General features: G+C 35.4%; 2 protein-coding genes, 1 long non-coding RNA gene and 1 pseudogene across 9 annotated transcripts; 3 read left to right on the top strand and 1 right to left on the bottom strand.

Annotated features, from left to right (window-relative positions):
• Nucleotides 1-7,606: 7,606 nt before the first annotated feature.
• LOC112805737 (uncharacterized) lies at nt 7,607-10,340 on the bottom strand. The gene is made up of 11 exons (XM_025848071.1): nt 10,188-10,340; nt 10,013-10,084; nt 9,817-9,970; nt 9,600-9,696; nt 9,332-9,459; nt 9,164-9,248; nt 8,998-9,049; nt 8,557-8,630; nt 8,118-8,241; nt 7,844-8,026; nt 7,607-7,732 (listed from the first exon to the last, which is right to left on the bottom strand). Exons 1-11 carry the CDS (start codon nt 10,338-10,340, stop codon nt 7,607-7,609), a joined length of 1,248 nt encoding a protein of 415 aa, XP_025703856.1.
• Nucleotides 10,341-29,801: 19,461 nt separating this feature from the next.
• LOC112696937 (uncharacterized) lies at nt 29,802-32,147 on the top strand (annotated as a pseudogene).
• A 2,164-nt stretch (nt 32,148-34,311) lies between these two features.
• LOC112698229 (uncharacterized) lies at nt 34,312-37,254 on the top strand. Its single transcript, XR_003151449.2, has 3 exons — nt 34,312-34,798; nt 35,396-35,540; nt 36,481-37,254. It is a non-coding gene; the product is annotated as an uncharacterized lncRNA (long non-coding RNA).
• Nucleotides 37,255-40,011: 2,757 nt separating this feature from the next.
• Nucleotides 40,012-51,479, top strand: LOC112696938 (uncharacterized). 7 transcript variants are annotated; one of them, XM_072197306.1, is made up of 14 exons: nt 40,015-40,450; nt 41,082-41,223; nt 41,349-41,452; nt 42,045-42,141; nt 46,511-46,667; nt 47,297-47,528; nt 48,260-48,358; nt 48,589-48,758; nt 48,912-49,045; nt 49,141-49,318; nt 49,522-50,080; nt 50,156-50,268; nt 50,517-50,769; nt 50,900-51,479. In XM_072197306.1, the coding sequence occupies exons 5-14, from the start codon at nt 46,606-46,608 to the stop codon at nt 51,134-51,136; spliced, it is 2,037 nt and encodes a 678-aa protein (XP_072053407.1). In that variant the 5' UTR covers nt 40,015-40,450; nt 41,082-41,223; nt 41,349-41,452; nt 42,045-42,141; nt 46,511-46,605; the 3' UTR covers nt 51,137-51,479. The 7 variants fall into 7 exon arrangements, with proteins under 7 accessions (XP_025605685.1, XP_072053409.1, XP_072053407.1 ...); XM_072197305.1 differs by having other exon boundaries at nt 40,020-40,316; XM_025749900.3 differs by lacking the exon at nt 46,511-46,667 and having other exon boundaries at nt 40,012-40,316.
• Nucleotides 51,480-72,089: the final 20,610 nt, after the last annotated feature.

A 72,089-nucleotide genomic window follows, 5' to 3' on the forward strand; every position in this document is an offset into this window, starting at 1 on the left:
GTCCAGCCATGATTCCGCTGGAGAAGGGAGTAGCATTGCCGCTGGTTCCTGTGAATGTGGTACGGGAGTATGGCATTGCATCAACGTCTGAAAAAGAGGGGGTGCAAGGAGGTCCGGAGAGTGCTGTGCCGGCGCTGATCTCCATGATTGTGGCTCGGGATAAATGTGTATCATCAATGAAGAAGAAGGTAGTGGTACATGGAGGCCCAAGGTCTTCCGTTCCAGGGGACAAGTCTTCTACTGAGGTTGGTGGTACAAGTTAATTTTATCTTTTATTCTTATATCCTATTGTTAATTTTATTTAATGAATAAAATTTAAATATCTTAGTTTTAAATAATAGGGGTGCTTCTAATAAGTTAGCCCAAGTAAATTGTAAGGAGCTTGTTAGGAAATTTAGACTTGTTTTTTTATTGTGGTTGAGACTCATTCTCCCTTTCAACATTTAAATCTATTCTAGAAAAGACTCGGTTACTATCATGTTGGTATAGAGAAGAGGAAGTTGGACATAAGGGTAGTATCTGGTTCCTTTCTTCAGTACAAGATACTTGCTGCAAATTGGTTGATGCTTGCGATTAATGTGTCACGATCGAAGTTCAGCTTGAAAATGTAGTTTGGAGGTATAGTAGTATTTATGGTAGTCTTCAGCATAATACAAGAGGTCTTCTTTGAGATTACCTAGTAGATCAGTTTTCATCTTTTCAAGGGCCTTGAATTGTCCTCGGTGATTTCAATGAAGTTCTTTTCTTTCATGAAGTTAAAGGTTGTTATTTTTCGAGATACGTGCTGATCAGTTTGCCAAATCTTTAGGCAACAGTGTTCTGTTTGACTTGAAGACTATTAGGAGATATTTTACTTGGTACAGGAGGGTGAACAGTAATATTGAGATGGCAAAAAGACATGACTAGGTTCGTATTAGTAGTGGATGGTTATCACTTTTTCTTGAGCCCTATGCAGAAATACTGAATAGACTGTAGTTTGATCACTGTCCTATCTTAGTGCGATGTAAAGGGCACCTGCAGCTGAAAAGGAATAGACCTTTCTGTTTTATGCCAGTTTGGGCTACTCATCCTGGTTACAGAGATGTCGTGAAACAGTGTTGGTGGTCTGGCTTTAGAGGGGTGCAAGGCAAGCTTTTGGAAGTACAAAAGAATTATCTTGTGTTTAATTCTACAGTTTTGGTAACATCTTTGTTAGGAAATATGAACTGGAGTGTCAAATTAATTATCTTCAGAAGCATTTGGAAGAGAGGGAAGACTCTTTCATGCGTCAAAAAGCACAAAGGTTGATTGAGAATTATAATAACACTCTTGTACAAGAATAACTTCTTTGGTTTCAAAAATCCAGAGAACCGTGGGTGAAGTTTGGGAACAGAAACACCAGCTTCTTCCATGTTCAGACACTTGTGTGGTGGAAGAAAAATAAGATTCATGGTCTCTTTCTCAAGGATAGTGATGGAGAATTATTGTTGATTCAGAATTTCTCAAAATAGAATTCCGTCATTGCAAGTATAGTCTAAATCAACAATTGATTCCCAATCAAATTTTAATCTAAAGATGTCACAATCAATACAAAATAAGCCGGGAGTTTTAATTCCCGGGTCATTTTCCATAGGAGTTGCAATAAAATGCTCTTTTATTGGCTATGGAAAATTTGAGGGTTTTGATTATAAGAGGCAAGAAATTAAAATGGCAAGTAATTAAATGGAAAGCAAGTAAAAGCAAAGAAAATGAAAATTAAATGGAAAAATAGGCTCTTGGCAAGAATTGGGGAATTAATAATTTCTATCCTAGTTATGGACCACAAACATGGTAATTGGGTAGAATTAATCCCAATTAGTCAATCCTAACATCAAGAATTAGTCAAAAGGGCATAATTGATGTTAATCCACAAGTCCTAACCAATTCTATTAATGGAAGGCTTAGAGTTAGTAGAAACCAAATCAACTAACAATCTTAACACAATGTAGAATGGACATCCACAACTCAAGTTCACCTAATTACCCAATTTTTCAACCAAGAGTGTGAAAAACTAGGCAAAAATCCCCAAGCATTTTATCAAACACTTGGAAGGTATAAAAGAGAAGCATGGTAACATAACAAGAGATAATAAAATATACAACTACCAATTACAATAAAACAATAATAACAACTAAATTAAATAATAAGAAACATAAAATATAAATTACATTAATTAAAATTAAAAGTAACAAAGTGTCATAAACATAAAAGAATAAAAGAAGGAAAATAACAAGTAGAAGTAAAGAACAAAGATGCAATAACAATAAATGACAAAGAAAACTAAATGAAAACAGTAATTGAACCTAAATCTAAGAGAGATCTAATCTAATCTATCTTAATTCTAGAGAGAAATGAGAGCTTCTCTCTCTAGAATATGACCTAAAGCATGTTTCTAATTTACCCTAATTGCTCTCCACTTGACATGGAGTGATGCCTCTTTGATATAGCACTCAATCAGCTTCAGAAAGTCCAAAACTGGGCTCTGGAGGTCCAGAAATCGCCCCGAGCATTTTCCTTTAAGTGGGTCACATGCGCTGATTCGTGTGGACGCACAGATATGTGCGTACGCACACATGCTCAATTTTTCTCTTGTGCGTACGCATAGGCACATGGCGTTGTGCTTCTTGTGCGTATGCATAGTAGGTTGTGCGTACGCACACAACAATGTGTGCTTCTCCTTTGATTTCTTCATGTTTTCTCTCTATTGCATGCTTCTCATCCACTCTCATCAAGCCATTCCAACCTATTATACCTGAAATCACTCATAAAAAATATCATGGCATCGAATGGAATGAAAGTGGAATAAAATTGGTTAAATTAAGTACAAAATAGCATATTTTCACAATTAAGCTCAATTTAGGGAGAGAACACAAAAGTATGCTATTTGAATGAATAAATGTGGGTTTATATGATGAAATCCACTCAAATCAATCCAAAATTTATCGTCAAATATGAATTCATCAATTCTCCCACACTTAAACAATAGCATGTTCTCATGCTAATCACATTCAAAGGAGAATGGTAAAATGGCAAGCAATTTATTCAATGCAACTTCATATATGCATGCAACTATACTAAATGCTCTCTATCTATATCTATATTATGGTTTCCTATTGAGTTCGTCAAAAATAAACAAGAGAATCCCAATCAATCCAAAACAAGCCTTAGGGCCAAGGCAAAGAAAATATAGCAATATGATCAATGTCCAAAGATTTGATTGAAAATTTTTAAAAACTAACAAACAACTTGCAAGATGATATAGGATAAGAGATGAAAACATAGAATTGAGCAAATGTTTACACTCTAATCACTCAGTGTGTAGGACTTAATCACTCAATTCTCCTTTAGTCATGTTTTCTAGGATTTGCTAGTCATCTAACAATCAACACATACTGGATGCATGAATGTAAATATCATGAGGTCTTTGGAGGGTTGTAATGGGGCTAGGGTTAAGGTATGATTAATATGGTTAAGTGAGCTAATAGATTGGATGTTTGATTAGCTCAAGTATCCCACCTAATCCTATATCAACCTATGTACACAAAAAAGAACAACCTAACTTCCCATTCACCTCTTTTCTCACATTCACTCATGCATTCTTCTTTCTAATTCAACCACATATGCATTCTTTTATTTAACATTATTATTATCATTCATTTTTTATTTTTTTCCCTTTTTTCTTTTCTTTTTCTCTTCTTTTTTTTCTTTTTTTTTCTTTTCTCTTTTTTTTTTTTCAAAAAGTATATACACCATAATTTCTCTTTTCTTTTATCAACGAAAAGAGATGCATATGTTTCTAAGTAATGAATGCATGAGTGATTACCCATTATTCCAAATTTTCTCAATGAACACCCAAAGAAAACTAACTACCAATGTTTCCCCACAAATTTTCCCACACTTGAATAACACATACACTCAGCCTAAGCTAATCAAATATACAATTCATGGATATTACTGGTTTTTCGCCTAAGCTAATCAACCACATAACCAAAAGAAATAGTATGTGTTCCTCAATTAAGTAGCCTAGGTCGCAAATAAATATAAGAAAGAGTGAGGGCACAAACAAACCTAGGTAACCACAACTAAAGTGAATTGAGTATATAAGATATTGGTTATTGAATTGCGTAAGTGAAGGCGCAAGATGAATGAAAAATGGCACAATCAACAATAACCAATTCAATGATGAAAGAAAAACTACTTATTCATCTTGAAACATGATTAAATAGCCACATGGTAAAGGTACTTGTTGCAAAAAGTTATAAGTTTGATAAGAATCAAGTTAAGTCACTCAAACAAATGCAAGACATTTAAAACGAACAAGTGCCTTATAATGTGCTTGCATTGATTTTAAAACCATGATGGACAAGTAAATCATTTCAATTCACTAAAGTAAAAGTGCACAATTCATGATTAAGTTGCCAACCAAGGATATAGTCTAATGCATATGGTAGTTACAACATATAAATCAAACTCAAAATTCTTTTAGGCAATCAAACAAAGACTTAATGCTCAGTGCACATATTCATTAAGAATTAAACCAAAATTCAAGCAAGAAGCAACCCACTTAACATCAAGCAAACACTTGCAACTTATTTAATTAACAACAATTAAACTAAATCTAATATAATTACGAAAATGAAAATAAGGTGCAATGAAAACTAAGTAAAACAAGTAGAAAAATAGGGGAAAAAACAAGAGAAGGGAGGGATGGAGGGGGTGGAAGTGTGATAGGGCTTAATTTAAAGTGCAATAAAAATTTTGCCCAAAACAGCACTTGTGCGTACGCACACAAGGTGAAAAATGGAAGGTGTGCGTCCGCACCAGCATGTGCGAATGCTTCGAACAGAGAGGTGATTAAGAAGTGTGCATGCGCACAAGGGTGTGCGTACGCACAAAAGACTGTCTTTTTTTAAAAAAGAGGATAATGTGTGCGTGCGCACACAGGTCCATGCGCACGCACAAAAGCAAAAAGTGGAAAGGGTTAATACGCACAGGGTTTGCCAGCGTTCCCAACAGAGGAAGTGCAGGTGAGTGTGTGTACGCACAGGGTGGTGCGTACGCATATAATGCGCAAAAAGAAGGTTGCGTGCGTACGCACAAGTGCGTGCGCATGCACAAAGCGCAAAACAAAGGGAGATGCACGCGCACAAGGCATGCGAGCGCTCCCAACAGGTGGGTGCACATGCACAAAACGCGAATTTTAGTGATTGTGTGCATGCGCACATCCTGTTTTTTCAAAAAAAACATTTCTTTAAATTCCAAGGCACTAAGCCTTAGCTCAACAAAAGCTCAATCCCAAAACATCCAAAAACTCATAAATTCATGATTCATACAGAAATTAACCTAACAAATCTCAAAATTAAACTAATTCTAAGCTAACTAAAATAAGCAAATGCAATAAAGTCAAATTATAAACAAAAAGAGAAGGTAAGAACAATGTTATCATGGTGGGGTGTCTCCCACCTAGCACTTTACTTTATTGTCCTTAAGTTGGACTTATGGAGAGCTCTAATCAAGGAGATTTGTGCTTCTATTCATCTTGTAGCTTCCAACAATGTTTGAATCTTCAAAATTCTCAATTGATTGCACCAAGCTTAGATGGAGTTCCCAACAAGCTATGAGCTCCAAAATTAACCTTCTATACAAACAAAATCAAGAGAATAAACAAAAAGCAAGATATTCACATATTAACATATTTACAATAGCCAATAGCATAACACCATTGCAATTTTCCCGACAATAGCGTCAAAAACTTGATAATGAGAATTTGTGCCGATTCGGAATTTAGACAAAATAGAATTTCTTCCGTTGCAAGTATAGTCCGAACCGGTAATGGATCCTCTCAATCAAATTTTAATCTCAAAGATATCACAATTCAAAACAATTATAAACCGGGAGTTTTAAGTCCCAAGTCATCTTCCCTAGGAGTTGCAATGAAATGCTCTTTTATTGGCTATGGGGAATTTGGGGGTTTTGATTATAAGAGGCAAGAAATTAAAATGGCAAGTAATTAAATGGAAAGCAAGTAAAAGCAATGAAAATGAAAATTAAATGGCAAAATGGGCTCTTGGCAAGAATTGGAGAATTAAGGATTCCTATCCTAGTTATGGACCATAAACATGGTAATTGTGTAGAATTAATCCCAATTAGTCAATCCTAACATCGAGAATTAGTCAAAAGGGTATAATTGATCTCAATCCACAAGTCCTAGCCAACTTTATTAATGGAAGGCTTAGAGTTAGTGAAAACCAAATCAACTAACAATCCTAACACAATGTAGAATGGACATCCACAACTCAAGTTTATCTAATTACCCAATTTCCCAACCAAGAGTGTGAAAAACTAGGCAAAAATCAAACCAAGCATTTTATCAAACACTTGTAAGATATAAAAGAGAAGCATGGTAAAAGTACTTGGCATACCCAACTCTATCATGTGTTATGCTGATTCGTTATTGATTGCGTATGAATAATGTTAATGATGTTTTGAAGGATGGAAGAAGAAATCCATGCATCCAACCAATTCGTATTAGTTCCCGGGAACGCATTGCAAGAAACCGGCTGGTGATAAATACATCATTATGCACAGAACATATACATCAAGCTGGGAAAGTGTGGGGCACAACTGAAATGGCGTGTCATTCATGTTGTGTTCACGAAACTCCAACAAACCAAACAATATCAACAGTTATTAGAAAATGATTAACAAAGAGGGTATGGGAATGAGCACATTGATTCATACATAAGTCCCATGCCTAAAACAGAGCTCCACTAACCAGGTAAGTGAACGCAGTTACCGCATAACTATTTTCGAAACAAAAGAGCTTCACCTCCAATAGCACCCCAGTTGAAAGACCCCCCCCATGGCATAAGAAAGCAATGTGAATAAGCATATCCAGCCCGTGAAATTCCATGTTTAACGACATACAATCATCAGGTAAATTTGATTGGAGTACACAGAAACAAGAGAGAAAAAAATAAGGAACTCTAAAATGTTAACCACACCAGTAAAATTTTGATAACCAAGTGAAGAAGTGACATAAGATGTTAAGGGCATTACAAAACCTCATGAAAGCATAAACACAACAGCCTATAAACCAACGGTAGCATCAACACGTGGCATCTCAATCCAGACTAGGCAAGAAATCCAACCGAGATTGGCCATTAGATCTAACACTATGATCGAGCAAACTAAATAACAATGATGACAATGAGACGATGGAGCAGCATGTCAACGTGTGAGAGACATTACTAATGTGAACGTGTAAAAATAAATGCCAACTGTGAATGTAACATTAGGAATATTAAGTAAGTCTATATCAAGTTGATAAAACAAAAGAGTCAGAGCGGTTTATTTAACGCCAAGCAGTTAGGATGGCTTTATTTTTATTTGAAGCTTTGAGATGGAGGGATGACGGGCTCACATATCCCCTACATCAGGATCGGTGGCATTCCCTAGGATGCACCTCTTAAACGCAGGCAGAAGACTCTTGGAGGCAGAGAGTGGGGCACGGGAGGAGAGGTCATCGTCGGATCTAATGCACACTTACTTTACAGGAGTTTGTGTAACCACGTGGTCTGCTTCAAGGTCAAAAGCAGCTACGACTTTGGTGCTCGGAGGGGGTGGTGGAACCAGCAACCCTGACTATGCTCCCAGTCCCAATCAATTCACCGCTACGAACACCCGTTGCAGTGGGCAACTTCTGCAATGCATCCTAGAACAGATGATGGTCAGATTGTAAAGTGTTAAGGAACACAAAAAGCAGCAACAGTTGAATACGAAATGACAAATAAACGGCCTTTGTGGAGTAATCAAAGACCTATACCAATTTAATGTTCTTTTCTAAAGCAAGTGAAGCTATAATTTCCGGATCAGAACATATCCTAGAAACGGTGATCACGCATGCCTGAAATTTATTCAGGCTATCATGCCTAACAGTAAGCTTGAATAGGAGTGTCTTCCCAATCAGTGCATTCAGCTCCTCTGGGAAATGGTCTCTTCCATAACCCTGTATGTTGAAGACGAGAAGTCAGTAACTCGATAGCCAAAGAGTTCACAAAAACTCATACCAAAACAAAAAAAAAAACCGAATAATGAACCCTAGCAAGCAGGCTGGTGCGGATGTCAGCGGCAGATAGGCCTAAGAACTTTGATGCAGAATTCTCAAAGAGAACAAAGGTTTCTGTATCCGAGTCATCAACAACACGAACCTGAATGCAAAACCTTCATGCACAAATAAAAAACGCATAAAAAAATTAGGGGGGCATGTAAATAATGCAACAAATGCTCAGACCAGGTTCAACAACAAACATAGAAGTGCAACATGGCTTTTCGATGTTACCGATCCCAAATCTAGGGAAAGCATCAAACCAAAAAAATAAAAATAAAACTAAAGTTCTTGACTATAATGAGACTACACAGGAACAAATCAACCACACACGAATGGAAACCAACCTCGGAAAAAAAATCGTAGAGTAAACATCACATTTTACACAATAAAATTGGTTAGTAAGTGCCTCCAGTCCCTGTGTGCATTGCCTGAAAGCCTTGTACCACCATGCATGATTTCTGTCAATGTCGATAACCGTACCACAGGTCACGTAGGCTGATTTCTGTATGCAAAATTAACCACAATGAAATGAACAAAATGCACGCAGGAGAACAATTTTAACAAATTCCTGCACAAAACAGTGTATCGTATAGGGAAAAAATAACCACAATGAAATAAACAAAAATGCATGATGGAGAGTTATTTTAAAGAATTCATGCAAAGAGAAGTGTATCGCATGAAAACATGAAACTCATGTATTCAATTATTTCATGATGGTTTACAGAAAGAATATATTTAAATGTGCGTTGGGAAACAACCATAAAATTCAAAGCACCCAATGAACACACTTCAAGAGTTTGCTTTATCTGATGTATGGGTGCATAGGGTGTAAGGCGGAGAAAATATTCAGAAGGAGAATGCCTCACTACCTGGCCTATAACATCAACGCTGGTGTTATGCTTGCTACCAAGTCTAATCAGGCTGTCATCAAATGAATTAACAACATCACCATATCACAACCAATATAGGAATGCGTTAAGTTGCTTGTTAAAGATTGGTGAACAAAAAATTAAAGCCTTTGTCAAAGAACCAGACTTTTGGCAGAATTTTTTAACCACATCAAGGTCACCATTAACCATGAGCCTTGTGGTGTAGTTTGTGTAGGTGATAGTCATCACCCCTGAAACAAAATTAAATTTGATTAGACAAATACTTGGTTACATATAAGCAAGTTCCTTGATAATTGGGCAATGTTAAATATACCATCGTAGAACTTCATCTTGGCAAATTGGAGCATGATTATAAATTCGGTGGCCTTGTTGGCATCAAGAAGAGTGACCAATTCAGATGCATAATTTTCCCACAAGGTGCAAGAAAGCTTCTCACTGCCACTTTTGGGTCCACACGTATTTTTTATCGTGGTTTACATAGAACAGTTATAATCATTAAACAACACAATCAGAGGTAAGTATGGATTGCGGCATGAATAAGGTATCCAGATGTTTATGCACAATAAGATGGAAAGACTAACCTCAGATCATCAAGCTCGATTTTCATGTAATGTGACTTCCGTTTTTTTTTTTCGAAAGGAATCAAGTCACTCTTTGCAGACAGAAGACCAAAAAAATCTATGCCAGATAACCACAGTATAAGAGGGCATTAACAAACAGTTGGCAGAGGCAAATAAATGATATTCTAGGGAAATGACCTATATGTGGGTGGCACAATGAGGATATCAAAGAGCATACCAATAAGAAATAAGTCATCCCTAATGGAAGATAAGATTTCCTTGATTGCCACGAAATCAAATGACTCGATTAGAATATCCATGTCATCAGCACTCGAGACCAATGTCTCCCTCTTAAATATGATCCGCATACTATGCTTGGTGGGTCTGTATTTCTATGTGTTTGAGTCCATTATGAAGTTGGCCACAACAAATACCTTCCCCTCATCAAGGATCGGTTTAAAAAGACGGTAATGGACGGACTGGGTGAAACAATGGATTCGAGATCCCTGACAACAATGAAACACAAAATAAAGAGATGGCTGATATCACGGAGGTGACAAACATCCGAAAGGAATAACATACATGATGTGACAAAAGACGGAAACATACCTCTTTGTCAAGTACAACCAACTCCATTGAAGGTTGGAAGTAACTCTTTTCATATGACGGAACCTTCCACATCCTCAAAATCCTTATTTTAATGCACCAGTTCTTTTTGGAAATAAGAGAAAGGTCCTTAACAGAATCAAATGTCTGATCCATCTGGGGGAATAGATTTGGGTCTCAGATAAGCTTTAGAAGAAAATATGAGCTGGGTACCCGATTAAATGCAGATAATTCTAGAAATCAATTAAAGAAAATCTACATGAGGAGACACAAATACACACGAAAAAAGCACAATCCACATCCATGGAGGAACAAAAAGCAAAAATAAATATAACACCAATTATGCATATCATAAGAATGAAGCCATGCATGAACTTCCTTTTTGGTAACAACAACTATGAAGTAATGGTTAATTACGTGCCTCACAACAATTTTATCTATTACAATATTGAGAGAAAAACGAACACAAAACAATGATCATGGTAATTAGAGGCATACGTATAAGCATAGGTGCATAACTATATTAGTATGTAAGTATATGACCATATAACTATATAAGTATATTAAGTATATTAAGTATTACGTGTATAATATTCAAGTATATTAAGTATATAATATACACTATAAAGTTTTTAATACTAATCAGTGAAGGGTTTACTCAAGACACCGATGAAAATATATTAAACACGTGTAGTGCGATAGTGAAAGAAATACAGAAATCAGAACATCATGTCAAGAAAGCAACAATAACAACAGTGTGCCACTTGCTTATATCTATCACATGCAAAAAATGAAATGGACGATGAACAATTTGGGAGTAATAACACGTAACCGCTCAAGACATGTTACCGAGTGTGCAATATTCTTCGTGATCCACTTAAAACCACATACGAAAGCTCAATTTGCAGCCAATGTGCCACGAGGAAAGACAAAAGAATACTAAGCAATCTAATGAAAATGGTGGCATAAGAGCATGGGAGACAAAAAATAGGCCAAAGTCAGAAGAACTAATGGTAAAATTATGTCATGCATGGTTACGATTACATATAAGGAAGTCAAGACAAATGTTTAACACATGGGCCTATAGCAGTAGCAATAGCAATCACAGTAAACATCAGTAACATGAAAAAATGATGTCTTAAAACGCACCAGTATAAAAGATGCAGAGCAAGTCAGTGTGCAAGCATGTTGAAAGGAAGAGAAGACTTTATAGGACACCAGGTCCCAGCATTAACCAAGGACAATTTACCATACTAAAAATTGAACTGCGGTTTGGATCGTCTGACGCTGCTGAGACAACATTTAAATTTAAAGTTAAATTTAAATTTAATTAAACCCATGAATGTAAAAGCTGAAACCCTTACTTGAGATACAATTTAAAGGATAGTCATTTAATTTGACCGAACAATTATATTGTATTTTATTTTATTTTATTATTATTATATTACTATATGTTATATATTGTAACATATTGTATATTTATATTTGTATATATTATATATTATATATTATATTAATATTAAATATTTAAATATATATGAGATATATGAGATATTTATATATTCTAAAAATATTATAAATATTATTGAGTATATGTGAAATATTATATTATTATACTATGTGAAATATTAAATTATTATACTATATTTTATATTCTATTAAATGGTTGTTATTATAATATGTGTGTTATTAATACGCATATACGCATATATACTAATAGATTCTCCATCTCGATAACCATATTTGAAGCGGCTTCAAGGCCAAAACAAATATATTCACATGCATGTGCAGAACCATGACTATAACTAATATAACTAAGTACTAATTAAATAACTAATAACTAATTAATTAAATATTAAATTAAATAAGTCACCAAAAAATATTAAATTAAATAACTAATAAATAAGTTTGAGTCTGAAAGACCTTGTGGGAAAGGGGTAACGTCAAGGAATAATCAAAGCTCGTGTTTGAGATTTTCGTTGGACTGAGCAAGGAGTCGAAAAGTAGGTGAAGAAGGTGAGGTTAGAGCAAACCTTGCAAAATTGGGAGATGGCGGTCAAAACCCACCGATGTATACATTGAATGTAGGAATTAGCGACACAACTACTGACTCAGAGCGATGAACGCAAACTGACCAGAAAAGACTTGGCATTGAGTTGGAATGGTCGCGAATGGGGATTTGTGTGAATGTCCTTAGACGGTAGCATTAGATTTTTTCGCATAAGGTGTATTGTTTAACAAAAGCCAACAAAAGGCCTCAAGATATTCTCGATTATAAGGCTGAGGCAATAGGCCAAAGATGAAATGAATTAATCTAGAGAGAGCAAAGGTCACAACGAAAAAGCATTTCACTGTTCTAGGTGAAAGGGAGCACGGGATGAAAACTTAGTGAGTTAGTTGAAAATGCCTGACCCATATGGCAACACGGAAATTAAATACTAATGACAATAACAACCTGTGGATAGAATTATATAAGAAAGAAATATTTGATAAATTGAGATTTAGCCAAGTTGTGTGAATTTTTTTCGACCATTAAACAACTCATTCGATGATATCGAAAAATGTTATTATAACACTGAAATAAAAGGTCTGACTCCTTTTGATATATAGAAGAATTAATATATAGACGCTGTAATGGAAAAATATAATGATGAAGGCTTTTTGATCTCATGTAACAATAATACATACAAACCACAAAAATAACCATTTTAAAAACAGAATTTTTCAAGTTATAAGTTAATAATTTACTAATTATTGAAGAGTTTTTAAGAAGAAAAAAATAATAACTATTGAATGGTGAATAAAAAAGGAATCTAATGAATAAAAAAATATTTAGTTAAATGGTTTTTTGAAGGCAATCTTTAATATAAAAAGAATAAAACTTTGGTTAATGGGTGATTATATGAAAAAAAAATTTCTTTAATGCAAGATGGATATAATATTACTTAAAGGAATCAAAAGTCGTGAAGAGTATTATTTTATAGACCTAATTTTTCCGAAACCATAATAGGGAGGCATCTCCGATAAACCAAAAAGTGTAGTAGTGCGACCTTAAAGGCTATATACAGATATAACACGATGCCTATTTTATGAAGGAGTAACAAAATATCAAATTTTTTCCACGATTAACGCAACAAAATCACATCCTTTATATAGATAGCATTATCCAAGAGTATATTAAAGAACGAAAGTATTTTTACCTGGATATGAATAAAATTTTTCTTAGCTATATCCGGTCACTAAATCTAAAGTTGTCTAAGTTAATGAGTTAACCAGGAGCACATATGAAAATAAATATCAGACATTGCTGAAACACCAAGTTCGATATTTGATGGTGGGAGCACACTTATCGGCTTCAGGGAACAAAGCATCAAGTACACAGGACATGACAATGCACACGCCAGTTCTTGAGGGAATAAACCATTAGCCTAATGGCGCTTCCCGTTCGCAGCATGTGGTGCTGACTAAAAGGCCTCCAGCCCCTACCAAAACAGCACTCTCAGGGCCGACTTGGCTTGGAGCGAACATCGACCTTATAACACACACTAGCATCATTGACAACGTCGACTTAATCAGGTTTAATCCCAAAAGCCCTTTGAACAAAACTGATCGGGAGAGTCTACAAAACGAATGAGAGAAAATGATCTAAAATTAAGATTTTGGTGACTATATAGATGTAAACATGGAAGACGAAAACCCACATAAACCAAACACAAAAACAAGGAACGATTGAATAAATCCTTACCAAAATATACTCGTCAGCCTGGTATTTTGAAATCATTTTGTCGACAACAACAGTCTCACGGTTTGGTAGCAAGCTGTGAAGTACCCCGGAGTAGGTAGGTGAATAATGACTAAGCATTGAAGCAAAGGCGCGATAGTCAAGAGGTTTGGCAACAAAAGCAATAACAAAAGTCAAATACATTTCCAGAAGCAATGAAAGCATGGGCAAATTTTGTATGGTTGATGCGAACTGGATGGTATATGCATCACCCTTGGGATATATTGCTGAAGGCAACTTAGAGTGAATTGATTCTGGTAGCAACAAATCTTCATCATCAGGCAAAGCAGGCACAGAATAAGTGGCAAAATTGCTATAAATATTCCCTAATAGTTCATCTACAGTAATAGGGTCATCCGAGGATACGGTGGCATCCGAAAAACGCACATTCGCATGTAGCACATGGAAAATAACGAACTCGGCATGACCGACATAGGCCATAAAGAACCAGCATCTTTCCTTAATGGTAAAGGCATTAATTCATTGAGAAAATTCTCCCACTATTAGGCAAAGAGAAGGAGTCTTGTGGAGTAGCATGGTGAACCGACGGCCAGAGAAATCGACAAATCTAACCTCATCTGGCAGTTCAGACCGAAATTTACCGTAAAAAATTTGGGAAAGAGCAACCGTGGCCTGAAAGTAAAATTTTGGTTACTACAATAATTTTTTCATCAATCACATATCATAATTTCTGCATCATACGCTTATGTGATGGAAGAAAGAGACGCACCAAGCAGAAGTCCACACAAAAAAAATGCATCTGCGTGCAACTACTTAGAGGAATAAGTTAGACATGTTCCCTGAAACATGAAACGGACCACAGCGGAAAGAGCAATGACTCCATTCGCCATCAAAATAGTGCCAGTCACAAACAACAAAGAAAATGAACGAATGAATTCTGCCAAAGCAAAGGTAGAGGTTACCAACATACCCAGTATCAAGCAGGCAAGCAGGAATAACCCAGCAAGACTGAAACGATATTTGTGGGAGGTTCGGTAAAAAACTATACTGAAAGGACCACCAATCTCGTGGAAAAAAGAATGGAAAGGACCGGGAACAAAACAAAATCAGCTTGCTTGGCCGATGATAACCACGACAAGAGCTTTAACATGCAAAAGAAATGATTAGCCAATTCACCTTTTGTTAAAATATATGCAGCATGCGAGCAAATGAGCTAGAATGACTAACGGATGAAGAAACAAATTTGAAGCGAGAACGAATTGGATAGTTCTCTTTTTTGGGTTAAAGGGAATGGGAGAGGACAACGGCAAAGTCAGAGTTGTAGATACAATAATTGAATGGAAGCCGCTGTTAAGGTGTGTAGATAATAAAATTAATTTAAGTGTTGAAGAGATCAGAATGGTGTATAGTGTATAGTGTTAATTATATATATATATATATATAATATTATAATATGATCTCTTCAACACTATATATATATATATATATATATATATATAATAGTATATTATAAAAAGTATATAATGATTATAAAGAATAGAGAATATGATATATATAAAATATAATATGATCTTATAATATAATAATAATAGAATAGTATAAAATGTAGATATGTTGATTTTTTTATTTATTAGCTTCATTGTAATGTAAGTTATAAATTATAAATCTAGGTTATAAATTATGATTTATCAATTAACAATATCAACATCAATTATCAATGAATATCAAGTAATGTATCCTCAAGCGACGTAAGCTGAATTAATAATGAAATCAGGAGCGTACATTATTCGAATTATTAAATATTTTTACAATTTCTACATTGATGTATATGAATACTGTTATCCACGCATATAAATTTATGATTATCAGCATCGACATGGTCGACGCAAAATTGGTGCGCATGAAACTAAGACGATACTTACGATACTAATTTATATAGTACATTGTATGATAATTATAAATAATACAATATAATTAGATAGATTAGAAACATATATAAGAAATTATAAAACACAAAGCATAGTTATCCATAAGCCTAACTGGAACTACAAAGGTTTAAAACGCACTGGCCCACACGTCCGGGGATAAATTAACAAAAGAAAATAAACAAAACACGATCGATGACATGCCAAAACACGAATGAAGAAACAACGAAGAGTTGAGTTTAAACTTGAAAGTTGGATTAGGCATGGGTAGGAGCATCCTCGGTGGCAAGGCAAGGTCGAAAACAAAATCTAACGATGAATCCATTCGGAGAAGCTGCCAGCATCTGCAGCTAAAAACATGATCAGAAACTTCTAATGGTTAGATACCCATTGCACTGATTTAAAGAAAAAAACCAAAATCTGTGGGAGAGAGAAAACCCCAACACCATTCGTTAATATAACAAAATTTGGCCGTTACCTCCTGCAACGGGCAGACTAAGCGATCGCCTCTGTGAACCAAGGTCAACTTGGCCCACCAGACTCGCTTGTGAAGAAGTCGAGGCAAAATACACAGGATAACCCATGCTGTTGGTTGAGTATTGTGGACTGCCAAAGGCGTTGCTACGAACAGGAGAAGTTAGAGGAGTGTATTCAATGGAAAATGGAGGTATAACGTCGCCCGTATGGATCACATCACGAGAAAGGACGCCTATTTGGTGAGGATTAACACTACTAACTGCTGGAGCAGTGAAGCTGATTCGAGAATGTGGATTTGGATACACAATGTAGGATCTGTCAAGGTTCCTTATAGAGGTGCATAGAGTGCCATCACTTTCATAGTAGGTGCGCAACCAAGCCCCATGCCTTATGTTGTACGCGGCAACCATGGAACAAAATCCCTCGGAAAAAAAGCATTGTTACCAACCTTGTCTAACATGACGCGAAACCCATTCCCATGGTTGTTCTTAAACATCATGAAATCACCGAGTTCATGACGATGATGATTGGATTTTTGACGGTTTAGAATTTCACAAATGAAATCTTGTTGAAGTATAGTCTCTAAACCAACAATAGTCCTCTCATACAAAAATTTGTTTGTCACAAGTACAAACCCCTAAATTTATAAACCGAAGTATTGAACCTCGGGTCGTTCTCCCTAGGAATTACAATAAAGTGTCTTGTTATTGGTTGTGAGTTATTTTGGGGTTTTGATAAGAAGCATGAAAGATAAATGGCAAGAAAGTAAACTAAGGCCTAAAAAGGCCTTGGCAAGGGTTGGTGGTCAAGGATCTCTATCCTAATCACTAACCACAATATGAGAATTAGCAAGGATTAATCTCATTAAATCATCCTCTAACTAGTAGCAAAGGAAAGTCAAATGAGCTATATCAATCCTAGTCCATAAGTCCTAACTCTCCACTAATTCAATTAGTGAGAACTAGAGTTAATGGCTCCCAATCATCAATTACTTGGACATTAGTAACTCAAGAGTTCCTAAGTTACCTTTCCAAGCCAAGAGTATAAAATTCTACTCTAAAATCCAACCAAGCATTTCATCAAACACTTGGAAGGCATAAAAGGAAAGCATAGTAAATTGACAACAAGAATTAATTCTAACAACAATCAAATGTAAAGAATTAACAACAACAATTAAAGGAAACAAGATCTACATGAATTACCTCTTATTGAATTGAAAGAGAAAGGAAGGAACAAAAGTAGATCTACAACAAAACATAAGAACAACATAAAGGAAATTACAATAAAAGAATGGAAGAAGAATGAATTTGACTACAAGGAATTGAAAGGTAGAAGTAGAAGAAAGCAAAGATTAAAATCTAGATCTAAGAACTAAACCTAATCCTAATCCTAATTCTAGAGAGAAGAGAGAGCTTCTCTCTCTAGAAACTAACTTTAAACTAATCCTAATGAGTGTGAATGATTGGAATCCTTTTTCTCTTCAATCCTTGGCTTTAAATAGCAGTTTAGGCGCCAAAGTTGGTTGAGATTGGGCCCCACAACCCTTCAGAATTCGTTGGCCACGTTTTCATTAAAAAATCATAAACCAGCACCGACGCGTACGCGCACATCACGCGTACGTGTCCATGGGGTGATTCGCAAGGTGCGCGCAAGCGCCAGGTGCGCGCGCGTCCATGGGCGAGTTCAACTTCTTTGACTTTTCATGATTTCTCCACTTTGCATGCTTTCCCTCTTCACTCCTTTGATCCATTCCTAGCCCTTTTCAATCTGAAATCACTAACAAACATATCAAGGCATCTAATGGAATCAAGGAGAGTTAAATTTATCTATTTTGAGTCCTAAAAAGCATGTTTTCACTCTTAAGCACAAGTAAAGGAGAATATACAAAACCATGCTATTTCAATGGATAAATGTGGGTAAAAGGTCATAAAATCCCTTAAATCAAGCACAAGATAAACCCTACAAATGGGGTTTATCAACCTCCCCACACTTAAACCAAGCATGTCCTCATGCTTAAACCAAGAATGAAGCAAAGGGTATGGCATTTATTCAATGGAACTAACTAAATGCAATCTACCTATATGCAACTATCTACATGAATGCAATTGCTTGGTCAAAATAAATCAATTCCCAAGAAGCATATATGCACAAGGGCAAAAGGTATTAACAACCATGCCAAACCACAATTGAATTGAGCTATTAAATATTTTTACAAACTTGCATGAAAATTATGATCATAGGTGAAAACATGTAATTGAGCAATCGAACCCTCACCGGTAGTGTTTGCACTCTATTCGCTCAAGTGTTTAGGGTTGATTCACTCAATTCTCTCCTAATCATGCTTTCTAAGATTTGTTTTTCTTCTAACAATCGACATATATTTCATGCATGCATACAAGTATCATGGGGTCTTTTCTTTGGGTTGTAATGGGGTTAGGGTCAAGGTAGGATGCATATTTGGTTAAGTGAGCTTGAGATTTGAATCTTTGATAAGCTTAAACTTTCCACCTAACCTATGACATCCTATACAATTTCAAAGCTAGCCTAACTACCCATTTTTCACCTTTTCACATACTCATGCATTTTCTTTTTCATTTCACAACACTTATGCATTGATCTTATTGAGCTTCGCTTTGGGACATTTTGTCCCCTTTTTATTATTTTTCTTTTTTTTTTCTTTCTTTTTCTATTTTTTTTCTTTTCCATATTATTTTTCTTTTCTTTTTCTTTTGTTTTTCTCATTCATTTTTTTTATATAAGAGCATCAATGCATAAGGTCTTACATTTGATCAATACATGAGTATGTACCCAATTCCCAATAATTTCAATAAAAATACAAAACTACCTTTTTATTCACCCAATGTCCCAAGATTCCCACACTTGAATAGTACTCACACACACTAGCCTAAGCCAATCAAAGATCCAAATTAAGGATATTTATTGTTTTTCGCTTTAAGCTTGTAATGTGCTAAAATTAAGAACAAGTGGGTTAATCGTAGGCTCAAAGTTGGCTAACAAAGAAAGATAAAAGGTAGGCTATATGGGCGAGTGAGCTAATGAAATGATGGCCTCAATCATATAAATGCATGTATACATAAAATAATAGACATAAAGAATCAAACAAATCAAGGATTACATTCATAGAAAGAGAGTAATGCACACAAGAAGGAAAAATAAGTGGTTATAAGATGTAACCATGCAATTAGGCTCAAATCTCGCTTGCTTGTGTTCTTAGCTCAAAAACATGATCCACAATATATATAATTCAAGCAAGTTCTATGAAAAAGTTTTCACTCAAATCAATTGGTGTCCCCTATAGATAGAAATCTTGAAAAATTCATTATTTTGACTAAGCTTATTGTGTATACATATGCAAAAATAAGAAAATGCAAGTAAAAATCCTAAAATCTTAAAATGAAATGCAAAAGTGTTGGGATTAGAAACTTGTCACCCAAAATCGCCGACCGGTCGGACGACCTCCCCATGCTTAAAAGTTTGCACCGTCCTCGGTGCACTCAAGGGAGAGCAATGTGGACGGGTTACTACAATTGATGAGCTCCGTCAAAAGATTGTGCGGATGACTTGTTTGTTGCTCCATTTAAAGCTATTCATTTCTCCCTTCTTGGTGGCCAACCTAAAAGGATAGAAAAGGAAAGGAATATTAAGCCTATGACAAAGATATCAAAGCAAATAGAACATAGGCGGGGGTTAATGCCAAGTAGGAGTATGGTTCTCTACTACATGGTAGCTACAACATATAGAGGAGGAAACAATAAGAGAAAATGGCATATCAATGATACTTGATGCAAGAGTAAGGTCAAAGCATGAAGAGCATGATGAGCATCAAGTTCGAACAAGAGAGAGTGGGCCATGAAAGACAATATAAGGTCATATCAATGCACAAAGAACATAAGAGTCATACAAAATGAAGCATTGATTTAAAAGTTTCATCACCCAACAATATCAAACAAGTCAAGAGGCACCAAAATAATGCACGATAAAACAGATCGGGGACTGGAACTCGTCTCTGAAAAACATATAAATAGAGGAGAGACAAACTTAAAAAAAACTTTAAATATATATATATATATATATATATATATATATATATATATATATATATATATATATATATATATATATATATATATATATATGATGCGAAACACAGACTTTGGCATAAGAAGGAAATTAGAATAGCTAAGTATACGGACGTGCATGAAGAGCTCTTTGGTTTTTGGCAGTATCTCCATATATAAAATATAAATAAATATAAATATACAAATATGTAAATATATATTTCTATTATCCAAAATTTTTCAACTCATGTATATGGACATAATATATTAAATATATTAAATATGTTAAATATTTCTATTATCAAGAACTTTTCAACTCATGTATATGGACACAATATATATCATGTAAATAATGTGCTATATACATAGATAAATTTGAATATAAATGTATGTTATAGATTAAAAGTACCGGTGAAAATATGGGATGCGGCCATTTAGCCAAAGGAAAAAAGGATGAAGCTGTGAGTGCCATAAAAGATGACGCTTCAGATGATTATTTTTATATTAGAATTAGAGTATATGAAATAGATAGAATATATGAATAAGTGAGGTTTTGAGGCAAAAGGAAACGTACGGCCACGAGATCCAATGCAAGGAAGAGAAACCTATAAAAATCAGGGTTGTGATCACCATTTTCGCTTGAGTCAGCAGATGGCCAAAGGCACATACTTCACAAAAAGATCAACAATATAAGATGCTATATACGGGTAAGAACCTCTCATATTGGGTAAGATTGTCAACAGAAAACGCTACAAAAGGAACATATAGATATGTGTTCCTGAACATAAATAGAAAGCAAGATACATATTGATCACTAACCCATGGTCCACTAAGCCGTAAATAAACTTTTGAAACATTCCAGATAGTGACCGCATGGCTAATAAAAAACCAAAGTTTGGGGAAACAGTAGAATGGTGGGGAGTGGTGGGGAAAGGTGTGGAATGTGGTGGATTGAGTTACTGATATAGGATAGACCGAGAATGTGAGAGAGAGAGAGAGAAATGCTTATAGTTATGGGCGGAATTATGAATGACCTATTCACATATTTATATTTATTTATAATTATAATTTATAATTTATAATTTATAATAAAGAGTAAGCGGTGCCTATAAAGATATTAATGTTATAATAATAATAATAATAATAATAATAATAATAATAATAATAATAATAATAATAAATCGTTGTTGTAATTGATTAAAGAGTAAGAGATAAAAAAATTTATAAACAATAATTGGAGAATACAATAATAATGATAATTATATTATCTAACCACTGAAGAAACTAATTGAGTAAATGGCGTGATAGTTAATATTATTCTTATAGCATATAGGAAACCGAGGCCCTAGTGAGGTATATTATTTGGGTCACCCTTGCCCGGATACTAAAGAAGACTCTGGATTAGATAGCCTAAATTGAAATGTTTATAATAAAAAGTAATTGGTGCCTATCAAAAATTAATGTTATATTATAAATAAAAATAATAATTGTTGTTGTAATTTTTCAAAAGGTGAGAGATAAAATTAGAGATTTAAAAAAATATTTGAATAATACAAAAACAGAAACAATGACAATTATATTATCTAACCACTGAAGAAACTAATTGAGCAGATGGTGTCATAGTTATTGGTATTGTTATAATATATAGGGAACTGAAGTCGTAGTCAGGTATATTATTTGGGCCACCCTGGCCCGGATATCAAAGAAGACACTGGATTAGATAGCCTAAAGGATTGACATGAATAAATATTGAAGATGTAATAACAAAAATACTTCATAAGTGACGTGGCTAATAGATATGTGAACACTGGGATTATTTTTATGCTTATTTGTTGGGTAACTTAAATTAAACACTGAAGTAATTAATAGCGTGACCTATTAACTGACTAAAATGACAAAGCAAAGTTATTAACAATTTGACCTAGTGACAAAAAAAAATTAAGCAGATCCTGTTCAAGGATCCAAGGAACCAAGCGGTAGTCATTAATAAAATTTGGGCCCCGTGAAGCACAATACATAGAATCTCAGCTGATGTGATGATCAGACGGCTTAGTAGATAACGCAGTTCAAATATTTAGCATGTAATACAACGATTAATAATCATGATAATGACGATAATGTAATACATATATAATATAACATAATATAATATATAATGTATAGTATAATGACAATGTATAACCTAAAAAAAGAGGTCAAATTTATAAGAAAAGGAAAAACAAAATTCATCTCGATGGCTCAGAATTAATTACGGAGACTATACGTAGCACTTTATACGCAATCCTCAATCAAAGTGAAAAAAATTTGAAGAAGAAAAAGTTTTCGCCTCTTGAAGAAAGCCCAATAAAAATGAATAATAGACAGGTAGTCAATAAATGCAACTCATTGGATGAGATCAATCAGCAAACAAGTAGGGTGAAGTCTAAAAATAGCAGTGATAATTACTTAGTTTAATTACTCTAGACATAAGTATGACTGAAACAAGATAGAATACCATTAAATGAAATTCATAGTAAATTTAGAAGCAAGGGAAGAAATTGAAGTTCAATTACTCCAGGTAGGAAAATGTCTTGTCACCCGAGACTCACAGGGGTTGAACAGGACGAATGAGAAAGAATGAAACACAGCTAAAGTAATTAAATGCATTGATTCACCAACAAGAATGAATTAGAGGGTAAGAAAAGCTGAATGGGCAAGTCAGGGGGATATACGATACATGGAGGGATACATGGGAACCAAGAAAAAAAGAAATTGGCACGTAATAGTAAAAAATGAACACTGCGGAAGATTTCAAAAGTGTATATTTATATGTATGTACAATCTAAATGCTGGTCTAACAGATAGGCATGGCAGTAGATAAGACAAGAATTAATTTGTCTAACAAAAATTAAGGGGAGCACGATTAAAGGCGTTGCTTGATTGCATCTAATCGGTTGTTTACCAGTTTTATGATCATCATTAAACTTGAATAGCAAAAGTTAGGTAGCCAAGGTTAGATTAGTGGGGGCAGCAGCATATTAAATGGCATGGCTTGATAAGATTTAATATCTTGTTTACCAATGTAAAGATCATCAGTAATCCTTAATAATTAAAGTTAGTCACCCAAAATCAGATTAGCAGGGAATAGCAACAGCGCACATTAAAATATATTCTGCATATAAATACTAAACAACAAAATATGTATATGTATGTTTAATCTAAATGCTGGTCTAACAGATAGGCATGGCAGTAGATAACACAAGAATTAATTTGGCAGACAAAAATTAGGGGAGCACGATTAAATGCGTTGCTTGATTGCATCTAATCAGCTGTTATCCAGCGTAAAGATCATCACTAAACTTGCATAGCAAAAGTTAGGTAGCCAAGGTTAGATTAGCGGGGGGATAGCAGCAGATTAAAAGGCATGGCTTGATAAAATTTAATAGCTTGTTTACCAATGTAAAGATGATCAGTAATCCTTAATAGCTAAAGTTAGTCACCCAAAATCAGATTAGCAGGGAACAACGATAGACGGCAATAGTGAGGATGACTATTATTTGAAGGTATTATTAATATTACCATTATAACCAAAAAGAACAAATGACAAATTACCTACGCATGGAGGAGTCCAAAGTCAACCAAAATAGTGCCAACATACCGTATATCCTCGAAATTCCTGAAATGTACCTTGCCGCATAAATGCCGGAGCTGCAGCGGACCACAGGTAGCTCAAAAGCCAAGGGTGTGAACACTTGAGGTCAAAGAATTTTTTCAGATACAACGAATAGGATCATCCTGAAAAAGTTGATGCAAAACAATGTTACATGCATGAGGTTGGAGGACGCACTTTATGGTACAACACAAAGCGATCATAGCATAATAACCATGTAGGGAGGTTTTATTTGTGAAATCATTGTGATAAAAAACATAAAGTAAATAACAAAAGAAGATATGAATAATGAATTACTGAGGTAATATGAAAAAGAAAATGTGCTGGCTATGGCGAGGAGCAAGATCCACAAGAACGGCTAAAAGAAAGACCGGTGGAACGATCACACACACGCCTTGCTGTGCCAGCCTGAGTGAAGAGAGTGACGGCCAAATCAAGGGTTTAAAGGGGAATGAAGGGTGGATGCATGAGGATAAGGTGACAACATCACAGTGGGCCAATGCTCACCCAATCCACAGTTAGAAAGAGAACATATTGGGCCCATGTCAGGAGAAAAAGCTGGCAATGCTTGGAAATAAAATGATGCATCAATTAATAACTTCTTATTGAAATGGCCAGAACAAAACTCCAGCGCAAAGCAATATAGCCCGGCTGCGACTAAAATATGATAAGTTGCGAAGAGAGGAAAAAAGGAACCGCAACACAAGCTGCCTGGCCAAACCAGCCATTTTCGTTACCACCAAATCCAGATCCGGCCTCACTAATATAAACTACACAATACATTACATCATAACCGTGGAATATACTGCAGGATTTATAAAATATAAATAAAACATTACACATTTATAGATCAAAAGACATGGAGATGAACATCAGAATCATAGCAAACTCATCAGCCCCCGGGGACAGCATGCAATCAAATCGGGGGCCACAATTAAATATTACAAATGGGAAACCACTAACTTGTTCAGAAAGTGCGTACAGAAATCTTAACAAAGCAAAAGCGCAAAACGCAACATGGAAACAACAACACGTTATCCAGCAATATTTGGGCTTCTAGCGAAAACCCCATGCACCCCTTGATGCAAACAACTCCAGGCTATCTCACGCACCCAATGAACCTCGCAACTCCGTTAGTTAGACCAATAGACCGAAACTGGGCCTCCGAAACGACCGCATCAAGCGACGACTCAACACTGTCAAAATCACGGACAAAATGGCTGATCCCGAGGAGGTCGCGACCAAACTTAACACACAGTGTATCGATCAGGTTAGGATCGCCAATAAAGAGATGCCGACCCCACGCCATTGCGCCTACAGGTCCAAGGCTGATGGTCATCACATGTACTCCGAACCTTAAAGCGGACCGCCCATAGGTACCGAAATCCACATAATCATGGTGGCCAATCAACGTGGGATGATCCACACATACGCCTACGCTTATTTCTATTTCATCCCATGCAGACTCCTTCGTTGCGTACCGAACCACAGAGACCGGTTTCTTCCTAAATCTACCTTCACTATTGACCCAAAAAATACAGATGTTGGCCACGACATACCCACTGCTCAGTCTATCAATTATTGGCGGGGTCCGGGCAGCGGGACTCCACTAACCCGCACTCGAAAGATACATTTGCATGTCGTATCCAGGAGTTGCCAGGTGACGCTTCGTGAGGCTGAGAATCTTGTAATCATCACAACCCACCATGCTGAGAAAGGCATAAGCAGACCATTCATCACGGTGGTTGATGATGCGTGAGCATCTTTCCTATCTTTTCCTAGTGAATTTGCATCTAATTTGTTGAGTTTAATTAAGAATTAAATATATTTTAGCCACTATGGATGCTATTTTGAGTTTTGTATAATTTTATTTATTTTAGATAGCATTCGGCTGGATTTGATGGAGTTTTCTGCAGCACAAGAATCAAAGGAGATGGCTGCGAGGAGCGACGCGTATGCGTGACTGACGCGTACGCGTGATTTGAAGATTTGCTCAGCGACGCGTGCGCGTGATCGACGCTTCCGCGTAACTCGGGAAAAAGACCATCGACGCGTACGCGTGACATGTGCCACGTGCAGAAAACGCAGAAAACGCTGGGGTGATTTCTGGGCCCCATTTTAACACCCAAGTTAGGCGTGGATCCAGTAAAGCCAAGTGGTTCCCACGTTACAAGACGCAGAGTAGTTAGTTAATTCTGATTTAAATTCAAATTTGATTTTAAAATAGGAAAAGATATTATCTTAATTTTAAATATTAGATTTTAAATTAATTATGATTAGTTATAAAAAAGGGAGACTTCTCTTCTATTAGGTAGATTCCATTAGGGGGATTCCATTAGGGAATTCTATACAAATTTACATTCCACATTCCATGAGCAACTAATCCTCCATTGTTAAGGTTAGGAGCTCTGTCTATTTGTATGGATTGATTTTATTGCTTTTTCTACTTTAATTTATGCATGGATTTATAATTTAAGAATTGTTTTCGCTCTTTATTTTATGAAATTGGATGGAACAGAAGTATGACCCTCTTTCTATTTGAGTTTCTGTAAAACTTGGAAAAGCTCTTTATTTGAACAACAGCTTGAAAACATATTCTCCTAAATTTTAATTATCTGGATCTAACGGGATACGTGACATATAATCCTTTTATTTTTGGGTAATTAGAGTTTTTGTGGCATATAAACTGGAATTTGATCATGTAGCTTCTAATTGGAATTAATTGACCAAGGAATTGGCAGTTAATGAATTTTAGAGGAGACTAGGAAGGTCTAAGGAATTAGGGTCTAGTCACATATAGTTTGCCATAAATTAAATCCTACATAATTAAAATAGTTAGTAAGAAAAGTAAATCCGGAAAAATAGATAACTCTGAAGCCTTAACTGCCCTCTTAATATTTTATTCCCAAGCCATTTATTTTACTATTTTAGTTTCTGTACGATTGAACATCCAAATACTATTTTCTGTTTGCCTAACTAATCCTATCAAATACTATTGTTGATTAATCCATCAATACTCGTGGGATCGACCCTTACTCACGTAAAGTATTACTTGGTATGACCTGGTGCACTTGCCGGTTAGTAGTGTGGGTTGTAAAATACCGCACCAGTTGAAGTGGTAACCGTCAGACCCCGGATCAGGAATAACAGACCTTCAGGAACCGAACGGGTCCCAAGTGATCAATGAACTCGAACGACCATCTATTGAGTATCTTGCACATACCTTGGCAGTGTCTGTACCCACCATGAAAAATCACGTCTAGTCAAGAGGAGCAGCAACCGAAACGGCGGCAGAAGTTTCAAACACGGACATAGAAAGTCGCCCACAGTTAGCCTCTTTCAGGGGGTTGTCCAAGTGAAGAACGGCCGCCTTTCTCCCCTCCGATTTGAAATGAGTCACCATATTATCCGCTCGGTTCAATCTATTATACCAATTACACGACATACACCTCCCTCTTCCTATGGTTTTTCCATCGGAACGAAAAAATATCTTCTAAATCAGGTTTGTTGGCAGGGCAGAGACGTTCAAATTGACTTCATCCCTGCAATGTCCACCATGGAAGGCATGATCAGCCTCTTCCACTTTTGCTCGGGACATTCCAAATCGATGCCGAGATTCTCTGCTAGCGACGAATGAGGAAATGCTCTATAAACGGAAAAATGATTTCGCTAGTTGGTGTGATTTTCTACACCATAAGTGTCGCTCTCCTTAAATGCTTAAACAAATGCACAAATAATAGATAATAGACAAATAAAAAAGTTATAGATACATAAATAAATTCGTAAATAAATAATTAATAAATAAATGCATAAAGACATAGCTATACAATACAGATTAATACATTAACAGACAATAAAAAATAATGGATATACATTAGTAGATAAATTTTACTGTGCTTTAGAGTTTATTAGTTTAACACCAAATAAATTGTATAATTTCTTCGGCGCTTACTAATGGCTACCATGGGAGTGAGAACATGGACAAAAATTAAGAAATGGACTGACATCGGCAATAAATGGCAGCAGCAAAAATAGTGGAATTGTCAACACTCAAAAGGATGGATTGGGTGGATGGATTCATGTAAAATAAGACTAGTGAAACACGGGAGTTGAAAATTGAAAATGAAACACGGGCGTTGAATAAGAGAATTCACTCACCTAACATGAGCGGGGTTATGACACGTATCCTGCTGAAACCGGAAATTAGGATATTAATTTAGGATATCGGATTTGTCGGTTTCGGACGAGCCACTCAACAGACTAACCCTGCAGCAAACCCGGACTGACTCTCGATTTTGATAAAAACTGTTGACCAGTCAGTTTATAAAACCCGAATCGGACCATGCTTTTTAAAAAGGTGAGTTCTATGATACTTAAATTGCCTAATTTTTCTTTTAAAGTAAAAAATAAAATATTTAAAATAAAAAGTAAATCATGTAAAATTTATTAAATATTATTTATTTATCTTTTTTAGTAACTTAGGTAGAAAGTGATAGACATTATAGTATTCCCCTTTTAAAAAATCGAACGATGTCGTTTCCAAGGGTCGAACCCTACGCCCGTAGATCAGCCTCTCTCAAGTCTCTCCCTCTCTCTCACTGTCTCACAGTCTCAGAGTCTCTGCCTCTCTCTCTCTCTCTCTCAACATCTCTCCCAGCCTGTCCAACTCTCTCGCCGGCGGCAGAAGCAGACGAAACCGGATCCAGCAGCTTGTCCCTGGTCTCGTCGTCGTCGTCTACTCGTCTTCACTCACAGTCGCCGGCGTCTCCTCGTGGTCTGTGTGTTTCCGCCTTCCCTCGGCTCGTTGTCATCGGCGGCAAAAGGAGACGCTAGCAACAGTTTGTCCCTGGGCTCCTCCGCTTCGTCGTATTCTTGCTCCGAGGCTTCTCCGTCGCTTCCTTCTCGCCGGTTTCGTGGCTAAGTCGCCGTCGACCATGGTGGCTGGTGAGTCCCTGCACTCCCCTCTTCTCTCTTTTTCAATTTTCCCTTGTCCCGTTAATTTTGTTGCTGTGAATTTGGTGCTGTATTGAGTTCGATTTATTGTTGTATTGAGTTGAATTTGTTGTTGCATTGAGCTAAATTTATGGTTGCTGTTGAGTTGAATTTGTTGCTGAGCTAATTTTTGTTGTTGCTGAAAATATCTGAGTTGAATTTGTTGCTGAAAATAATCACTGAGAAGAATTTGTTGCTGTAAGAACAGATAGTTTCTGTACAGAGGCTCTTGTTACACAGGCAGTATTGGACTATTGGTATAATGGTATTTGATGGATTGATTTATAAATTAGTTGAATTTATGTTTTTGATTAGTTTGTTAATCATTAATTTACTGATTATGTCATGTTTTTTGCTCTTGTTTATTTGAATTGAGAAAGTATTTTGTATTAGTGACTAATTTATTATCTATGTTTGCATCATTAGTCATGTCTAAGAGTTGATACTTAATTATTATTAATGTGTTTGTGAAGACATGCTCTTGAATTTGTAATTTTAAGTTTATGTTTTGTAATTTCATATTTATATTTAATTGTGACCTAGTGTACCAGTTGAACCCGTGAGTTGAACCAGTGATTGGGTTGTATGACCGGGTCAATTGCTGGTTTGGTTCTGATAACTATGATTATGAGACTTTGGTTGATGTCGTATTTTAATTTTTAAGATTTATATTAGAATATATTTATGTTTCAAAGTTTTCAATTGTTTGTGACTTTTGTAATCAATTTTTGTCTTTCAATTTCTCAAGCAGTGATGGGAAAGATGAACAAGAATAAGAAGGTAGGGGGGAGACAATGGTCCTCCAAGTGAACATAATGATATGCAGGATCAAGAGATGGACATAAGGAAAATTATGAAAGAAGTTGAAAATTTTAGTATGTCCCTTATTCTTTTCTCATTTGAAGCTTTCCCTTCTCTTGGCTGTTATCTCCTATCTTTACCTTTTGGTAAATCTAATTTCTCTTGTTGATGTGTTTTGATCTTTTACTTAGTTTTTTTTTTTTGGATAAAAAAAGAATAACATTAAGACGAGAGAAAGAATATTACTAACAGTTATAATATACTTTGATGTCAGGCTGATTTTACTATTTATTATTTGTAAATAGGTCGGATTTCTTTGCTCTCTCCTGATGCAGTTTAATCCTTACTATACATACTTGGCTACGAAATGCTCTAAGTAGAATTTTATGGATTATGCTAATTTATTTGGTTAGATAGTTGTGATAGGGCATAATAACATAATCTACAGGAACTTAGTGCACCATAGTTGTGTTTAGAGTCTTTTGTTTCAAACACTGAATTCACTTTTTCACTTTCTTTGGTAGTTCATGGATTTGGTGAGATTATCTTTAGAACTTATCATTTCATTGGTATAGGAATAAACATTTTAACGAGCCTCTTATCCTCCTTTTATCTCCTTCTTAGAATGCGGACTTTTTAATAATCTCAATCTCTGGAAAATTTGAAAAGAGTATAGGTAGATGAAGGAAACACATAGTTGAAGAAGTTAAGGAGTGCCAACTTTCTTCCGAATTCTAACCAATTTCATCTTGTAGGAAGAGAAAAAGAAAATAGGTCTAACCAATCTCCTGCCTGTCTAGTTCATTATTCCCTTCTTGCTTATAACCTATGTAACCCTCCCACCATGATCCGATGTAGGCAAGTTTGTTACTATCCAAGTTTTTTAGTGAGTTTTATAAGGTTTCTATATATTGGAGATATGGAGCTAAACTATATACGATTATCATTATCAGTTTTACTGGTTTTATTCACCTTCTCACGATGTCTATCTATTATTGTAGAGCATTTGTTTGTTATAATAACTAATGATTAACAATTTTTTATTAGGCTACTCACATATGATGTGGAAAGAACGTAAAAAGATTGAGAATCAAAAGGTCGTCTCTCTTGGTGGGAAGGTTAGGACTATCTGTTGATGCTATTTTTTAACATCATGTACCATTGCAAATGGTATTATCAGCAGCATGCTCAAGAATCAAGATGCAAGCTTTAATGGATTTTTGTTTTCCTTTATTTAGCCCCCCAAGAAACAGAGATTACCTAAGTGTGGCACGTCCAACATTGAAGAAACAAAAGGAGAGAGAACAGAAAATGCTTCAAGAGGTAATTTCTTTTTACAAACTTTTTGATTAGGCAAAAATAATCTGAGAAACTCTTGGGGCCCAGCAATTTTTATTATTTTTGGCCATCATTTGGCTAGCACAAACACTAAATTGTCTTTAACAATTAAATTTTACTATTTCATGTGTGCAAATTCTGAAAAAATGTGGGTGTAAACTGTATTGATTCATGTGGCAAACTTTGGTAAATATAGGTGCAAACTATAATGTTCTTGTGTTGAAAACCCTTGTAAATATGGGTGCAAATTATTGCTGGTTAAGTGCTGGCCAAAAATGATAATATTTGCTGGTCATGTAGCATTGCTCATAAGATCCTAACTTCTTTTCTATTTTCAAAATTTTCTTTTGTAATAAATTATTTATATTTGCCCCATTCATTTGAAAATTTAAATTGTCTATCTAGTTTCAAATATTCTCTTTAATGTAAGAAACCACGTTTGCAAGGCATTTGTGAAAAGGATAAATGTTTTGACGGATTCTTCAAGATTCAGGGAGAAACATTTGAAATACTTATTTTCTTCTTTTTGCCTGACTTGCATGGTAACGACTCTATTAGTATGTTATTGTTATCTGTCCACGTTTTGCAGCGTTTGATTCTTGGACAATTTGGTGGAAAGCATAGTGGTAGCAGTAAAAAATCGGCAGGTAAGCACAAGGCCGAGGACAGGGGTTTGAGATCAAGTGAAGGTCATTTTAGAAACGGCATACTGGATGTGAGGCATTTATTAAATTCAGCACCATCAACGTCAAGGTAGCGTTTGTTTTCGGAGACAGGACACGGAGACATGGACAGCACATTCTTAAAATGCGTTTGGAAGTAAAGACATGGACACTGAACATATTGTCTCCGGGACAGTTTTTTATACTTTTGTGTCCACTCTTTTACGAAGGACAATGATGAACACGGGATTTGGAACAGGGACACAGACTGTTTTTATGAATTTTTTTCTTTTTTGTCCATGGTGCTATTTTTTATTATTCCACTGTTACCCCTTCTTATTTTTTCTATTTTGCGTTGTTCTCAGAAAGTATTTTTTTTACTCCATGTTCTTTTTCTATCTCTATGTTCTTTTTCTTTCTCTTTTTTTTCTCAGGTACTCTCTCCTTTTTATAAAAATTTTTATTGGACTGGATAATTTCTTTTTTCTTATCATTCTTACTTCAACATCATTTTAACCTTATATTATATTATTTGATTTGTAATAAAAATAATAACAAAAACAATTAGTCTGGACTTTTAAAAGATAAATATTATAAAGGTAAAATTGATATTTTAAAATGCTAAAAAATAATTTATAAATTGTAATTGATTTTATATAATTTAAAAAAATTAATTTTTTGAAAAGAAAATAAAATTTTAGATAAAAAAATTAATTTTCTAAATAAAAATAGATTTTTATGTGCAAAAATTAATTTTTTTCCATTTAAAAAGGGATTTTTTTTAAAACTGATTTTGTATTTAAAATTAATTGGCTTATTAATCTAAATAAAATTTTTTATTAATCAAACTCAGATTTTTTTTGTTAATATTAACCATATGTATTCCTACATATTAATAATAAATTTAAAAAAAATAATTATATTTATAAATTTTATTTTAATATAAATATCATTATATAATTTTTTATTAAAATTTTTTACTGCTTCAAATATTTTTTTCAAATTTTTACTGTTTGTACTCCTACGTACTCTCATTATTTATTAAATTAGTTTATACTAAAAAATTTGGAATCACATGGCTATTTTAGTCATTTTATATAATATTTTAGTATTGTCCATGTGTATCCAAACATAATACTGGACATTACATTAGTGTCCTATCCATTGTATCTAAACACGATACACAAAACATAATTTTTAATGTCTCTGTCCTATTGTCTTTGTTTCAGTGTCCTGTTCTGTCGTGTCTCTACAAACAAACGCTACCCAAGAGATCATGACACTGGAATGTCTAGTAAATGGAACAAGAGAGGAGGTAAAGGGAAACAAGGGAAAAAGGGTGGCGGTAAGAAGCATCGTTGACGTTGAGTATACAATCCCTTATTCAATGCAAAAATTTTGTATGAAATTTAATGTAGTCATTTATAAATTTGAACCAACCATAGATATTTAAAGTCATTAGTCATATAATTGTTCTATGGTCCCATGCTCCTGAAACAAAGACAGAGAGGAAGAAAAAATGCGCTAAAAATTTAACTGTTATACGATCCATTCCCGTGTTAAACATAAGACCAAAAAGTCCATTCATATTGTGTGACAGTTTAAAACCAATTAAACACATTAATTTGTTTAAGAATTATTCTCCACATCCAAACTTATTTTTCTTCTCCCCTGATGGCGCTGTTTCTTCTTTTTCTTCTTTTAACCTCATGCATGCGTTTTTCTTCTTCTTTGTCACCATTACCAACAACATCCATCACCTCATTCTCATTCTTTCATCTTCTTCTTATACATATTGTCATTATCGTTATTGTTATTGTTATTATTGAATTTTTGTCATATTGATGATGTTGTTTGATCCAAAATTGATTTTCGATGTGTTTATTTTCATGATTCAGTCTTATTTGTGTCATTGTTTTCGAATTGAGTTAATTGTGTTGTAATTGTTATATAATTTCGATTTATTTCTGAGTTAATTGTATCACAATCCATTATGTAATTTCGGTTCATTTCTGAGTGAATTAAGGCACATTTGGATTCATCCTGTACAATTCAAAACTCTTTCTCCTCATTTTTTAATGCTTTTTCTTCTTTTTCATCTTTTTCTTCTTCATCTTCACCTTCTTATTTCATTTTCTCAGAATTCTTTATAGCTTACTCTCTTGTGAGGAATAAAACCAAGAAAAAGAGAAGAAAATATTAAACAAGACAGAAGAAGAAGAAACATACTAACGTCTGATTCAAAATTGATTTTGAATGTGTTTTTGTCAAGGTTCTGAAAATTAGACTAGATTAGTCGGTTCGACTGGGTTAATCGGAAACCGGTCAGTTAGATAGTCTGGTTAATGCCAAAAATCAGCCTGCAAAATATTGGTAACAAAATCGGTAAAATCGGCAGTTAATCGGTTGAACCAGTCGGTTTTTTCTAAAGTCCGGTTCTCTCATTCACATCAAAACGGTGCCGTTTTGGTTTTTTTTTTTTAAGAAAAAAAGAAAACGCGAGAAGATCCCCCAAATGCTCCTCTCCCTTCTCGCTCACTCTCAATCTCACTCTCACTGGCAAAATCCCTAATTTCAAAGGTGGCAGCTTTGGAGAGGAGCGGAAGAATGAGCGGAGCCCTCGGAAGCGGCGGAGGAAGGAGGCAGTGAAGCTGTGTCTGAGGTTGATGTGCATGGATTCTCATTGTTTCAGTGTCTCTCTCACTCTCAGTCTCAGCCACCGCCACTCTTCTCCTCACTGTCTCTGTGCTCGTCGTGAAGCCCGCCTCTGTCTTCGCTGTCGTCGGTCGCCTCTTTCTCGTCGTCAAAATGCCTCTGTCTTTGAGCCATCTCTCTCTCTGTCGAGCACCACGCTCTGCGAAGTGCGAATGTACATGTGCTGCATTGGACTCTTCGCCGTCGCCGTGAGTTCTTCAATCCTTGTCGTTCCTCAACATCTTCGCCGTCGCCGTGAGTTTTTCAATCCTCGTCCCTCTCACTTTCTGCTCTCTTGTTTTGTTTTTTAATTTTTTAATTTTGTTTATTATATGATTAATCATTTTGTAATATTGAATAAATTTGATGTATGTTCAATTTTAGAATTCTGCTCTGTTGAATTAACTAGATGAATTGTTGAATTTAATTATGTTGAATACTGTATGAATTGTATCAGCTATGAATTGATATATTGGTCTGGATTCTGGATTGCTGTCATTATGAGTTGTGGTTGATGGTTGATTTTAATGGTGGTTGTTAATTTTTTTAATTGTGTGTTTTGAATTGGGTGTTGTTGGTGATGTGATTCTGAATTTACTTTGATGCTGAGTATGAATTCTTTGTTTTGAGTATGGATTCTTTTAGTTTTTCTGTTTTTGGATTTTTTGACTTTGGAGGCTGAGTTTTCTGTTTTTGAATACTGAGTTTTTGTTGTTGAATACTTGATTAGAAGTTTTTGATAAAATTCTTTATGATTCTGAATTTTTTGTTGCCAGTGATTTGAATTTTTATGTAAGTTTGTTATTCTGAATTCTTTTTTGTGATTATTGAATTTGATCTACTTGGTTCTAGCCTCCAAAAACAAGTGTATGTTGTTGCCAAGAATGTCATTAGAGGTAAAGAAATTGCTCTCAGATGATAAACTTGAATAGGAGAATTATGCAGCACCAACACCAGTTTATTGTCGTGCAAGAGCCAAGAAGTCATAGAGTGAAAGGTAATTTGAAAATACAAGAAAAAATTGATTTAATTATGATATGCATGACTCTTTTACACTGAAATGCACAAACAAGAATACCTAGTTACTGCTTTAGTTTTTATAATATCTATATGTATATTAAATTTTAATAATTTTAATGTATATTGAATTAAAACGGTTCAACCATGGTTCGATTTCGGTTGAACCATTAAACTATTAAACCAGTTATTTGACCGGTTCGATAACCGGTTCGCTTCTCGCAACCTTGGTTTTTGTTCATGATTCAATCTTGTTTGTGTGCTTGTTTTCGAACTAAGTTTATGTGTCGAAATCATTATGGTAAGTTTCGGTTCATTTCTGAGTTAATTGTGTGGCAATCCATTATGTAATTTCTGTTCATTTCTGAGTTAATTAAGGTGCATTTGGACTCATTGTCCTACACAATTCAAAACTCTTTCTCCTCTTCCTCTTCATCTTCTACTACTTCTTCTTATTCTTTTTCATCTTTTTCTTATTCATCTTCTCCTTATTTTATTTTCTCAAAATTCTTCTTAATTTACTCAAATTTAACACAATTTCTGAGTTCTGTAGATTCTTTACTATCGTTCTCTACTTCTCTTTCTTTCTGAATTAATTGTGTCACAAATTATTATGTAATTTCAGTTCATTTCCGAGTTAATTGTGTCACAATTATCTTGCACAATTCAAAACTCTTTCTCCTCATCTTCTACTACTTCTTTTTCATTTTTTCTTCTTCAACTTCTCTTTCTCATTTTATTTTCTCAAAATTCTTCTTTATTTACTCAAATTTAACATAACTCTGGGTTCTGCAGATTCTTTATCATTGTTCTCTGCTTCTCTTTCTTTCTGAGTTAATTGTGTCGCAATCATTATGTAATTTTGGTTCATTTTTTAGCTAATTGTGTCGCAATTATTATATAATTTTGGTTCATTTCAGAGTGAATTAAGATGCATTTGGCCTTGTTGTCCTGCTCAATTCAAAACTCTTTCTCCTTATCTTCTACTGCAATAACAACAATAACAGCTGCAACAAAAGAATGACAATGAGAAAAAAACACGCGAAGAAAAAGAAAGAGGAAGAGGAGAAGGAGAAGGAGAATGAACAGGAGGAGGAAGAACGCGAAGAAGAAGAAGAAAATGACGATAACGACGATAACATAAAGCCCCGTGAATAGGGCTGGCAATTCATAGGTTACCTGACCCGCTGCAGGTAGGGTAGGGTACGGTTCGGGTATGCCTGCGAGAGGGTAGAGTACGGGTTTAGGGTGTACCCTACCCGCACCTCATATATAATACATATTTTATAAAAATTAGGTATATAGTGAAGGAAGTGAGAGTTGAACCCACAACCTCTCTTATGTAATGACTTACAATAAGTGAACAACCAATAAAACTAGTTAGTTAATTTAGTAATTTAAAGCATTATTTTTTTATTTTTTATGTCATTAATATGTATAAAATTCGAAATGATTGAATTTTATATTTACTTTGAAAAAATTTGATATTTCTGTGAGTAGAGTAGAGTAGGGTAGGGTTCAGAATTTTAGGATGTAGGTATGGTTAGAGTTGAGAGATTCTTAATCCGCGGGTAGGGTAAGGTATAGTTTTAATAAAATTTTCAACCCGCGGATAGGGTCAGGGTAGGATCCAAACCCTACCCTACCCTACCCATTACTAGCCCTACCCGTGAATGTAAATGACTTGGTTGGAAGAATGATATGTGCACGTGTAATCATTATCTTTTTAATGAGTGGTTTTTGTTGATGTTGGGTCTACTTGGTTAAATTTGGATGACAATATTACTTTGATGTGCAGATATGATTTTTTAATAGACTTTGCTAGGTAGACAATAGTTTTTGTGAACAATATGAACAATAGATTTTAAAATTGGCTCAATAAAATAAAAATATATTACACTCCCAAATTACCCACCTAAATTTTAATATTAGAATAACCATCTATACACTTAGTTAGGGGTGTACATGGGCCGGACCACACCGGGTTTGGCTTAACCTAGACCTGACCTGAAATATAAACCGGGCCTAATTTTTAGACCCTAATTCGATTCTAGACCCGATGAAAACCGGGCTTTAACATGTAAAAATCACCTAATCTCCAACCATTATTTCACAATTCACATAGTAAAATTCACTTAAAAAAATATAACAAGAACCAACCATTCTCTAAAATTAAAGCATAACCATAATCAATACTAATATTGTATAATAACATCAAATATTTAAATCAATACAAATAACACAATATTATGCATTAGTCTAAAGTCTTATACATTTTAAACATAAAAGATTAACTTATAATCTTATAATGACTAATAACAAAAAATATTAAGGTTTACAATATTTAAATTCCACATAAGAATAGTCATCATCCATCACTAATAACACAATATTAATTGTGTATGATGACCGGACCGAGTTCGGGTGACCCGAGTTATGACCCGGACTCAATCCGAAATAATGACCAGATCTATTTTTGAGACCCTTACCCGGCCCTAAACCCGATAAAATCATACTAAATTAGCCTCTAAAGTGTTCAGAATCGGGCCGGATTTTTGGACCGAGCCGGATCTTTGGACCGGGCCGAACTATGTACATCCCTATACTTAGTAAATTGAACATCTGATATATTTATTGTTCATATTATTTAATATTTTTATTGTCTACTTATATTTTTTTTTCTAATATATTGTACAAAAATTAAATAGAAGGAAAGTTTTGAAATAATCCTATAACAATCCTTTAAAAGAAGGTTTATTCAGTAGTGGAATATGTTATGTGGCATCCTCTAGATTTTTTCAAATTTTTTATGTATGATCATTATTACAATAACACCCATGATCAAATCATCCTCATTTTACTACTCTTCTGAATATCGTGTCTACTTTTCTTATCATTCTTTACAGCTTTATTTACATGTACACACCTGAAATTTCAAATTTCGAATTCAAAATCAATTAAAAAGGGGATTCATTCCCAATTTTCCATCATCTGTGTTCTCCATCCTCTGTTTCCTTTCTTCTCTCTTCCTCCTCTTCTTCATCGATTCTTCTCCTTCATCATCCGTTCCTCCTCTTTTTTTCTTCCCTTTTTCCGTTCGTTTCTTCTTCCTATTCCTAATCTAAATTGGAGATGGAGAAAGTTTATGTACTCACCAAGGCAGAGGATGTCATTGTACTTGATGGCTCTAACCTTCAGAGGAGTCGTCGCGGTGGAGCAACGCCAGCGATGGTGGTAGGGTTATGGCGGTGGATGAGGAGCCGATTGCTATGGTGGTGCATGATGGTATGGCGTGGTCGTCCCCGTGGGTGCGGTGGAGTTCGTGGTAATCATCAATGTGTGGTGATGGATATGGAGGAGGAAGCGGCGGAAGAAAGCATATAGCTGGAAAGTACTGAGTCGCGGCCATAGGGAGCACATGTAGTGAGAGCACAGCAGCGACGACCAGAACAGAGCCGTGAGATCTAATCGGCGTTTAGAACAGATTTGCATGGTTGTTATTTTTTTGTTTTAATTAATTAATTAGATAAATTATGTAAATGATTATTATTTGCTTAATCTACAAATTTTATTGTTTGAAAATTTAAATTTTGAATTGAAAATTAATTTGAAAAAAAAATCATTTGTATATGTTCATTTTCATTATCCGCACAAATTCTCTTCTCTAGATAAGGATCTAATTAAATAAGAAGCTAATTTATTTCTTTATTTTAATGCAGCCCCCAAACATATATCATCAACGTAAAAAGTGTAAATGTATGGACCACTCGCAAATTAACTTTTTCATACTAAGCATAATATGTATTTGTGTGGACTTGGCATTTATACATATATTTTTTTCCTCTAATTTTGGTTAACTTAATTGTGACTTGATGGCTAAAAGATTGAAAGTCTCAATGTTTATTTTTAAGCTTTTGAATATTACAAATTGTATTGCAGGTCAGCAGACAGTACACTAAAATTTTGGGATTTAGAATCCTTTGAAATGAATGGATCTACTAGACAAGAGATTTCTCATTTATAGTGTCGTGTGATTAATGGTGTTAGCAATAGCGATTATTGGTGGGTTTGGATTCTGCAGTTTCTCTCTTTTAAATGTTCTTATTGTGTATTATTTTCTTTTCTCAAGTTCACCCCATGATGTACAAGCACCAAGGTTCTGAAAACCAGACCGAACCGGCCGGTTCAACCGGTTTAACCGCAAACCGGCAATGCATGCAATCCGGTTCTCCTATATTAACCGACAGAAAGAAAACCGCAAAAAACCGATGAACCAGTAAAAAATTGGCAGGTTGGACCGAACCAGTGACTGGCCGGTTCTTCTAAAAAACTTAAACGGCGCCGTTTTTAATGGTTTTTTAAAAAATAAAAAATTGAAACCCGACCCGTCCACTCGCCCGACCCGTTACCACTCGGAACCCCCTTCTTCCTCATCCCCAAATCGCAGTCTCACACTCTCACTGTCTCTTACTCTCACACCCTACCCTATCCCTCTGAAGCATTCGAAAACCCCAGCCCAGTCGCCACCGCCGTCGCCGGGGTTTGCAGGTCGTGACCGTCACCACCGTCGCGTGGTCTCTTCCCCAGTTCGCCCGTTCATTCATCTCAGCCTAGCCCCTTCTGAAGCATTCCCAGGCTCCCAGCGTCCCCGTGGTCCTCAGGCTGCCATTGCCGTCGCCTGCTCCTCAGCACCGCCGCTTCGTCTTCGCTGGCCTCTCCCTTCGTCGTGGCTGGTCTTAGCTTCGTCAGCACCCAGGTGAGTGAATCCTCTGTTTCATCTTCTCTGTTTCAACTTTCAAGCTTTCATCCTCAGCGGCGGACCTCTGTGCCGCTGCACCCCTCTCCGCCTCGCCTTCACCTTCCTTCCCCCATTCTTCTTCTGCAACGCAGGTTCTACCCCCATGCTCCCTACCCTGTTCCCTTTTTACTGCCTTATTTTACTTGCTTTCAATTCTGTTCTGGATTTTTGTTCGAGTCACTAGGAGGCTTTAGGTTAGCTGACTTCTATTTTCTGGTTTGAATGTTGTTGTTGACTGGCTGAGTATTTTGGATTTTTCTGGATTGAATGCTGCAATGTCTGAACTGTGAATGCTGCTGTGATTGAACTGTGACTGCTGTTTCTATATTCTGCACATAACCTGCCTGATGAAATGCCTGAATGGAATTTTTGATTTAATTTTTTGATTTGATTATGCACCTTAATGTAATTTTTGCTGCAACACCAAACTGAGCTTGGAATATGCCACTGTGGTTGTTTTGTTTGGCGTTACCTTATTCTTGCATATTTTCCTTTGGCATGATAATCTCCTGAGATATGTACCTGTTAAACTCTAAAGTAGTTTTAAACTTACAAACTTTGAAATCTGTTTACTGTATTTTTCAACAGTACATACAATGTTTGTTTGGGGAATTGACTATAATTTTTCAGCAGTATCCACTCAATTTTTAAATTTATATTAGACTATAACTATATTTTAGGATGTGTATTTATAATTTATTTATTATTTCTATTCTAAAACAGTTTTTCCGGTTGAACTACCGGTTGGATCGGTTAGATCAGTAAACCAGTGAACCAGTGATTAGAATGGTTTGATAACCGGTTCGGTTTTCTGAACCTTGACAAGCACACATATAGTGGAGGTCATGGTTCTCTATGAATTTTGGTAGATATTTTTGCTTAATGTTTCCTTTATAGTTCCTTTTTGATATGTTGATTTTACTAAAATTATTTGAGATCTTATTTCTAACAACCAGAACTTACTAACAATAGAAATGGGCACGTTAACAGACAGCAAAGCTACAAAGGCTTCTCCATAGTGCAATATGAAGACAAGATCCATGGGTGTGAAGAATTCCACTAAGAAAACTATTAGAAGGAATCACAAATTAGTGGTAATTCATTTTCCCAATTAATCTACTGATAGTTGTCATTTACTTATGGGGTTTTTGTTGGTTTGTTCGGTATTTTTTGGTTTGTTCTTTTGTCATTTAGTTATTTCAGCAGGATTCAAGCTATGATCAAGAAGATTTACCTTAGGTTACCAAGAATAAACCACCAGTTTCTTCCTTCAAATTGCTAAAGAGCAATGAAACCTTCATCTTTTCGTTTTGTGGATGACTGCTGTTATAATATACATATAATTTAGACATTTATCTATTTATTTTTTAAAGATATGTTCTTTAACTACCTTGCTATTGATTTTATATTGTTTATTGTTTCTAATATTGCTTATGGTTGTTCTGTTGTTCTGTTTTGCTATGCTATCATATACATAAATATTGAGAATTTACTATTAACTATTAAGTGACGAGTAATTATAAAAAATTATAATAAATAATAAATAATCTTATTTCATTGATATTCTTATATAAATAACACTCATTATTTGTTCCTCTCTAAAAGAAGGTGGTCAAGATGATAAATATGTATCTTCATGCTTTTCAGGCTAAGACGTTTAGCTTCTTTCTTTAATTTTTTTTCCAGGCAAAAAAGAAGGTGGAACTCTCGGAGTCCAGGATCTGGCATATCTTCTTGCAACAGCCAACTTTATGGGATCTCCAAGCTCCCATTTAGATCTGTGGTACTCTAACTTCTTACAATCCCTGATTTTACTGCTTTCTTTATTAATAACAGGTGAATATATACACTTTTGTGCGTCCCTTACTCTATTGCTTTCTTTGTTGCAATTCCTTTTGTTTCGGTCTTCTTCCTTTCTTTTTAGAGTTGGCATTTGATTGATGGGTTATTGCGTTTATTTTTTATTTTTATTTTTTTAATAGTGGTTTTATATTGTTTTAATTTGAGAGTGACATTACTATTATATTTTTCAATATATTTTTTAAGCATATTTTAAAATCTTGATTTTCATTTCATATAACTTCTCTATAATCTTATTTTACCAATACATTATAGACTAAGATTCTTAATACCCCTCCTTTTGAAACTCTATTTTTCTTTTGTTATCTTTTTGTTAGGCGTTAGTATGAGATTGGGTTCTATTTTGATGTGAAGTATTTCGAGCACATCGCTTGATAGTAAATTTGATGATGTTGATAAGTTCCTTTCTGCATTCACATGGATTGATGAGAATGAACATTAAACCTATATCTACATTAATTTGAATAAACAAGTAACTGAGTAAGTTTCCATGAGATTCCTTAGTGGTGTCACTTTGTGTATGTTCTATTATGTTGTCATTAATTATTCATTTTAATTATGCTTGTCTAAATATTTTATATCTGATTTGGTTAGTAAGCATGGTTCCAAGACTTTAAATGTCCTCATGAAGGAACCGTAGATCATTTTAGATTATCAAGGGGAAAAAAGAAGAAAAATTGCTTTCTTTAGTGTGCATGCAAGAAATCTTTTGATATCTCATTCATACATAAGCAAGATCCTACTTTTTAAGGAGGAAAAGAAAACAGAACGAAGAACAAATAAAACACAGAATTTGACCATCTTTAGTTTCTTTTTCCTCACTTGAGAGCAGATGCATGAAACAGGACATAGTTAAACTTATTAATAAAATTAACAGATCCTCCATTACCATTCAGTTTATTAATAAGATTTGAAGAATTACAAATGGGGCCACTATTTTATCTGTGGGTGACTTCGTTCTGGTTTGTTTCCTTTTTAGATTAATGGTATGTATCAATTGCTTTGCAACATTAGTATTTGATATTCTTCTTTCAGTGGTTATGTTTTAGTTCGATGAGGTGGATTTGACTGGCACAAAGTTTGAATATTTATGGTTTGGAGTGAATATTTATGATTTGTTGACATGGTGATTTGTCTCTTTATCTTGAAAATTTATATGTTTGGCAAATATTTGCATTTAAATCTTTTTTACAATTTTTCTTTCGAAATCCTCTGTTCCTATAGAATTAAGATAGTTCTTTCTTAGACTCTTTCATTTATGAGAATCTATTATTCTACATAATGAGAGTTTAGAGATTAACTATTTTACATTGCGTGCATTGTGCATCCTGTTTTCTAGAAAAATAACTATTTATATTTCTTAAATGATTTAGGGCTATGAAGTTCTCAAAAAACTTGCTTATGTGTCTGATAAATTTGATAGGAAATTCCTTGAGCAATTACGTGAGTAAGAAGATTTAGTACTTCGTTGTACTTAATATTCTATGCTCTTTTTTTTCCTTTGTACTTAGTGTTCAATGCTTTTTTTCTTTTTCATTTTCGTTGATGTGCCTTTTCCTGCTTAGTTGCTTTTCAAAGAGTTGGATACTTATTTGTCTATATATTATGACTTAATTTTTTCTTTTTGAGGGATATAAGTTTGCTTTAAAATATTGGGTTGCCATTGTTTAATTGAGTTCTTTGTTTATTATAGAGAATTCTGCACCACAATTCCTAATGATTTTAGATTCAGAAAAATTAAGCTCTCTCTCCCATATGTTTTTTTATCCACTTAGTCATTTATCAATTTATTCTATGGTTGAAATCATAATTGTGAATTTCTGACACCTGATAGTGGATTTTGTACACTTTATTCTCCAATTGGTTTCCTTTTATATTAATGGTATGTATCAATTGCTTCGCAACATTAGTGTTTGATATTCTTCTTTCAGTTGTTATGTTTTAGTTGGATGAAGTGGATCTGGCTGGTGCAAAGTTTGAATATTTATGGTTTGGAGTGAATATTTATTTTTTTTTAAAAAAAATCATGAAGCTTTTTATCTTTTGCTGCTTTAGCTTTCATTATTGTATATTCATGCTCTAACTACACAAGCTATATCTTTTCCAGCTAATTTTTTGTCGAGATAGTAAATTGTCTCTTATCTTGAAAAATTTATGTTTGGCAAATATATGCATTTAAACCATTTTTTCAAATTTTCTTTTGAAAGCCTCTGTTCCTATAGAATTAAGATAATTCTTTTTTAGACTCTTCTATTTATGTGAACCTATTATTCTACATAATGAGAGTTTAGAGATCAATCATTTTGCATTCCGTGTAATGTGCATCCTTTTCTCTAAAAAAATAGCTATTCATATTTCTTAAATGACCGAGTTATGAAGTTTTCAAAAAACTTGGTTATGTGATATATAATATTCTGTGCTCTTTTGAATGTATATAATTGTATTTTTTTATTATCATTATTATTTTGACTGCTGCTCTATTAATGTATATTTATAATTTTACATGACTTTTGTGGTATTATGTAGTATATGAAGTTGGTGACAGTGTCATTGCAATGTTAGGTGATCTTAATAGTAGGAAATGGCTTTTCCTCTCTGATGTGTGTTATTATCTATGAAACGATGACTATTAACAAGCTTTAGGGGTCAAACATATGAGTCTATATTTGTCGAAGCATGTTTTTACACACAGACAACTTTATGTTGCTCTTTCAAAAGTAAAATTCAAAATCAAGATTAAGGGTATTAGTTTAGAATAATCATTCAAGGCAAAAGATATAAATGTTGTTTGTAGACAAATTTAGTTGATTATGTATAATTTTAAATTTTATTTAATATGTAATTTTAGATATTTATATTCTTCTATAAGTTTGTTACTTTTTTGTAGAAATTATTTTTGGATACTTATTCACTTTAGTTTACAATTTTTCTATCATGTATTTATTGTAATTAAACGATAATCTTAATTTTCATTTATATGTTTTTACAATTTTCTTAAAAGTAAAATTAGATATTTTATTCTTATGATTTAATTTAAAATAAAAAAATTATATTTAATTAGTTATTCTAACAATAGCTTAATATTAACTGATTTTTATTAAACCTAGCATATCTATGCATCGCTTAATGTTATCGATTTTAGAGACAAAATGGTGAGGAGTGCATGAAGGCATGAACACTAGGAGATTATCACAGGGCTGAACTAATTCTAAAAGTAGAGTGGTGATGTTGAATTTTTCTTTTTTTAATTGATTTGAATACTAAATTCTAAATAATAGTTGAAAGATTTATTTTTTTAATATATTTTTTATATAAATTGATCATTCTATTGTTAAAAATTTAAAAAATAAAAAAATAATTTACATCACTATAATTTTTTTATATTTAATAATAGAATTTAGATTATACAAATTTTGAAACTAAATACTTGGAGTTTAAAAACAAAAATAAATTGGCTGAGGATATTATAAAATACATTTAAAGAGAATATTTTTTTAAATTTTTAATAATCTATTTATCATTATAAAATTACGTAAATTAAATTATTATAAAAAATAATTTATATATATATATATATTAGTTAATAATGTTTTATTATTTAAATTAATTAAATATTAATTTTTTTCTTTTCAATTTTAATTAACATATATGATATATCTAATATCTTTTCATTATTTTTGTGCCATTCCCGTGCATCGCATGGGTCAATGCACTAGTAACTTATTATTATTCGGTTTCGGGTTATCCCCTTATAACTTCAGAGCTACAGGAATTTCTGTGAATAAAGTCAATAAACCATTAACGTATCTATATTTATCAAAAGCGGCTCTTTCAAGGCATGAAAATAACACAATTTTATTATTATATATTGTTATTTTATTTTATATAAATAAATTAAAATATAAAAAAATTAAAAATAAATTAGATTATTATACTATTAAAAAAAGTAAAAATTTAAGTAAAATTGATTTTAATAAAATTGATATCTGAAAATAATAAAAATTTAATTAAATTAATTAACAACTCTCAAATATCAATCTCATGTAAATGAATTGCACCAAAATTTTTACCATAAAAAAAATGTAGAAGAAGGAGTTGGATGAAATCGTGATTCAGGAGTTGGCATGATGCTTAACATTGCATGGGAGTTATGACGTGGCGTCTCATAGTGCTCACACGTGTCAAACCCTTCTATATATTTTAAAAAAAAAAAACCAATATCAATCTTGATTGTGAATTTCGGTGCTTCCATAATCCATACATACGACATGCTACTGATAAGAGTTATATAGAAAAAAGAACGAACCGCATCAACAAGAAGAAGGAGAAGGAGAAGAAGAAGAAGAAGCAGAAACGGCGTCGTATAGATACGTAGAGGGTGGTTGTTATGGCTACAAAGCTAAAGTATCTGTCTTCCATTGCAGAGGACGTTCTTAAGAGATGTGCACAGTAATATATTCTTCCTTACCAATACATTTGTTATCAAAATTCAACTTCATATATCATATCATTGAAAAATGCTAAACATACACTTGCATTCGAGGAATTGTTGACAAGAATTTGTTGATGAAATGACACGGCCACACATGTGGAATATTACTTTGTTTGTCATCTTTATCTATATATGAATTTTTATCAATTTCTTCTTCGGGGAAATGATATTATTTGTATCCAATTTAATATTTACCCATTGAAGATTGATAAATGGATGTGACATTACATCACTGAAATGTTCGTTTATTCCAATTTTTGCTTAATAATATAATTGGAGTTTTAATTGTTATGCACTAACACTATCATCCAATTGTATAGTTATATGAATTTGGATGATCATTTACGTAGTTAATTTAAAATCAAAACATAATGAATGTATAATATTAAAATCAAATTTTACTTATATTTAATGCAAAACTGTTTTTCGTAGTTAATAACATAATGCAAAACTGTTTTACACACGTATCAAAATTAGATTTTACTTATATTTAATGAATGTTAATGTTAATTTAATTTTGATACACTATTTGTAATTGGATGACATTGTATAATATTTAGTTACTGCTGCTGCTGTTTTTGATTAGGAAACTAGAAATTCCAGTAGAGGGATTGGTGGAAGAATTTGAATCAGGATGGAACCCGGATGAGGGAGACTACTGCAAAAAATTAGTAGAATTTTGCAGTACCAAGACTCTATGTCAAAAACTGTGCCAGGATGGCATACAGGAAAAGATCAACGATGGCTCATTTAGCAGGTTGACCTATGATATGATGCTTGCTTGGGAGAGACCTAGATACTATGATGAAGACGGCACGGTATACATATCAGGACTAAATTTACAGTTATTTGAATCGGGGTTAATTTATACTATACTAAGTTTTGAAACATGAATGCATTTTATTCAAATCAGGACTTTGGTGAATATGTCAATTTGAATATTTGGTGATGATATCTTGAAGATTACCTTGCATCTTAGTTTTCTTTATGAAAAACAATATCAAATGCTGAAATTCAATCTTAGTTTCTCTAACTTGACAAAATTTGCCTATTGGTGGAATTTACTTGGCATTGATCTTCCTTTCATCACATGCATGAAGACATAAGTTATTTTCTATTAGTTCCATTACTTCGCATCTCAAAGGAAGTACTTTACTGGGGAAATCAAAATTTCCCCTTTTCGAACTTATGGCTGCAAAGCATTCGTGCTGGTTTGAGATGATAAGTTATAGCTTCATCTTCAATATTGATCAAAGAGTCTTTCTAAAACATTTAAAATTGAAGTTCTGATGAGCCTTTGGCATTTAGTTTTGTTCCTAAATATTTTGTAATGTAGAGAAATATGAATATATGATAAATGAAATTTTGCATGGTAATCAAAGTAAGCTTGATTAAAAAAATGGTCCGAACAAAGATATGGTCTGGCTTGATCTCAATTTCAGCTTTGTCCCCTATTATATATATGAGATGTGAACTATAGTTTTGCTTTTTGTCATCCCCTGTAATTTAATCAGATTAGAGGATAATGTTAGCCTTTTGAGGTTTTCAGGAATCTGTAGCAAAGGAGCACGAAGAAAGGATAGCTCGAAAAGCCACTCAAGAACAGGAAGATATCCCTCTTTTTTATTCAGACATCATGCCTCTACTTGTAAGAGTGTTTCCTTCTCATTTTTCATGGTACTACAGAACATAGATGGTTTTTACTTCCTTTCTTTGTTGTTTCAATTGTGAGGTTCAATTCCAGCCATGAGAAGCTCGTCTTCTTGATGCAATTGTCAGTTGAAAATTCTGTTTAGAACATGGACCAGATTTGTTTAGTACATAGGAACATTTATGATTATAGGTTTCTGATTGTACTTGATGCATTTTCTTTTCCAGGTTACTAATGAGGCCAGTGTCGGAGAAGATGCATTTGTGTGGATGGGATCACAATTTCCATTAGTAGCAGATGTTGCAAATGGAAGGTTTACTTTTGAAACTCTAACAGCACCAACAGGCCTCCGACTACACCATCCGGCATACGATATATTCTTAAAAAATATGGACAAGTAGGTGACTACCTTGGTATATATAGTATATGACATTTGGCATAGAAGTTTCTAGTGGACATATAAATGATTTGATAGTTGTAGTCTATTGATTTGTAAAGATATTTGGAGTTTTGAAAACATACTTATTGTCTGTGATTCCCGATTCCTCAGGTGCATACAGCATTTGCAGAATCAGACAAAGCCAAATGGTGTGGAACTGGCCGATGACGAATACATATTACATGTCGAAGGAACAGCAAGCTCCCAGAGAGTCGTTCGCCACATTGGGACGACAAGTTGGCCTGGTCTGCAGTTTGGTTTATCTGACTATTCCTTCCAATATTAAAATGGAAATCTTAGTAAATTAATCCGTTCATGTTGCTTTGATTTTAATTGCCAGGTAGGCTTACACTGACCAACTATGCTCTTTACTTCGAAGCCTCGGGAATAATAAATTACGAAGATGCTATAAAAATGGACCTCTCCAAGGATGTCGAGCAGAGTGTAAAACCGGCTGCCACAGGTCCCTGGGGAGCTCAACTTTTTGACAAGGCCATAATCTATGAATCATCTGATTCGTAAGTGCATCAACATAATCCTTTGGAGATATTCTTGTTGAAAAGGAAAATGTTTACATATTAAGTATGAGACATTGTCATCTGGCATCTTGTCCACCTTTGGATGGGTTGCGAGTCGGCATAGTGTGTCGAAGTTGATATGTACACATAGCTAATCTTCACTTATGTCATTGATATGAAGAAATTTCTTCTGAATTTTCTAGATCAGAGGAGATTGTACTAGAGTTTCCAGAACTCACAAGTTCCACGAGGCGCGAACATTGGCTAGCACTGATAAGGGAAATAATGTTTCTCCACCAGTTTTTATCGAAGTACAATATCAATGGTCCAATCCAAGCATGGGAGATTCATGCAAGGACAATATTGGGAATCATAAGGCTTCATGCAGCCAGAGAAATGCTAAGAATATCACCACCTGTCCCAACGAAGTTCCTAATATTCTCCTTATACAACGAGCTGCCAAAGGGAGATTATGTTCTCGAAGAATTCGCAGATAGCCTCAAGAAGGTCAATAGCGGACACTCGTGTAGCGCAAGCTCAATCCTTAGAATTATGAACATGTATAGGTCCATACCTTCTGATGAAATAGTAGAGAAGCCAATTCAAGAAGTTGAAAGTAGCACGAGTGCTTTAGAAGATAGTCCTTCCTTGAAGACAGCTATCAAACAATCAAGGAAGGAAGAAAAGGAAGTTCTCATCGCGAAAGCTACCACTGAAGAATTAAAGGATGATGGTGTCATCGACAGCATTATGGTTCTTACAGTAAGCATCCTCAACTATCCATATATGTTTTGTAGTTGAAAGCATTGTTTACTCTGATTTAATTTTATTTTATAGGAACTATTAAAACCACTCAAACATGTAGTCCCATGGGTTCAAGGAATCTTCGCTTGGGAAAGGCCAATAAATACTGTTGCTGTTCTTGTTCTATCTCTCATAATCACTTATATGTAAGTTCTCTTACCCTTTGTTCTTCACTCTTATGCATCTTTGCTTGTATACCCTTCAAACTGTTGGGTACTTAAATATTTTCGTTCACCATGTGTAAATACTAGGACAGTGTGTCGATAGTTTGACATATTTGACTAAAGTGCTTAACATAACCCATGTCCACATCTTAGCTATCATCTTCACGTGAAGATGGCACCTTTTTCTTTTGGCATACAAGAAAGGATTTAACATGATGTAGACCTTGCAGGGAGTGGGTTGGTAAGGCAATCGCATGTTTCTTGATATGGGTGATAGTAAAGATGCTTGAGGCAAGAAAAAATAGGATATGCGAGAAGCGCAAAGAGATAGTAATAAGTAGAACAAGTATGGCTTCGGATCAGTCCACGGTGGAGAGCATTGTCTCAGCCCAGCATGGATTGTATACTGTTCATGAGATCATGCAGATAGCTAATATAGCAATGCTAAAGATATGGTCAATACTTATTTACAAGGCAGATAAGGTACTTCCTTCCTTCAATATTTGTTGGCTTTTTAATATTTGTACCAAAACTTTTTGGTTATAGATAAATTGTGTATGGGCGTATTTGTTGGTTCTAGTAAATAGTACTGAGTGCTTGTTCTTATTGGCAGCATGCAAATGTAGTGATGGTGGCAATGAGTGGTTTGGCATTCTTACTGGCAGTGATTCCATTTAAGTACTTCCTAATGGGAATCATTCTGCAAACCTTTGCCACATCGTTGAAGAGAGTTAAGCCGCCGCCGCCACCATCATCGTCTCCTGGAACAGGGAACAGACGCTTAAGGGAATGGTGGGACTCAATTCCAATTGTTCCTGTTCGTGTAGTAGACAATGCTCTTGATGAATAGGTCCTTTTCGCTTTAGTAGCTTACAAGATTGTATATATTATGAGTTGTAATATAATACATGTAATAAAAACTTGGTCAAAGGTACAATAGAGTATTTACGTTGGTATAATAGATGGAATATAGCATACAGAAACATGACAATATAATGCATGGAACTTGCATATATATCAAGGAAGTTACACTGCAGAGTTCAATATGCATTTCTTGTGTTATAGTGTTTCAAATTCTAGTCTATATAAGAGAATAATGGAAGACTGGAGCTTAGAGGGTTTTGTTATTGCTTGTTTTTTATAAATATATATTATTTAATTTATTTTTAATATATATTTTATATTTATATTTATATTTATATTTTATATTATTGTTGTTTAATTTATTTAGTGTATATTTTTTATTTTATATAAGTGATTAATTTAGTAATTAATTTTTTATGTATATGATTGATTTTTTGCGTGTATTTTGTCTAATTATAAATATTAGACCCTGTAATGGTTTGGATTCCATTCTAGCAAAGTTTGGGTATGTGTGTAGTTGCATTGTTTACCTCAACATCCAAAATTAAGATCCTCAATTATTGTCAGAAAAGTCCGCTGCAGGTGCCATTAATAAATGTAGGAAATGGAACTCAGATAATAATAAGCAATCTCATACTCTTTCCAGAGCAGGGTAGATTCAAATCTTACCTGAGGGGTGAGATGTTTAAAATCCCAGAGCAGGGTAGATTCAAATCTTACCTGAGGGGTGAGATGTTTAAAATCGACACGATACAGATACGCTGACACGTTTTTATAAAAAGTTAGATACGACACGTTTAAGATACGTTGTGAATTAAAATTTAAATAATATATTAAATTAATAAATAGCATATTTAGATATAATAATAAATATAATTGCATAAAAAAGTTATGCAATTATTAAAAAAATAAAAAATTTTAATCTATTCTTGCTATCTCGCTAATAAAAAATGTATCAATTTCTTCTCCTTCAAGTCCATCATCTGCAAATACCACAGCTTCCATCATCTGTTAACACTACGCACCACACAATGTAGTTCTTCAGTTCGTCTTCAACCTCTGTATCTTCTATTCTTCTTCTTCTTCTTCTTCAATATAACAGAGAACCAAAAATGGCTAAGTTAGTGAGTAAGTAAGCTACCAAAGACAAATGGTAAATAGATTTATGTTTTGATTTATTAATTATTTTATTTTTAAATTTAAATTTTGATTTGTTTTAATTTTAAAATATTTTAAAATTAGAAAAAAAATTGGTTAATCGGGCCGTAAAATCACAAAATCAATTGAAGATTTACAATCCAGCAGAAAGATCCGTCTCACGAACATCTGAATCGGTTTGGATTCGTGACCGCTCTACCAAAATTCTGCACCGCAAGAAGACACGCCGCCGATACGCTTGTTTGAAGTATCCACCGCGTGTCGGCATCGGATTCGTATCCGACACGGATACGCCGGTACCATGAGAGAATTCGTGCTTCATAGTTAAAATCTCAATTTCTAAGAAAATATTTTCTCAGTTAAGAGAAATTTTATTTTATTAGTCACTTAAACAAGAGTAACTCCGCCTATGTTACACGTGCGGTACATAGCCGGTCCCAAGCCCGGATAAAGGAGGAGGGTTGTGTTAGGTCTTCGGCAACCAACGTAAAAATATAGCCGAACCCCCATGACATGAATCAAAGACATTATTGCGCTAAAGCTAGGTCGTTGCCCGGAAGCAACGCGCCGTATGGCTCGAGTACGGTGTCAAAGCAAGAGCCGCTGCATCGGTGCCCGGATGTAGTGTTAAATGAGCAAGGGTTCTCGCGTTTTCGTGAACGGACGAGGGTAAATAAGCTAGTTCACAAAGGAAAAGGTAAAGGTCGAAGCGACAAAAGGTTGAGATTTGGGACATGGAACATAGGCACTCTAACAGGAAAGTCCATGGAGGTGGTGGACACCATGACAAGGAGGAAGATTAACATTATGTGCCTACAAGAAACGAAATGGGTTGGTGCAAAGGCTAGGGAGTTGGATTCTTCTGGTTTCAAACTTTGGTATACAGGAAAGGTGAAGAATAGGAATGGAGTTGGAATAATTGTGGATAAGCAGTGGAAGAAGGACGTAGTTGATGTCAAGAGGGTGGGAGATCGGATCATCTCTATCAAACTTGTGGTGGAGGGAGGTGCTTTCCATGTGATTAGCGCCTATGCACCGCAAGTGGGTTTGGACGAACAACACAAGATAAGGTTTTGGGAGGATCTAGAGAGTTTGGTTCAAGGCATACCTATGGGAGATAAGATTTTCTTAGGAGGAGATTTAAATGGCCATGTTGGGAGAGAAGTGACTGGATATGGGAGTATTCACGGAGGCCATGGTTTCGGGGTGATCAATGCCGAGGGTAAAACTATTTTGGACTTTTCCTCAACTTTTGATCTTCTCATCGCAAATACATGTTTTAAAAAGAGAGACGAACATCTTATAACCTATAAGAGTGGCATGACAAGCTCTCAAATCGACTTCTTCTTGTTGAGGAGAGTCGACCGGAAATTTTGCATTAACTGTAAAATTATCCCGGGAGAGAGTTTGACAACACAACATAGGGTGCTCGTCATGGATTTTCGCGTTGAGCAAAAGTTGAGGAAAAGACATCATACGAAGAACCCAAGGACGAGGTGGTGGCGGATGAAAGGTGAGGAACAAAGAAGCTTCCTAAGACGGGTAGGAGAAGAGGCAAAGTGGGATGGGAATGGAAGCGCGGAAGAGATGTGGAGGGAGATGGCAGAAGTTATTAGAAAAACAGCAAAAGAAAGTTTTGGTGAATCTAAAGGAATAGGACCAAGAGACAAGGAGTCCTGGTGGTGGAATGCGAGTATACAAGAAAAGATAAAGATAAAAAGGGAATGCTTTAAAGAGTGGTCTTTATGCCGCAATGCAGATAACTGGGAAAAATATAAGGCGGCTAAGAAAGAGACAAAAGTGGCTGTAAGTGAAGCAAGAACAAGAGCATATGAGGGTCTCTACCAGTCTTTGGGCACGAAAGAAGGAGAAAAAGGTATATATAGAATTGCAAAGAGCCGGGAAAGAAGAATGAGAGATTTGGATCAGGTTAAGTGCATAAAGGATAAGGATGGAGAGGTGTTGGCTCAAGAGGAGAAGATTAATGAAAGGTGGAAGAGCTACTTCTACGAGTTATTTAATGAGGGACAGAAGACTCTTCCGAGCCTTGGTCGATTGTGCACAAGGGAAGAAGATCAAAACTTTGACTACTATCGAAGGATTCGAGACTTCGAGGTAAAAGAGGCTCTAAAGCAGATGAAAAATGGCAGGGCAGTAGGACCTGATAATATCCCGATTGAGGTTTGGAAGGGTCTTGGAGGAAAAGGCATCAACTGGTTAACCAAGCTTTTTAATGAGATTTTAAGGTCAAAGAAGATGCCTGATGAGTGGAGAAAGAGCACCTTGGTACCTATCTACAAGAATAAGGGGGATATACAAAGTTGCGGAAATTATAGGGGGATTAAGCTTATGAGTCATACTATGAAGTTATGGGAAAGGGTGATAGAACGGAAGTTGAGAAAAGAGATACAAGTAACAGAGAACCAATTTGGATTTATGCCAGGCAGATCTACCACTGAAGCGATATACCTATTAAGAAGGATGATGGAGAGGTATCGTAGTAATAAAAGGGATCTACACATGGTGTTTATTGATTTGGAAAAAGCGTATGATAGGGTACCAAGGGAGGTCTTATGGAAGATTTTAGAAAAGAGGAGAGTAAGGATCGCATATATTCGGGCAATTAAAGACATGTATGATGGGGCCACAACTAGTGTGAAGACTCAAGGTGGTGTGACAGAGGAATTTCCTATTGGTATAGGATTACACCAGGGATCATCCTTAAGTCCATACCTTTTCACATTAGTCTTGGAAGTACTCACAGAGCACATCCAAGAGCCTGTGCCATGGTGCATGCTTTTTGCCGATGATATCGTTCTTATGGGAGAGTCAAGGGAAGACTTAAATAAGAAGTTGGAGTTATGGAGAGAAGCGCTAGAAGTGTATGGTCTGCGCATAAGCCGTAGCAAGACGGAATATATGGAATGTAAGTTCAGTTTGAAAAGGGAAAACTCAAATATAGAGGTGAAAATTGGAGAGAACATCCTACGAAAAGTTACAAGTTTTAAGTATCTTGGGTGCATCATACAGGATAATGGAGAGATTGAACATGATGTAAATCATAGGATCCAAGCAGGTTGGTCAAAATGGCGGAGTGCATCTGGTTTTATATGCGACAAAAAAGTGCCTTTAAAACTTAAAGGTAAATTCTATCGCACCGCTATAAGACCGGCTATGCTGTATGGTACGGAGTGTTGGGCGGCTAAAGGGGAGCACGAACATAAGCTGAGTGTGGCAGAGATGAAGATGTTGAGATGGATGAGTGGTCATACGCGATTGGATAAAATAAGGAATGAAGATATAAGGGAGAAAGTTGGAGTAGCACCCATTGTGGAAAAGATGGTTGAATCGCGTCTCAGGTGGTTTGGACATGTGAGAAGAAGACCGATAGAACATCCAGTCAGGAGGGTGGATGAGATGGAAGATGGACAAAGGGCGAAAGGCAGAGGAAGACCTAAGAAGACCATCCATGAGGTGGTCAAACGAGATCTACATGTAAACGGTCTCTCTGTAGACATGATACATGACAGAGCACAATGGCGTCGCTTGATTCATGTAGCCGACCCCACTTAGTGGGACAAGGCTTTGTTGTTGTTTGTTTGTTGTTAGTCACTTAAACAAGAGTCCATAAAAAGAAAGAAGAGTGTTAAGACAGTAAATTTTGTAATTTGTAGTCATTAATTAGTTATTATTAATATTTTTAAAGGTATGAAATTACATTTAATAGTATAAGATTACTTATTTTTCTTTTATTGGTTAAGTGTTGATCAAATTTTAATACAATTGCTGCTCCATAGACTTACTCAAAAGGAAATGCACTCTGAGCCTACATCTTCTTAATTTAAGAAAAAAAAATCACCATTCAACTATATAATATAGGGAGTGATAAAAATGCCATTTTTATATGAGGAAGTATAAGGAGTCAATTGAGTATCTATATAATGTGTACAATAGGGATATAGGGATGTTCGATTCAATAGGATATCAGATGTTTATTATCCTTGATATCCGGATGGTTATTTTGGATAGTATGGATGTATTATATTTGAAAAATTAGTAATATTTTACTCTGGATGTTCATTTTTTAATTCATATTGGGCCAAATAAATAGTCTATTGTACACATTATACAAATAATCTATTGAATTTCTAGCGGAATTCTTTTCATATTGATAATATTACTCTCTTCATGACAATCTCTTTCTTTGAAAACATCTCCTATTCTTATTTTTTAAATAATAATAATAATAATAATAATAATAATAATAATAATAATAATAATAATAATAATAATAATAATAATAAAAATAATAATAATAATAAATGATTAAAAATTTAAAAACAAACAAAACTCAAAACTATATATTTCCTTTTTTCCCTCCCAATAAAATCACTTTACATAATGTCATTTGTATAATGCATTCAGTGTTTCTTTTTTTTTTTTTGGTTTAAGCAAAATTAAATAGTTTACAGATCCGACCACAAAATAAACAAAACCGTAAAAGCTATTATAGAAAGTAACAACAATATAATATTACTACAAACCAAAACTAACAAAAATAAACAAGTTCGGGAAAATAATAACTTGAACAAAATTCACACGCTAATATTGTAAGTAGAATTTGATTATAATATAACTTTCTCCCAAACAAAAATTTTTTTGAAATGATTAGTTTGAAGATATTATTTTTGTGTTTGAAAACTAAATTTTAACAATTATTTATTTATGTATACAATAAAAAAATTATTAGAAAAATATATAGTTTTGATTTTTGTTGATTCTCAAATTTTTTAATCAATAACAATAACAATAATAATAATGATATTATTATTGTTGTTGCTGTTGCTTTGCATATATTTAAAGAAGGAAATAAAAAATTGAGTGTAATTTTGGCAAGAGATAAGAAAATATAATTAAAATTTAAGAGAAAGTATCATTATATTTATTTTTTTGTTTTAAAATATCAAATCAATAAAAGCTTAAAAATCTAAGAGCTCTTATGCATATTTGTACGTGCCTTTTTATCCTTAATTATTTATCTAGAAAATAGACTTATATATGTTATATCATAACTTCTGAAGGTAATTTTGCTTTGCTTGAATTTTGATTTCGCCCTCAACATTTTGTGTCAATTAAGTTTGTATCAATATTTTAATTTGGAGAATACATATGTCTTCTCAAAAAATTCGACCAAGAGACTTAATGATAGATGCTCGACACAGTGAAATAAAATAATTAAATTGTATTAACTATGGAAAAGTTTACAAACAAAAAATGTTTCAAAAACTGAGAGAAATAGATTACGTTCTGATTTGAAATGAAATTTAAAACTGAAACGCTGGAAAATAAATGAATTGAAGAGTAAAAACTGAAAAAGAAAACAATAATGAAATGAAGAACAACGAAAACGAAGATAAATTAAATTGCTTCCACCATTCCGAGCCATATGCACTTCATGATTTTTCAATGTGACATAGGGGTTCTTCAGAGAGTTTTAATGTCATGGTGAATAGTAAAATAAAAGTCTCCATTTGACCTTCAGATCCCCTATTTATAAATGGGTTTCTTAGTTCAAAATAGTTTTTTTAAGTGATCAAGTATGACCATCCACATTCTCGAACAGTTCTTTCTATCTTGGGAATTGATTACTTCCTTGGATATTAAACTCTTTTAAGTCCACGTTCTTAGAAATGGTTTGGTTTTTTTTTTAAGGGTTAAATACTTTTTTCGTTACTAAAGTATAGAGTAAAAATTAAATTCGTCTCGAACATTTTTTTGTTATTAAAATTATTTCCAATGTTTAGAAATGCTTTAAAATCGTCCTACCCTCCATTAAACAAAATTTTTGGACAATTTTGTCCTTTTAGTTGTTACTGGTAGTTGAGCTTTTAATAAATAAACTATAGTTATTTATTTATTTATTTATTTATTTATTTTCATAACTGGTTGGACAGGGTTGGGATTAAATCAGACTCTCACCCCCCAACCAGCAGCTTCTAGGGTTCGCGAAGGTGGGTGGAGCCATGGCTACCGAGAGCTCACGATCATCTCGGAGTCGGTCGTTTGCGCAGAAGAGGGAGCTTCTTTGTGGACACGATAAGAGACTCGTGCTAAGAATTTCTGGAACGAAGAACAACCCTGGGCGACGATTTTGGGGCTATGTCTACTATGAGGTTCGTTTTTTAATTTTTTTTCGTGAATGATGGCAATGTTTTGTTTGTTCTGGGTAGTGACTCTGGTGAGTTGTTGTAGATTAAAGAAGAGTGTGAGTTCTTCCGATGGACAGACCCAGAAGCAGAGACTGAAGATCCGCAGGTTGCAAGGATGAAGAAGAAAGTTGCAGCCCTGAAAGCAAAAGTGAGGGACATTGAGTGGAAGTTCAAGGTTGCTGCAGCGTTGGGCACAGTTGGATGTGTGGGTTTATTTCTCTTCTGGTCGCAGATTTGGTTGAATCAGAGGCAGGGGCTACCTTGTGTGATGACACTGCAGTATGCTTGATGAAATTAGGGGAGAATAAAGGGTTTTTTTTGCTGTGTTTGAGTGAATATGAGTTTTGTAAATTGAGTTGTATTGCGATGTGTTTGAATGAATCCGTGAATGGACAGAGTGTGTGTTAATGATTTTGGTTTAGGGTGTTGGTGATGAATTATGTGAGTGAACTGTTGTCCTTGTAATTTGACAAAAAATTGGAAAGGAAAATATATCTGTTAGCTTGGAATTGATAACGAAAAGTTGTGTTAATCAATTTTATGTATATGAACTGACATTAAATAGAACCATCAATTCCATTATATGGACCCTGAGCAAAATATTGTCTAGTTAAAGGAAAACAACAATAAAAGATGGATACCTATGAATCCAGAAACCTAGAGCAACTTTGTTCCTATTTATCCCAACCCTATGTGACTGGCCACAAGTATGCTTAAGGTTCATCGACCTAAGCTGCCAACTCTCTTCCTCACTCATTTTTGCTGCATATAACCAAAACGAACAACTCGGCTGACAAACAGCCCTCACTCTAACCAAGTCAAGCTTGGCATACCTAAGTCCCCTTCTTGTTTGCACTGCATACGCTGTTACAATGTCTTTGAATTTCTCCCTTGAAGCATATACAGTTCCAACCTCCCATTTATAACTCGTCATGTCTAACATCTTTATGAATCGGATGTCGAGTAGCCTCATCCTTATCATCATCCTGGCTGTCCTCCTTATCTGAACCACCACCAACTTCATAATCCAAATCCACTTCGTCACTATTGAACCCTTCCTCATCACTAAAATCATCGTTCACAACCCCTTTGCCTTTATCAACCCCTTTGCCTTTACTATCCGTAGCACCTCTCAGTTCCTCAAACCCACTCTCATCATCGTACTCCTCTTCACTATCTGTAAACTGAACATCATCTGCACTATCAACCTCAACATCAGACGGAATAAACTCCTCATCCTCACTATCATCGTCACTGTTCGATTCAACCCGTGCATTTTCATACTCTACATCTGGGTTCAATTTATCTCATTCATTAACCTACTCTGCATTGTCCCTTTTCACTTGTTGACCCTGTTCACCTTCATAAATCACCAACTGATTACTAATATTTTCTTTTGTTCGGCCCTGTTCACCTTGTCCTCCAACATCAATAAACCCTACTTCAGGAAATCCTTCAGCATCCTCAACCTTATGCACCACAAAAAGCTTAACATGACTCCTCAGCTCCGCTGTTCTACACATATCAAATGCATCTGTATCACCCGCAAATAATCTCAGATCCTTTTCTAACTATTCAGAACTTAGGTCCTTATACCACAAAGCTGAAATATTTTTCTTTGTGTACCCAAACTGTCGCACTTCAACATATGCCTCAAATACAGACCAACAATCACTCTCAACATCTTCGATCAATGTCCTCTGTCTCCCTATATACTCCAATGCTCCATTGTCATATCCAAATCGACCCCTGTGGTAGACAGTCAGGTTAAAGAATCCCATCCCTTAAAACAAAAAACAAAAGACTATAAATCACACCTTATCAGATTTTGTAAACCACCAAAACCCATCACACATTATTAAGTTCATGCTCCACAAAACCGAAACAAATGGTGAATACATACCTGATTCGAGATGACTACACGAGAATGACCTCCTCTCACACTCTTGCCCATGCAACCCAAATGCAGTAACGCTACTCCTCAAGCGACCACGAACCTCTGTTAGGATATCACTGAAGATGAAAGATCAGTTTTCAAGTATGTAACGTTAATCAGACATTGAAACCCTTTTGCGGGAATAAAAATGAAGCGTCAAAGGCTTCAGGGGCAAAAGTGTCATTAAATTTTGTTTAGTGGAGGGGAGGACGATTTTAAAGAATTTATGAGCATTGGGGATGATTTTAATAACAAAAAAAGGCTCGGGACGAATTTGATTTTCACCCCAGATCTTAGGGACGAAAAAAGTACTTAACCCTTTTTTTAATTAAACACGTTTCAATTATGATCCTTAGAGCATTCAGAATACTTGAATTTCATTTCATTTCATTTCATTTAGGATCTTACTTAATATCACATAAATATTTGTGGGATTATATATCATAAAAATTAATTTAAATTCAATGTAAAATTCGTTATTCCAATATTTAGTTTTATTTTAATTTAACGTTATATAAGAAGGTTACAATATTCATTTAATATGTTTAATAGATATACAAATAATAGTATTTTATTATTCTTTTTTAAAATGATACGATATCTCTTTATTAATACTAGTATCATATCAAAAATTGTCTCCAATGCAAGTTTTAATTTCAAATTAGTTCAGTTATTGTAAAAATCAAAACTAATACCCAAAAAATGTCTCATTGAAATTGTTCTTATATTCAGCATTTTTGGAGTTAAGTCTCAAAGTGATCTCTAAAATTGCACTCAAGCCTCAAAGTAGCCCCTAAACTTAGGGGTGAGTACGGGTCGGTTTGGTTTGGGTTGATGGTAAAATTAGAACCGAACCAATCAAAATATAATTGGTTCAGTTTGGTTCGGATTTACAATTTTTTGTACATGTATCCGAACCAAACCAAACCGATTAAGAACGGATTGGTTCGGTTCAGGTAATTTGGTACCTGTTCCGAGGGTTACCTGAAACTGTGGGTCGATCTCGGACGAGATCTTCTGTGCTGGTCGGTGCTGTTGTGTCCGACTTGGTGATGGTGCTGATCCTATGTCCCCGGAGGGTGGGGGGTACCTGCAAGGGACTCCGATGCTTAAGTTAGCAAGGGTCTTAAGCAGGTATTGAGTAGAATTAGAATATGAGTTATACCTGGGTGCTCCAGTGTATTTATAGTGATGAGACATGACCTTTTTAGATAAGATAAGTTAGTTATCTTATCTTATCTTACCTTCTAGGTGAGGTCAGCTTATCTTCATGGGAACCGCCCTTCTCTCTGTAGGCTTGGGCTGCCTTAGGATTTGGGGCGTGTCCCTCTATTTGGGCCCTTCTTTGGGCTTTTCTGGTGACTTGGCCGAGCTCTTTGAAAAGAGGTCAGGTTGTCCTGACCTGAAAAGGTCAGTTGCTTTATCTGTAGAACATCCCGGGTCGGACAGCTTGATCCAGGGTATGAACAGTACCCGATAACTTTAAAATTCATAAAAAAACCAAATTTTTATCTTAAAAATTCAACAAGTACAATAAACATGTAACATCAATAGAAATAATCAAAATATGTTAAACACCAAATACATTAAAAACTAAACTCGTTAAAATCCAAACTTATTAATAGTGAATAATCATTGTCTAATAAAAAAGTCATATATAATTTTAATTTTTTTATTTAATTAATATATGATTGGTTTCGTGGGTTGGTTTGGGTTCCGCAATCCCAAAACCGATACCCGAACCAATTACTAACAAAGGCCATCGATTTGGTTCGGGTTGGACCCGATTATCCGTTGGTTCCAAAACCAATTTAATTAGTTCGGTTCGGGTTTGGACGGGTAATCGAGTACCCGCTACCCGTGCTCACCCTTAATTTCATCCTTGAAGTTGTATGCCAGGATCGACATTCATCCTTGTAGCAATGTTCGTCCACCTAGCTCCACTGGAGAGCTGATTTGGACTCCTCTGTGACACGCTGACAAAGAAACGGCTAGCTGACGTGGATGAGTAAACTTTTTTAATTCAATTTAGTCCTTAAATTGAAGTTAAAAAATCCTAATCCCCAAATTTGAATATCACTCTCTGCAGTACCCACTTTCTTCTCATCTTTTCGCTTGTATTCACTTGTCTTGACTTCTCCATCTTCAAAACCACACTGTTATGTCTAGCGCGAGCAACGCAGCTAGGAGCTCAAACAACTCACGATCTTTTGAAAGCATTATGAGAAGAATGACTAGAAACAGAGATTCGTATTTGCCAAAATGGGGTGGGTGCGGATCGAGACCAGTGTTACGATAGTCAGTGGCAGATTTTAACCCAGGAAGACTGTTCCTTAGTTGTCCAAACTACATTATAAGTGGTTTTTGTTGTTTGTTGTATTTTTGGATATAAACTTGGTTGATTCACTTTCTTGGGTGCAAACTGTAGGTAAGAGATGGTGTGAGTTGTTTCTGTGGGTAGATAAAATTTTGGAAGAAGATGTGATAACATGTGATGGTAGAACAAGCTCTTCAATTAACAATGAAGAATGAAAGATGAAGATTGCTTGAAAACTTGGAAAGTTAGAGTTTAGAGTTAGGATTTTAAAAATGGGTTGAATTTTGGTGTTTGTATTTATACTGCTGATTATAGTAGCTGTTTTTCTCTTAAAGCTGAATAGGTAATTTGGCCAATGGTATTTGAAAAAAAATAAATGACATGTTATATGCATGTACTTGTACCTGTCTTTTTGTTTGAAAGAAATGCAAATTAAGTAAAAGACATCACTATGCTTGCATATTTTGAAAATTGGAGAAAAATATAAAATACTAATCCATTTATCCATATTACAATTCTTGTCTATAATATAATGAAACACAGCCAAAATATTGTTCACCAAGAAACATTATTCATCCATGATGTCAAAGTTTTCATAATTAAAGCCTTAGAAAGTCATAAAGTCATAGAATCCTAATTAAGATAGTATTAAAATTAAATAATTCAAACAAAATAGATTGACAAAAACACTAATCGTTCTATATACATAATAATTGAAGTCTTCATTTTTTATTCTGGGTGATGTGGCTCTAGAGTTGGGCACAAACTTCAAGAAGTTTTCAAGCCTTGTAGCCCCTGTGTTGCACATTGCATAAGATTAAGTGAATGATTCTTTGCTGGTGGAGTGCTAGTTGATAGGGTGACAGTAGGTGGGGTGCTTGCTGATGAATTGTTACTTCCTGAAGTTGATTTTGTGGCTTTGGAGAACTTCCTTGTGAGAGGGAGTTTTGGTGGCCCAACAAGAGTGGATGAAGCCTCTATCAGCGAAAATACGTAAAATAGTTAGTAAACTTGATAAGAATATGTATTTAATAAAATCAATGTCATTTAATATTGTGAACCTGTTGAGATTCATTAGTTTCTGATAAGGGTGGTTGATGAGCGGATAATTTGTATGCTTTTTGGCATTGTTTTTAGTATGTTTTTAGTATGATATAGTTAGTTTTTAGTATATTTTTATTAGTTTTTAGTTAAAATTCACTTTTCTGGACTTTACTATGAGTTTGTGTGTTTTTCTGTGATTTCAGGTATTTTCTGGCTGAAATTGAGGGACCTGAGCAAAAATCTGATTCAGAGACCAAAAAGGACTGCAGATGCTGTTGGATTCTGACCTCCCTGCACTCGAAGTGGATTTTCTGGAGCTACAGAAGCCCAATTGGCGCGCTCTCAACGGCGTTAGAAAGTAGACATCCTGGGCTTTCCAGCAATATATGATAGTCCATACTTTGCCCAAGATTTGATGGCCCAAACCGGCGTTCAAAGTCACCCTCAGAAATTCCAGCGTTAAACGCTGGAACTGGCACCCAAATGGGAGTTAAACGCCCAAACTGGCACTAAAGCTGGCGTTTAACTCCAAGAAGAGTCTCTACACGAAAATGCTTCATTGCTCAGCCCAAGCACACACCAAGTGGGCCTAGAAGTGGATTTTTATGTCATTTACTCATCTCTGTACACCCTAGGCTACTAGTTTTCTATAAGTAGGACATTATACTATTGTATTTTCATCTTGGTTCTTCTGGTTCCCTCTCTGGGGCCGAAACCAATGATCACTCTTGTTCTTATGTATTTTCAACGGTGGAGTTTCTACACACCATAGATTAAGGTGTGGAGCTCTGCTGTACCTCGAGTATTAATGCAATTACTATTGTTCTTCCATTCAATTCCGCTTGTTCTTGTTCTAAGATATCACTTGTTCTTCAACTTGATGAATGTGATGATTCGTGACACTCATCATCATTCTCACCTATGAACGTGTGACTGACAACCACCTCCGTTCTACATTCGATTGGGTGAATATCTCTTGGATTCCTGATTGCACGATGCATGGTTGATCGCCTGACAACCGAGTGCTCGTCTGACAAACGAGCCAACCATTCCGTGAGATCAGAGTCTTCGTGGTATAGGCTAGAACTGATGGCGGCATTCAAGAGAATCCGGAAGGTCTAACCTTGTCTGTGGTATTCTGAGTAGGATTTAATGATTGAATGACTGTGACGTGCTTCAAACTCCTAGCAGGTGGGGCGTTAGTGACAGACGCAAAAGAATCGATGGATTCTATTCCGGCCTGACCGAGAACCGACAGATGATTACCCATGCTGTGACAGAGCATAGGCAACGTTTTCACTGAGAGGATGGGAGGTAGCCACTGACAATGGTGAAACCCTACATGAGCTTGCCATGGAAAGGAGTAAGAAGGATTGGATGAAGACAGTAGGAAAGCAGAGAGACGGAAGGGAAGGCATCTTCATGCGCTTATCTGAAGTTCCTACCAATGAATTACATAAGTATCTCTATCTTTGCCTTTATGTTTATTTCGTTCATCATCATACATCCATTTGAGTTTGCCTGACTAAGATTTACAAGATGACCATAGCTTGCTTCATACTAACAATCTCCGTGGGATCGACCCTTACTCGCGTAAGGTTTATTACTTGGACGACCCAGTGCACTTGCTGGTTAGTTGTGCGAAGTTGTGTAATGCCATGGTATTGAACACCAAGTTTTTGGGGTTCATGACCGGGGATTATGAGAGTTGTGAAAAGTATTGTTCAAAACTTCGCGCACCAAGTTTTTGGCGCCGTTGCCGGGGATTGTTCAAGTTTTGAGCAAGCTTTTGGTAACATCAGTGCCAAGGATTGTTGAGTTTGGACAACTGAAGGTTCATCTTGTTGCTTAGATTAGGTATTTTTTTTTTCGAAATTCTTGAAGAGGAATTCTAGAGTTTCATGATGATTTGTTGAAATCTGGCTGGCTGAGAAGCCATGTCTAATCTCATTGGACCGAGGTTTCAACTTATCATCACAAAGAGCTTATTGATTTTTATCAATCTTGCTTTTGGAGCAGTGATCTGCTAAGGCTTGGCTGGCCTTTGGCCATGTCTAGTGTTTTGGACCGAAGCTTTCTTTGAAAGCTTGGCTGGCTGTGAAGCCATGTCTAATTCCTGGACCAGAGTCTTAGACTAGCATTGCACTGATTCCTGGAATTCTCATTAAGAATTTTGATACCTTTTTCCATTAGATTTTCGAAAAAAAACACAAAAAAAAATTATTACAAAATCATAAAATCCAAAAAAAAAAAATTTTCTTGTTTGAGTCCAGTGTCTCATCTTAAGTTTGGTGTCAATTGCATGCATTCATTCATGTGTCTTAAGAATCTTCAAGCAATTCTTGATGATTTCTTATTTTGATCTTTGAATTCAATTGACTTGAGTGTTTATGTGTCTCATATGCATTTTGTTAGTGTCAGTAGTATACAAACTGCCAAGTTTGGTGTCTTGCATGCATTGTTATTTAATTCTTGTTGCATTTTGATTATTAAAAATCCAAAAATATTTTTAATTTGTGTCTTCTCAAGTCAATAATACAGAGAATTGAAGGTTCAGAACATTCTGCAGAGGAATTACACAGAAGAAGCTGGGCGTTCAAAACGCCCAGTAAAGAAGGACAGACTAGCGTTTAAACGCCAGCCAGGGTACCTGGTTGGGCGTTTAACGCCCAAAGAGGTATAATTTTGGGCGTTAAACGCCAGAATGTGCACCATTCTGGGCGTTTAACGCCAGGATGGCTAAAGGGGGAAGATTTTGTTTTCAAATCAAATTTTTTTAAGTTTTCAAAATCTTTTCACAATCAAATATTTTTCAAATCAATTTTTCAATCAAATCTTTTTCAAAATCAATTTCTTTCCATTTTCAAAGATACTTGCTACCAATTAATGATTTGATTCAACATTTCAAGTATGTTGCCTTTTCTGTTGAGAGAGGTTTAATGTTTGAATCATATCTTTTCTTGTTAGTCAAGTTTTTAATTTTTAAAATCAAATCTTTTTAAAATGTTTTTCAAATCACATCTTCTCAATCACATCTTTTTAAAACCAATCATATTTTCTTAATCACATCTTTTTCAAAATAGTTTTCAATCAAATCTTTTTGATTTCTAATTTCAAAATCTTTTTCAAAAATCACTTGATTTCTTTTCCATTTTCATTTTCGAAAATTAAGTAATGTTTTTTCAAAAAATATTTTCAAAAATTTTCACTTAATTTTCGAAAATCACTTCCCTTCTTCTCACATCCTTCTATTTATGGACTAATACTATTCCTTAATGCAAAATTCGAACTCCATCTTCTTTGATAAGTTCGAATTTTCTACTTCTGTCTTCTACCCTTCTCTTCCTCTGACACTTCAAGGAATCTCTATACTGTGACATAGAGGATTCCACATTTTCTTGTTCTCTTCTCTTTCTTATGAGCAGGAGCAAAGACAAAAGCATTCTTGTTGAAGCTGACCCTGAACCTGAAAGGACCTTGAAGAGAAAGCTAAGAGAAGCCAAAGCACAACTCTCTTTAGAGGACCTGAACGAATTCTTCAAAGAAGAAGAACACACAGCCGAAAACAACAACAATGCCAACAATGCAAGGAAGGTGCTGGGTGACTTTGCTGCACCTACTCCCGACTTCTATGGGAGAAGCATCTCTATCCCTGCCATTAGAGCAAACAACTTTGAGCTTAAGCCTCAATTAGTTTCTCTAATGCAACAGAATTGCAAATTCCATGGACTTCCATTGGAAGATACTCATCAGTTTTTAGCTGAGTTCTTGCAAATTTGTGACACTGTTAAGACTAATGGGGTTGACCCTGAGGTCTACAGACTTATGCTATTCCCTTTTGCTGTAAGAGACAGAGCTAGAACATGGTTGGACTCTCAACCTAAAGAAAGCCTGGACTCTTGGGAAAAGCTAGTCAATGCCTTCTTGGCAAAGTTCTTTCCACCTCAAAAATTGAGTAAGCTTAGAGTGGAAGTCCAAACCTTCAGACAGAAGGAAGGAGAATCTCTCTATGAAGCTTGGGAAAGATACAAATAATTAATCAGAAAATGTCCCTCTAACATGCTTTCTGAATGGAGCATCATAGGAATTTTCTATGAGGGTCTCTCTGAACTATCCAAGATGTCTTTGGATAGCTCTGCAGGAGGATCTCTTCATTTGAAGAAGATGCCTACTGAAGCTCAAGAACTGATTGAAATGGTTGCAAATAACCAATTTATGTACACTTCTGAAAGAAATCCTGTGAACAATGGGACTAGTCAGAAGAAAGGAGTTCTTGAGATTGACACTCTGAATGCCATATTGGCTCAGAACAAGATATTAACTCAACAAGTCAATATGATTTCTCAAAGTCTGTCTGGAATGCAAAATGCACCAAGCAGTACTAAGGAAGCTTCATCTGAGGAAGAAGCTTATGATCCTGAGAACCCTTCAATAGAAGAAGTGAATTACATGGGAGAACCCTATGGAAACACCTATAATCCTTCATGGAGGAATCATCCAAATCTTTCATGGAAGGATCAACAGAGACCTCAACAAGGTTTCAATAACAATAATGGTGGAAGAAACAGGTTTAGCAATAGCAAACCTTTTCCATCATCTTCTCAGCAACAGACAGAGAGCTCTAAGCAGAATACCTCTGACTTAGCAACCATGGTTTCTGATCTAATCAAAGCCACTCAAAGTTTCATGACTGAAACAAGGTCCTCCATCAGAAATTTGGAAGGACAAGTGGGTCAGCTAAGCAAGAAAATTACTGAACTCCCTCCTAGTACTCTCCCAAGCAATACAGAAAAAAAATCCAAAAGGAGAGTGCAAGGCCATCAACATGGCCAAATTTTGGGAGGAAGAAGAGGCAGTGAACGCCACTGAGGAAGGCCTCACTGGACGTCCACTGGCCTCCAATGAGTTCCCCAATGAGGAACCATGGGAATCTGAGGCTCAAACTGAGACCATAGAGATTCCATTGGACTTACTTCTGCCATTCATGAGCTCTGATGAGTATTCTTCCTCTGAAGAGGATGAGTATGTCACTGAAGAGCAAGTTGCTAAATACCTTGGAGCAATCATGAAGTTAAATGACAAGTTATTTGGAAATGAGACTTGGGAGGATGAACTCCCTTTGCTCACCAAAGAACTGGATAACTTGTCTAGGCAGAAACTGCCTCAAAAGAGACAGGACCCTGGGAAGTTTTCAATACCTTGTACCATAGGCACCATGACCTTCAAGAAGGCCTTGTGTGACTTAGGGTCAAGTGTAAACCTCATGCCTCTCTCTGTAATGGAGAAGTTAGGGATCTCTGAGGTACAAGCTATAAAAAATCTCACTAGAAACTCAAGAAAACAAGCCCATGGACTTGTAGAGGATGTTTTGGTTAAAGTTGAAGACCATTACATCCCTACTGATTTCATAGTCCTAGAGACTGGGAAGTGCATGGATGAATCCATCATCCTTGGCAGACCCTTCCTAGCCACAGCAAAAGCTGTGATTGATGTTGATAGAGGAGAGTTGATCATTCAAGTGAATGAAGAATCTTTGGTATTTAAGGCCCAAGGATATCCCTCTGTCATCATGGAGAGGAAGCATGAAGAGCTTCTCTCAAAGCAGAGCCAAACAGAGCCCCCACAGTCAAACTCTAAGTTTGGTGTTGGGAGGCCACAACCAAACTCTGAGTTTGGTGTTGAACCCCCACATTCAAACTCTAAGTTTGGTGTTGGGAGGTTCCAACATGGCTCTGAGCATCTGTGAGGCTCCATGAGAGTCCTCTGTCAAGCTACTGACATTAAAGAAGCGCTTGTTGGGAGGCAACCCAATGTTATATTTTATCTATTTTCTTTTGTTATTTTATCCTTTTTTGTAGGTTGATGATCATGAGAAGTCACAAAATTAATGAAAAAAGCAAAAACAGAATGAAAAACAGGAAGAAAAACAGCACACCCTGGAGGACGCACCCACTGGCGTTTAAACGCCAGTGAGGTTAGCTGTTGGGCGTTTAACGCCCAGTCTGGCACCATTCTGGGCGTTTAACGCCAGAAAGGGGCACCAGACTGGCGTTAAACGCCAGAAAGGGGCAAGACGCTGGCGTTAAACGCCAGAAATGGGCACCAGCCCGGCGTTTAACGCCAGAAATGGCTCAAAACGTGATTTGAATGCCATTTAGTGCAAGGATGACTTTTCCTTGACACCTCAGGATCTGTGGACCCCACAGGATCCCCACCTACCCTACCTCTCTCTCTCTTCTTCACCAATCACCTCAACACCTCTTTCCCAAAAACCCTTCACCTATCAAGTCCCATCTTTCTCTTCACCACTCACATCCATCCTTCATAAAACCCCACCTACCTCACCATTCAAATTCAAACCACTTTCCCACCCAAACCCACCCTCAAATGGCCGAATACAAAGCCATTCCCTTTCCCCTCATTTCTTCTTCTTCTACTCTCTTCTTTCTTCTTTTGCTCGAGGACGAGCAAACATTTTAAGTTTGGTGTGGTAAAAGCATTGCTTTTTGTTTTTCCATAACCATTTATGGCATCTAAGGCCGGAGAAACCTCTAGAAAGAGGAAAGGGAAGGCAAAAGCTTCCACCTCCGAGTCATGGGAGATGGAGAGATTCATCTCAAGGGTGCATCAAGACCACTTCTATGAAGTTGTGGCCTTGAAGAAGGTGATCCCCGAGGTCCCTTTTTCACTCAAAAAGGGTGAATATCCGGAGATCCAACATGAGATCCGAAGAAGAGGTTGGGAAGTCCTTACCAACCCCATTCAACAAGTCGGAATCTTGATGGTTCAAGAGTTCTATGCCAATGCATGAATCACCAAGAACCATGACCAAAGTATGAACCCGAATCCAAAGAATTATCTTACTATGGTTCGGGGGAAATACTTGGATTTTAGTCCGGAAAGTGTGAGGGTGGCGTTCAACTTGCCTATGATGCAAGGAGATGAACATCCTTACACTAGAAGGGTCAACTTTGATCAAAGGCTGGACCAAGTCCTCACAGTCATATGTGAAGAGGGCGCCCAATGGAAGAGAGATTCAAGAGGAAAGCCGGTTCAATTAAGAAGGCATGACCTCAAGCCCGTGGCTAGAGGATGGTTGGAGTTCATACAACGCTCAATCATCCCCACTAGCAACCGGTCCGAAGTTACCATAGACCGGGCTATCATGATCCATAGCATCATGATTGGAGAAGAAATAGAAGTTCATGAGGTTATAGCCCAAGAACTCTATAAGGTGGCGGACAAGTCCTCTACCTTGGCAAGGTTAGCCTTTCCTCATCTCATTTGTCACCTCTGTTATTCAGTTGGAGTTGACATAGAGGGAGACATCCCCATTGATGAGGACAAGCCCATCACTAAGAAGAGGATGGAGCACACAAGAGACCCCACTCATCATGAGATCCCTGAGATTCTTCAAGGGATGCACTTTCCTCCACAAAACTATTGGGAGCAACTAAACACCTCCCTAGGAGAATTGAGTTCCAACATGGGACAACTAAGGGTGGAGCACCAAGAACACTCCATCGTCCTCCATGAAATTAGAGAAGATCAAAGAATCATGAGGGAGGAGCAACAAAGACAAGGAAGAGACATTGAGGAGCTCAAGCACTCCATAGGATCTTCAAGAGGAAGAAAGAGCCGCCATCACTAAGGTGGACCCGTTCTTTGATTTCCTTGTTCTTTATTCTTCTGTTTTTCGAATTTTATGCTTATGTTTATCCATGTTTGTGTCTTGTGATCATTAGTGTCTTAGTGTCTATGCCTTAAAGTTATGAATGTCCTATGAATCCATCACCTTTCTTGAATAAAAACGTGCTTAATTGAAAAAGAAAAAGAATTGCATGAATTCTGAATTTTATAATAGTTTAATTATTTCGATGTGGTGGCAATATTTTTGTTCTCTGAATGTATGTTTAAACAGTGCATATGTATCTTGAATTTGTGGTTCATGAATGTTGGCTCTTGAAAGAATGATGAAAAAGGAGACATGTTACTGAGGATCTGAAAAATCATTACAATGATTCTTGAAGCAAGAAAAAGCATTTCTTTTCAAAAAAAATCGAAAAAAAAAGAGAAAAAGAAAAGAAAACGAAAAAAGAGAGAAAAGAAAGAAATAAAGTTGTGATCCAAAGCAAAAAGAGTGTGCTTAAGAACCCTGGACACCTCTAATTGGGGGCTTTAGCAAAGCTGAGTCACAATCTGAAAAGGTTCACCCAATTATGTGTCTGTGGCATGTATGTATCCGGTGGTAATACTGGAAGACAGAGTGCTTTGG

The sequence above is a fragment of the Arachis hypogaea genome, chromosome 6, assembly GCF_003086295.3.
Source record: "Arachis hypogaea cultivar Tifrunner chromosome 6, arahy.Tifrunner.gnm2.J5K5, whole genome shotgun sequence".
NCBI classification, from domain to species: Eukaryota; Viridiplantae; Streptophyta; class Magnoliopsida; order Fabales; family Fabaceae; genus Arachis; species Arachis hypogaea.

Bases quoted from the DNA above. Each gene is read 5' to 3' on its own strand.
- LOC112805737 (XM_025848071.1), bottom strand. From the start codon at position 10,340: ATGGATCAGACATTTGATTCTGTTAAGGACCTTTCTCTTATTTCCAAA. The intron at 9,971-10,012 runs GTATTTGTTGTG...TCAAACACATAG, and splicing joins CGATCCTTGATGAGGGGAAG to AAATACAGACCCACCAAGCA. The intron at 8,631-8,997 runs GTAGTGAGGCAT...TTTTGCATACAG, and splicing joins GCGTTGATGTTATAGGCCAG to AAATCAGCCTACGTGACCTG.
- LOC112696938 (XM_072197306.1), top strand. From the start codon at position 46,606: ATGGCTACAAAGCTAAAGTATCTGTCTTCCATTGCAGAGGACGTTCTT. The intron at 50,081-50,155 runs GTAAGCATCCTC...TTTATTTTATAG, and splicing joins ACAGCATTATGGTTCTTACA to GAACTATTAAAACCACTCAA. The intron at 50,269-50,516 runs GTAAGTTCTCTT...TAGACCTTGCAG, and splicing joins TCTCTCATAATCACTTATAT to GGAGTGGGTTGGTAAGGCAA.